Source organism: Ovis canadensis, chromosome 16, assembly GCF_042477335.2.
Source record: "Ovis canadensis isolate MfBH-ARS-UI-01 breed Bighorn chromosome 16, ARS-UI_OviCan_v2, whole genome shotgun sequence".
Lineage (NCBI taxonomy): Eukaryota > Metazoa > Chordata > Mammalia > Artiodactyla > Bovidae > Ovis > Ovis canadensis.
Window position 1 is genome coordinate 68,297,886 of NC_091260.1, and position 72,089 is coordinate 68,369,974.

Consider the following 72,089-nt stretch of genomic DNA (forward strand, 5'->3'; position numbering starts at 1 on the left):
GCATGGCATTGGAGCAATGCCAAAGTTCTGATCTATTTGTCAAATCCAGCTTCTCCCACAGTCTTCTTCATCATTCTTTCATTATCCCTGTTGTCTCACATAATTTGCATTTACTGGAATGTTCTGCACCCATACATATACAATTACTCCCTAGCATGTCTCAGTCTTTGTTGAAACATAACCTTCTCCATGAGGATTTTTCAAATTACCAATCAAAATAATCCCATCAACCTACTGCTAGAAATTCATACTTTACTTTTCTTATAACCATGTGATATGCCTTACATTATACTCATTCTTTAAATAAAAATAATTATATAATTATAATAATTAATAAATTAAATTAATAATAATAAATTAAATAATAAATAACAAAATAATATTTTATTATTTTCCTACTTTGTTGTTTAGTCACTAAGTTGTGTCCAATTCTTTGAGACCCCATGGACTGCTATACACCAGGCTCTTGTGTCCTTCACTATCTCCTGCAGTTTGTTCAAATTCATGTCCACTGACTCAGTGATGCTCTCTAACCATCTCTTCCTCTGCTGCCCCATTCTCCTTTTGCCTTCAATCTTTCCCAGCTTCAGGATATTTTCCAAGGGTCAGCTCTTCGCATCAGGTGGTCAAAGTATTGGAGTTTCAGCTTCAGCATCAGTCCTTCCAATGAATACTCAGGGTTGATTTCCTTTAGGATTGATTGGCTAGATCTCCTTGCTGTCCAAGGGATACTCAAGAGTCTTCTCCAGTGCTACAGTCTGAAAGAATCAATTCTTCAACACTCAGTCTTCTGTATGATCCAACCTTCAAATCCATACATTTTTGTACTGAACTATACTGGGAGGGATTGGGGGCAGGAGGAAGAGGGGGCGACAGAGGATGAGATGGCTGGATGGCATCACCGACTCGATGGACGTGAGTTTGAGTGAACTCTGGGAGATGGTGGACAGCGAGGCCTGGCGTGCTGCAATACATTGGGTCGCAAAGAGTCGGACACGACTGAGCGACTGAACTGAACTGATATGACCTATAAACACAGTGACTGTGGGCTTTTCATTACTAAGTGTCTTTGTTAGAAAACTATCTAGTTCAACTGAAGTTTTATTTAAAATGGATATGTTTATTTTCATAATCCCCTTTCATTAAATTCCCATAGTTTTGCAATCATTTTACAGTCTATAAAGAGAACTGGAAAGTTTGACAAAATTTGCTAGTTTGAGGGTATAATGTAAAGCAGAAAATACCCTGAAATGATAAATCCTCATTGCCTTTCCGTGAATAAATTAGCTGCAAGCTGAAATTTTACAATACTGTTTTCATTGTGCATGCCAGCTATCATTTTTGCTTCTACATTTAAGTTTACTTATTGAGTGCAAAATACTTACCAAACAACATAAAATGAACCTTGATCAAGCTTATTTATTTGGCTAGTTTTGTAACAGGTTACAGTATAATAGGGGCTATTTATACTAACTTCTGCAAATAAATGCACAGGGCTTATTTCTTTGCTGAAGTGTCATTAGATATTTATTTCAGAAGAGAAATTGAGCAAGTACAAAGTAGAATTTCAAAGATAAGTCAAATATCCAAATTGCATGGTCTAGAGGCGCATGCGTGTGTGCCCAGTCACTTCAGTCATGTTCGACACTGCAACCCTATGGACTCTAGCCCACCCACCCCCGCCCCCACCAGCTCCTCGGTCCATGGGATTCTCCAGACAAGAATAATGGAATGGATTTCCTTGAACTCCTCCAGGGGATCTTTCCCACCAAAGATCGAATCCAAGTCTCCTGCACTTTATCCTGCACTGAAGGTAGATTCTTTACCCCGAGCCACTGGGAAAGCAGGTCTAGATGCAGACTGCCTATTTTTGAAATATTGATGATTCTGTTAATGATGGCATCCTATGCCGAAAAAAGTATTTTTTTTTAATTGATGATTGCTTTACAATATTGGTTTGATTTCTGTCATATATCAACATGAGCATGCATTTCAATTACAGATTAAATCAATTATTTCATTGGATGTTTCAGTGCCATATTACGTTTTAAAATATATAAGAACATATAAATCAATGACTAATGACTTGAGGTGTCTCTCAGGAAACAGTGCTGAAAATGTGCTGATTAGAGACTGCCAGTATGTTTTTTTTTAATTGAATGTAACTGATCTACGATGCTCAAACACTAAAGTTCCTAGTATTCCAAAACAAATTAGTAACTCTAGATTTCTTTATTTGCTTAGAGTCTACCTTTATAAATTTCGAATTCAGCAAGATAGATGATATACATAAGACAATTACCCTTAATATACATTAATAATCTAATCTTTAAACAATATTAATGATTCTTCAAGCAATATATGCAATTTCCTAACCATGTTTCGAAATTTTGTACACACATATATGCCTAAAATGTCCTTCCTTATGTTAAGATTTTTTCAGGAGATAATTTTCTGATATATATCAAAAGGCTTAATACAAATTAAACAAGTTGAAATACAGGAATTTATCTTCAGGTTATATTGATGGATTCAAATGGACTTTTATTTATGACATATCAGAACGTTCTATTATTGTTTGATTATAAGATTTTATTTTATTTATTTTTTTTAGGTTCTTAACATATCTTTTATTTTTTTTTCTCTTTTTTTTTAGTTTTTTTATTTTTTAAATTTTAAAATCTTTAATTCTTACATGTGTTCCCAAACATGAAGCCCCCTTCCACCTCCCTCCCCACAACATCTCTCTGGGTCATCCCCATGCACCAGCCCCAAGCATGCTGCACCCTGCGTCAGACATAGACTGGGAATTCTAACATGTATACTATCATGTAAGAATTGAATCGCCAGTCTATGTCTGATTATAAGATTTTAAAAAAAGAGAGAGAGAAGCCCAGGTGGCCAGTGGTTGAACCTGCTTGCTAACACAGGAGACACAGGAGACATGGGTTTGATCGCCTGGTCAGGAATATTCCCTGGAGGAGGAAATGGCATCCCACTCCAGTATTCTTGCCTTGGAGAATCCCTGTGGACTGAGGAGGCTGGTGGGCCATAGTCCATGGGGTTGCAAAGAGTTGGACACGACTGGGTGAGGAAGCACAGCACACTGTATGTAAAATATATAGTGCTGCTGCTGCTAAGTCGCTTCAGTCGTGTCCGACTCTGTGAGACCCCATAGACAGCAGCCCACCAGGCTCCCCTGTCCCTGGCATTCTCCAGGCAAGAACACTGGAGTGGGTTGCCATTTCCTTCTCCAATGCATGAAAGTGAAAAGTGAAAGTGAAGTCGCTCAGCTGTGTCCAACTTTTCGCGATCCCATGGACTGCAGCCTACCAGGCTCCTTCGCCCATGGGATTTTCCAGGCAAGAGTACTGGAGTGGGTTGCCATTGCCTTCTCTGAGATAGATAGTGGGAAGTTGCCAAATATATCACTGGGAGCTCAGCTCGGAGCTCTCTGATGACCTAGAGGGGTAGGATGGGTGCGGAGGGCGGGGTGAAAAGGAGGTCTTTGAGGGAGGGCCTACATGTATACATGCAACTGATTCACATTGTTGCACTGCATAAACTAATACAACACTGTAAAGCAATTATACTTCAATTAAATTTTTTTTTGAAGATACAATTACTGCTGAAACTGAAAAGCTATTTTTCAGTAGAAGAAGAACATCTGCCTGATACAGCTCCCAAGTATGCTACTTTAAAAAAAAAAAGCTGCTTTATTCTGATCCCCTGACTCATTAATACCATTTAGGGGTTAATTCTTGGGATTCAAGAATTAACATGGGAAGGTAATGATCAGCCTCTTTGGGAAACGGAAATTCTGCATTCCATTTCCAGATCAGCAACTGCACCTGGACCAGCATCAGCTCGTGCTATGCTGATGGCCAAAGGGAGAAAAGAGAAAGTGGAAGTTTCATCTTTGGGGAAGCTTTATCTCTCACTCCACTTTTGAATCAAAATCATTATCTCCATGAGGACCTTTATTGATAGAGATTCTTCTAAATGTCTGGGCTTGGTAGACTGACAGCTTGGTTAAGGCAAAAGTTGCTGTTGTCATTTGGGTGGTATTAGCAATCCAGCCCCAGGGAGGACTTTGGAAGGCCAAATGTTCTAAGGGTCAGTCAGCAGCACAAAGGGATCAATTAAGAGTCATTTTCTTGGCCTTAGAAAACACTCTGAAGGACCTGTCAGGTTACATCACCAGTGGCACAGCCATCTGGTCTGCTGCTGGGAAGCCTATGGACCAGCAGTTTCAAATGCCCCTCTTTGGGGTCAAAAGCAGGAACCAAGATCCTGATCAAGTCTGTGCTGCCCATTTTGCTACACTCACTCTCTGAATTATCAGCACACTGAGCAGGGCAACCTATCACCCTCATAGGCTGAGCACAAAGTGCTCTGATGCAAAGCCACAGTTGTAAGGCAGACACCTTGTTGTTGTTTAATGATTAAGTCATTTTCATCTCTTTCGTGACTTCATGGACTTTTGTCCACCAGGCTCCGCTCTCCATGGGATCTCCCAGGCAAGAATACTGAAATGGGTTACCATTTCCTCTTCCAGGGGATTTTCCCAACCCAGAGATTGAACCCAAGTCCCTTGCACTGATAGGCAGATTCTTTCTTTACCACTAAGCCACCAGGGAAGCCTATGGCAGACTTATAACTTCTGCAAAAAGGCAGCCCATATTTCCTGTGGCAAAAGAGGCGTTTCTACATTCTCCTCTCAAACTGACCTGTGAAGTCACTTCAGTCGTGTCCGACTCTATGTGAACCCATAGATGGTGGCCCACCAGGCTCTCCCGTCCCTGCGATTCTCCAGGCAAGAACACTGGAGTGGGTTGCAATTTCCTTCTCCAATGAGTGAAGTGAAGTCACTCAGTTGTGCCCAACTCTTTGCAACCCCATGGACTGCAGCCTGCCAGGCTACTCCGTCCATGGGATTTTCCAGGCAACAGTGCTGGCATGGGGTGCCATTGCCTTCTCCATCAAACTGACCACATCAGATCAAACCAATTTTAAGAACAAATCCCAAACCAAAATGACCTGTGCCCCTTTGGGTTGATGTTGTTGCTCAGCTGCTCAGTCATGTCACGCAGTCTTTTCAACCCCATGGACTGCAACACGCCGGCTTCCTTGCCCCTGCCATCTCCCAGAGTTTGCTTAAACTCATACCCATTGAGTCAGTGATATCATTCAACCATCTCATCCTCTGTAGTCCCCTTCTCCTCCTGCCTTCAATCTTTACCAGCATCAATCTCTTATAATGAGTTGGCTCTTCACATCAGGTGGCCAAAGTATTGGAGCTGTAGTTTAAGAATCAGTTCTTCCAATGAATATTCAGAGTTGATTTCCTTTAGGACTGACTAGCTTGATCTCCTTGCATAATATTTTGGGTTATATGTTAGTGTATAGAGCAAGTGAGTGATCATGGACTGTTTCCACAAGAGGTGGGAGTTGCTTGTTGGCTCATTTTGTATTCCCTGTAATTACTGGCAATACACCAAAGATCAGCCAGATGTTCTTCCTTTGGTCATAATGAATAGAAACTGGCCTGAGACTACATCTTTATTTTCTGAACTAAAACCTGTTGGTATCCCTGGAACTTTCTATGGTGACTGACAGACCCTGGGAGCAGGGGAAGGGGTGTGTTTGAGGCCAATGTTAATTGCTTGCAGTCCTGTTGACCAGAGTCTTTATTTTTAATTGTAGGATAATTACTTTACAATGCTGTGTTGGTTTCTGCCTGTACAGCAGTGTGAATCAGCTGTAAGGATACATGTATCCCCCACTTCTTGAGTTGATAGCTGTCTTAATTATCTTCAGAATGGTATCAGTTGGTCCCTGTTACTGTGTGCTTCTCATAACTGAGAAACTGGAAACATTATAATTACTCTTTCCATATTCCCTGATGGTTCAATAGTAAAGAACCCGCCTGCAATGCAGGAGATGCAAGAAAACCAGATTTGATCCCTGGGTCTGGAAGACCCCCTGGAGGAGGAAATGGTAACTCACTCCAGTATTTTTGCCTAGAGAATCTCATGAACAGAGGAGCCTGGCAGACTACAGTCCAGGGGTTGCAAAGAATTAACCATGACTGAGTGACTGAGCACACACCCACATTGCTAAGATGTATAATTGTAATTGTCTGTGTGTATGCTGGCTTCCCAGGTGGTGCTAGTGGTAAAGAACCTGCCTGTCAATGCAGACCTAAGGGAGGCAGGTTCAATCCTTGGGTCAGGAAGATCCCCTGGAGGAGGGAATGGCAACTCACTCCAGTTTTCTTCCCTGGAGAATCCCACGGACAGTGAAGCCTGGTAAGCTACAGTCTACAGGGTCATAAAGAGTCAGACATGACTGAAATGATTTAGCATGCACATGCTGTTTTTACTTAGATGATCCAGGCTTCTCTTCCTGGATTTCAAAACCTCAGAGTATTTATTTATATAACTATAGGATATTTCCTCTTATATCAGTGAATCTTTTCATCTGGAAAGTCAGGTGTCTACATATTCTTCCATAAAGTGGGTGATTATTTTCCAGTCCTGTCTGTCTGACCTCTCTTGTTGGAGCTCTCATTCCATGTTTGTACCTACAATTACCTGTTTCATTATTTTCTTCTTTGTCCTATACTTCTGCTTAGAGGTATTGAGCTCCGAGTTCGAACTCAACTTAATGGTTCTGTAATATTAATTCTTCTCTTTTAGTGCTTTTGGCCCAGCTTTAAATTCTATTATTAGATTTTGATTTTTTTCTAACATATTATGTCCCATAGGGTTTCGGAGATGTTAATTATTAATACATCTAAATATTTTGATGTGTCTATTACATTTTTATTATTAATAGAGCCTTTTATTTCTGCTTCATATTAGAAATTCTCTCCATTTGTATATCATTCCTCTCAGTAAGTGAATTTGTACTTATGATGTTCTCTTGTTTTAACATCACACCTTTACTTGATTCTTATAATCACGTAAAAGCAAAGGGCTTGAAAGTTCTATCCATTGTCCTTTACTGTAGTCTTTCTCTGCAGTGAGAATCCTGACTTCACCTTCAGTTCAGTTCAGTTCAGTTCAGTCGCTCAGTCGTGTCCGACTCTGCGACCCCATGAATCGCAGCATGCCAGGCCTCCCTGTCCATCACCAACTCCAACAGTCCACCCAAACCCATGTCCATCGAGTCGGTGATGCCATCCAAACATCTTATCCTCTGTTGTCTCCTTCTCCTCCTGCCCTCAACCTTTCCCAGCATCAGGGTCTTTTCAAATGGGTCAGCTCTTTGCATCAGGTGGCCAAAGTATTGGAGTTTCAGTTTCAACATCAGTCCTTCCAATGAACACCCAGGACTGATCTCCTTTAGGATGGACTAGTTGGATCTCCTTGCAGACCAAGGGACTCTCAAGAGTCTTCTCTAGCACCACAGTTCAAAAGCATCAGTTCTTCAGCACTCAGCTTTCTTTATAGTCCAACTCTCACATCCATACATGACTACTGGAAAAACCACAGCCTTGACCAGATGTACCTTTCCTTAATTTACTGTTATACTGTATGTTTTCCATGGCCTGGAACCAATGTATTTCTCATTCTAGAACAAAGGGGAAATGCCTAAGTACGGTATGTGTTTATGAACAATATTTGTGGAGTCATGTTTGATACCCAGAGTATAGATATTTATCATTTAGGTCTCAGATCTGACCTACTCTTTCTGGGAAAGTCTCACTGACCCACTTAAAATATGCACTCCTATTATGTGTTTCTGGGCACTGTGAATCTGCACTGTTAGAGTCTTCTTAAGTTTATTGTATCTGTTTGATTGCTATCATTCTATGCCATGAATTATGCAGAAATGGCAGGTATTGTGCTTGCTTTGTTCAACATTCTCTCCCCTGTGTTTAACATGTTGCTGGAGAATAGTGAGCTCATATTACACACTATGAAAATGAATGTAACAGACTAGAATTGAATGGAATTTGTTAATATGGAAGCTAAAGCTGAGTAAGTCTTAGGAGGAATCTGAGAAGAGGAATTTTTTTTTTTTCTGTTTATTGTCTGCTGTGTTTGGGGGTGGTGGTGGTTTAGTTGCTAAGACATGTTTGACTCATGTGATGTCCCCGCCCCCCTCATAGACTGCTAGGCTCCTCTGTCCGTGGATTTGGTAAGTGTGCTTAAGTGAGGACCAGATTTCCTCCAAAGATCTGTTCAAATTGACCCTTAGACAGAGAGAAAGAAATAAACTCCAAAGTATTAATAGCTAATGCCTGCCTGCCATTTAGAGTGTCTTCATGTCTTCACTTCTGCAAATGATGGATTAAGGAGGCTTTGGCACCACCTACTTTACTAAAATATTAGAGGTTTTTTTTTTTACTCTTGTGTTTGCTTAATTCCATCACCTCTTTCTCCATCAAGGCAACCGACAGGACCAAAATCCTTCCACATTGTGCATCTTTGCTTATTACTCACATATATAAAATACAACTAATTTTATGAATGCATAGACTCCTTGAAATTTTTTATTTTACAAAAATTATTTATATGAATATTTTCATACTTTACTTTCCTCATTTAAAAACACATTTCATTTGTAAATCTTATCCCTTTTCTTTCTTGCAGTTCTTTTCCTTGCTCATTTTTCTTGAAGACCTGGTTAAACAGAGCCTGGAGGAATTAACTTACACTGCTAATATTCAACTTTCCATTTGTTCCAAAAGTTACAAGGCAATAAGAAAGGAAAGCAAATATTAATAAAATATTAATTGAATATTCTACCCTAAAGATATTTTGGGCAATATTAATATTATAGTCTTTATGTAAAATTTATTATCTAGTTAAGCAAATATTTTCATCATATTTTATTCTAAAGTATTTTTGACAATTTTCCAATACATGCTGACCATAAAAATTGAAAATGTTAATTAAGTTAAATTTTGAGGTGCTAAATAAAATGGTATTAAATATATTTATTACTACTAATTTGTTACATATCACTGAATGTTTTATATATACTAAAGCTTCCCTTCCAAAATTATGGTATAGACTTTTACTTGTTCTGGTCTTCTGTTAAGATTCAATACTTTTTTTCTATTCTTGTCCAGACCTTTACTATTGAATTTAATTCTGGCCTAACATAGATGGTGCAGATCTCTTGTCCTGAGATTTTGTTAGTTCTCCACGTAAACCAAGTTATTCAGCATCTTTTCTCCACTAAATTTTCCTACTACACTATTTCTTCCTAATCTCTTTTTATATTTCTAAATAAATAAGTTTTTCCTCGCCACGCTGTCCCTGCTTTGAATTACCCTGGATCCACCAGGGCTGGACCCAGGCAATGTCCATTGAGTTGGTGATGTCATTCAACCATTTCATCCTCTGTCATCTCTTTCTCCTTTTTCCTTCAATCTTTCCTAACATCAGGCTCTTTTCCAGTGAGTCAGCTCCTGACATCAGGTTGCCAAGATATTGTAGCTTCAGCTTCAGCATCAGCCATTCAAACTTTCAGGACTGATTTCCTTTAGGATTGACTGGTTTGATCTGCTTGCAGTCCAAGGGACTCTCAAGAGTCTTCTCCTATACCACAGTTCAAAAGCATCAATTCTTTGGTGCTCAGCTTTTTTCGTGGTCCAACTCTCGCACCCATACATGACAGCTGGAAAAACCACAACTTTATCTATATGGACCTTTCATCAAGAGCTTTTTGATGAAAGTGAAAGAGAAGAGTGACAATGCTGGCTTAATACTCAACATTCAAATAACTAAGATCATGACATCTGGTCCCACTGCTTCATGTCAAATAGATGGAGAAACAGTGGAAACAGTGACAGACTTTACTTTCTTGGGCTTCAAAATCACTGCTGATGCCGACTGCAGCCATAAAATTAAAAGACACTTTCTCCTTAGAAGAAGAGCTATGACAAACTTAGACAGCATATTAAAAAGCAGAGACATTACTTTGCCAACAAAGGTCCGTCTACTCAAAGCTATGGTTTTTTCAAGTAATTATGTATGGATGTGAGACTTGGGCAATAAAGAAAGCTGAGTGCCAAAGAATTGAGGCTTTTGAATTGTGGTGTTGGAGAAGACTCTTGAGATTGCCTTGGACTGGAAGGAGATCAAAACAGTCAATCCTAAAGGAAATCAACTCTGAATATTAATTGGAAGGACTGACACTGAAGCTGAAGCTCCAATAATTTGGGCACCTGATGTGAATAACTGACTCAGTAGAAAAACGCTGGGAAAGATTGAATGCAGGAGGAAAAGGGGATGACAGAGGATGAGATGGTTGGATGACATTACTGACTCTTCGATGGACATGAGTTTGAGCAAGCTCTGGGAGTTGGAGATGGATGGAAAGCCTGGCATGCTGCAATCCATGGGGTTGCAAAGAGTCAGATATGATGGAGTGACTGAAATGAACTGAACTGAACTGAACTGATATGGACCTTTGTTGGCAAATAATGTCTCTGCTTCTTAATACACAGTCTAGGCTTGTCATTGCTTTTCTACCAAGCAGCAAGCGTCTTTTAATTTCATGATTGCAGTCAGCATCTGCAGTTATTTTGGAGCTTAAGAAAACAAACTCTCTCACTCTTTCCATCATTTCCCAATCTATTTGCCATGAAGTGATGGAACCAGATGCCATGATGTTAGAATTTTGAATGCTGAGTTTTAAGACAGCTTTTTCTCTCTCTTCTTTCACTTTCACCAAGAGGCTCTTTTGTTCTTTTTTGCTTTCTGCCATAAGGGTGGTGTCACATGCATGTTTTAGATTATTGATATTTCTTCCAGAAATCTTGATTCCAGCTTGTGCTTCACTCAGCTTGGCATATTGCATGATGTAGTCTGCATATAAGTTAAATAAGCAGGATGACAATATACAGCCTCGATGTACTCCTTTCCCAACTTTGAACCAGTACCTTGTTTCATGCCTGGTTCTAACTGTTGCTTCTTGACCTTCATACAGGTTTCACAGGAGGTAGGTAAGATGGTTTAGTATTCCCATCTCTTGAAGAATTTTCCACAGTTTGTGGTGATCCACACCATCACAGAGTTAGCATAGTCACTGAAGCAGAAGTAGATTTTTAATGTAATTTTCTTGCTTTTTCTATGATCCAACAGATGTTCAAAATTTGATTTCTGGTTCTGCTTCCTCTTATAAATCCAGCTTGAACATCTGGAAATCCTTGGTTAGTGTATTATTTAAGCCAAGCTTGGAGAGTTTTGAGCATTACTTTGATCACGTGTGAAATGAGTGCAGTTGCAGTAGTTTGAGCATTCTTTGCCAATGCCTTTCTTTGGGATTAGAATGAAAATTGATCTTTTCTAGTCCTGAGGCCAGTGTTGAGTTTTCCAAATTTGCCGACATATTGAATGCAGCACTTTCACAGCATCATCTTTTTGGTTTGGAATCCATCAGCTGAAATTCCATCACCTCCACTAGCTTTGTTTGATGTGATGCTTCCTAAGGCCCACTGGACTTTGCACTCCAAGCTGTCTGGTATAGGTGAGTGATCTGGGTCATTAAGATTTTTTTTTTTTAATAGTTCTCCTGTATATTCTTGCCATCTCTTCTTAATATCTTCTGCTTCTGTTAGATCCATATCATTCTGACTTTTATTGTGCCCATCTTCACATGAAAAGTTCCCTTGGTATCACTAATATTCTTGAAGAGTTCTCTAGTTGTTCCCATTCTGTGTGTGTGTGTGTGTGTGTGTGTGTGTGTGTGTGTGTTTTCCCCCTCTATGTCTTTGTATTGATCACTTAGGAAGGCTTTCTTATCTTCCTTGCTATTCTTTGAAACTGTATTCAGATGAGTATATCTTTCCTTTTCTCTTGCCTTTCTATTCTCTTCTTTTCTCAGTTATTTGTAAGACCTCCTTAGACAACCATTTGCCTTTTTTTTTTTCCCCCTTGCTGATGGTTTGGATCACTGCCTCTTGTACAATGTTAGGAGCCTCTGTCCATAGTTCTTTAGGCACTCTATCAGATATAAACCCTTGAATCTATTTGTCACTTCCACTGTATAATCTTTGGGTTTTGATTTAGGTCATAACCTGAATGGTCTACTGGTTTTCCCTACTGTCTTCAGTTTAAGTCTGAATTTTGCAATAAGGAGTTCTTGATCTGAGCCACAGTTAGCTCCTGGTCTTGTTTTTGTTGACTGCATAGAGTTTCTCCATCTTTGGCTGCAAAGAATATAATCAATCTGATTTCAGTATTGACAATCTAGTAATGTCCATGTGTAGAGTTTTCTCTTGTGTTGTTAGAAGAGAGTTTTTATTATTCAAAATTTGGTTATATATCTACAGTGAAAATGATCATCCATTATTTATTTCCCATTTAGTGATTTCCCATTTAGTGCTATAAATTTTTTGACATAAAGTTCTTTAATCACTGTGAAATGAAATGTCTCTAGGCATAGATAAGTCACATCTCTCTTTTAAAGATTAGATAGATCTCTACTATGAAATCATCATTTTAAGTTAACACTAATTTATCTAGTAATTAGTCTAGTAAAGCCTTATGTCCTTCTTTAACAACCATTTGTAATTTTTGCCGGGCTAGGTCATTATTTGTTTAATAAGTTTTTAAATTAGTTTCCATAAATTTACATGTAGTAAATTATATTATTATGATTGAATCAACTGCTTCTGTACCCGTGACTGTGTATTTTTCTCATTTTTAACATAATATTATTATATGTTCATTTTAATTTTTAGTGCACCCTCCCCAGTTACTTTTGTTTTGAGTTTTTGTATGTAAGATACACCGAAGATTATCTTGTTCTTCAAAACCATTTTCTCCTTTCCTATTGCTGTAAGAGGATGATATTGCCCTGCACTTATCTAGTGAATTTCAGTGCCTCCAAATAAGTAATGTGCATCACTGGCCACATGTGATTTGTTTGGCAAAGAGCACTTGAGTGGCAAAGTGCAAGCAAATGCTTTAAATGCAGTCGTGTGCTTGTTGCTTCTCCCTGGGTCATGAAAATGACATCTTCCATGTGGTTACTGAAACCTCAACCTGAGTCCCCAGTCTCAGTCCACGTAGCCTGGAGAAGTTTCAACCAACACAGCCCTCCGAGGATATCAGCAAGAAAGAAATCTTAGGCGTCATAAACCACAAGGATGACAGGTTTATTTGTCAGTGCAGCAAAGTTGATTAACACAAGATGAGGATTTACTCCAGTTATTTCTAGTCAATTTTAAATATAAAGTCTTTTAAAGTATTTTCAAGCAATCTGTCATCAGTTTTGTTATTCCTTATATTCCCTTTTATTTACTTTCCTAAAGATTGAAATTTCAGAAGTATTTTTTTTAATTCAGGTCATTATTGATAACTGTGTTTCTTACATTAAAGAAGTTCACATTTTTATACTGTATGTTTACAATTTTTTCTAAGTTTATTAAATATATGATCATGGTTGTAGCCTTTGAAATATTCATTTTTTAAAAGCTTCAAAACTTACAGCCACATGCATGATTAATTTCATAAGTGTTCCTTGGACACTAATAAAATATACATGTATTCAATATTCATAGAATGCAAAATCAGATATTCATGTTTGAGTGGAGTTTATTGCAGTATTCAATTCATATATGTTCTCATTTATTAATTTTTAATAGATTTTTCTATTTCTGAAAAAGATATATTCCATTCTCTGAGTATCATTCTATTTTTATCAACTTCTCCTGCATTTCTGATTGATTGAGCTTTATGTTTGGAATCCTAAAAGCTTTGGTACTTACAGTTTTATGAGGAATATGTCCTCCAAGAAAATTGCATTTTATCATTGCACATTACCTTATTTAATTTCAGCCTTAAAAGAATATATTTATTTTCCCTTGCTCCAGCTCACCTGTTACATTTTTTCCTAAAATGTTGTTGTGCTATTTCTAGTAATTTAGTTTTATTTTTCCCTTTTCTATGAGTATTCTCCATATCACAAATATTGCTTAGACTTGATAGCACAAAATTCCAAGCACACTATCATTGCATTAATCAGATATAAAATGCCACCAGACACTGCTTATTCTTCTTTCATTTTCTCTCTTCTTAAACTGTCTGAGTCACTTAGAGTTGTTTAGAGCATTTTCTGAAATAGTTTTCTTAGATGAGGTAACCAAAACTGGGAGTCCTTAGTTTTTCTTTCAACTAACAAGTAAATGATAAGTTGTCAGCCAATAACATTCTGTAGTTCTTCTCTAGTAATCTACTAAACTAATTTTTAAATACCATATTTAATATAATTTTTTGAAATATAAATAAGTTGCTCCATTTAATTGGAAGCTTCTGATTTTTTTAAGTGCTTGAAATTCAAAAATCATGAGACATTGCCTCTATATTCCTTTCCTCCACCAACACACACACACACACAAACCCCATCCTTCCCTCTTTCCAGGGCATATGCCTGCTTGCTATTGATGTTGTCTATTTGCTAAGTCATGTCCAACTCTTTGCGACTCCATGGACTGTAGCCCACCAGGACCCTCTGTCCATGGGATTCTCCAGGCAAGAGTACTGGAGTGGGTAGCCGTTTCCCTCTCCAGGGGATCTTCCTGACCCAGGGATTGAACCTGCATCTCTTGCTTAATAGGCAGATTCTTCACCACTGAGCCGCATGGGAAGCCCATATGCTTGCTTCATTAGCACCTGGTTTTCCAGCTCTTCTAGTAACTAGGCTGTACCAAGTTGCTGTCCATGGAATATGGTTGGAAAGTTGTGCAACCTCCATTTTACAGGTTTACAAAGAAAACAATTGACTGTGAGTGTTTCTTTCCTCTTCCCAAAGCTGCAAACTTGATAGGGTGGCACTCAAGCTAATGGAGACAACTTCCTTGAGGATGGTGTTAACCGCAGTTTGGCAGAAACTAGCTTCCTGGTTTCTCTCAGGGAATAGAATTCCCTTCCCAGATTACATTGATCACATTGGTATGTGGGAAAGGAATAAAATTCTGTGTTATTTAACATCTCTGCTTTGCTGTGGGATGGGGGAGGGATGGAAAGTCTTTTTCCTGGGGGTTCTCAGAGTGTGGCTCATGAACCAGTGAGGACCCCAAAGACACTTTCAAGGTGTTCCTGGGGTCAAATCACTTTGAAAATAACATTAAGATGTCAGTTGTCTTAAATGATGGTGTTTAAGTGTGTTGGCATAAAACTGCACAAATCACCATTTTATTGCTCACTGCCATACATGCACAGGAAAAGTCATTCCCTTATTTCACTTGAGAATGTCGTTGAGCAAACAGTAATAATTATTAATGTTATCAAAATTTGACCTTTGTGAGTAAAGCTCTTTAATAGTCTATGTAAAGACATAGGAACAAAGCATGAAGCATTTCTACTACATACTGATATAATTGTTACCCACAGCAAAAAAATAGGTAGGTAATTGTGTCTGCTGTCAGCTGAATTGGTTGCTTTTTTCATGGAATGCCATTAATACTAGAAAGAATGACTGAAAGACAAATGATGGCTGTTCAAACATGAATATTTGGCAAGAGAAAACACCTGACTATTTATTGATGATGATAAAATTTGAGCTTTCAGGGGAAAATCAGAATTTTGGAAAACTTGTGTCCCCAATGACAGCTGGCAGCTTCACTATACTCAAAAACATTTTTAAAAATGGATTTTAGTGTGCGTATGTATTTTGGTAGTGCATAATAAAGTGGGTGACTATTTGGAAGATTCATAGTTAGGCAGTATTTTTCAGATGATCAATGCATGATGTTACAGATCTGCATAAATAAAAGAGTTAGTCAAAATGCAAGAGACCAGTGAACTCTAATGTGATAGAGGGTGAAAAATTTATTGATATGGACTTAGGTTCTACACAACAGCTAGCTTTTGAAAAACTGTCACTCGTCAAATTTTGGTGTAGTTACAAAAATAAAATATCAGCAAGTATCTGAAAAGGTTGAAAACACACTCACTTTTCCAAATTCTTATCTCTGAAGACATATTTCATCATGTGCTTCAATCAAAATAATGAATCACAACAGATTGAATGCAGAATTAGACATGAAATCAGCTGCCTTCTGATAAACCAGACATTAAAGAGATTTGCTAAAATATGAGATATCACTCCTCTCAATAACTTGTTTGGAAATATATATATATATATAATATATTTTATATGAACAGGTACCAAATGTATCACTTTATTTTTAAGTAAATTAGTAAATAGATTATTTTTGAAATTCTTCATTTTAATTTCCAACACAGTACATTTCTTTTTTTTTTTTTTTTTTTATAAGTCTGGTTACCTTGAAGTTTATTTAAACTAAGAGAAATAGGTCATAATGTTTTCATGCAATACATACTTCGTTCTTTAAATTACAATTGTGACAAATAACAGAAATTATTAAGGAATGCTGCACTTGTGATCCATACAAAACACCAACATTTTGGGTTGTACACAATTTAAAGAAATGTCCTGAACACTTTTCAAAATACTGTAATAGTCAATACATACAGGCATGCCTTACGTGGCCACAGGAATGCAGTTTAGAAAATAAAAAAAAAATCACACTGGAACTACTTAATTTCTTCGAAACCACTGAGCAAGAAAAGCAACACTGAACTTCCATACTGATTTTATATAACGTCTATACAGTACCTTGACTTAAATCCAAGAGTAAAAGTTAAGACTCTCCTCCTTTATTTTTGGTAAACAACTGCATGGTAAACCTGGATGACTTTCCCCTGGATTTTACCTGGGAGTGGCCTTTTTAGTTTTTTATTTAAAAGAGGGCAGGTTTGGCACTTTTATACTGATGTCACCAATGTTAATATTTCTTGGGATCTCAGGAAGGTTCATATTCTTTACAGCTGATACAGCACGGGCTGGAGCTCCCGCTAAGCCAGCCTCAGACTTCTCCAGTTTATTTTGTGCATCAATTTGTGTAACAATCTCATTCATGTTGGTCTCCAATACCATTCCCCCCATCACCATTTCTGCAAGAATATTGTGAACCTTGTCTACATGGAAAATTAAATCCAGTTCACAGACGTTTTCAAAACACTTGTCTAATGTTTCCACAAATACTTGAATTAGATCTAAAATGCCAAGTTCACTTTCTGAAGAATCCACACAGAAGACAAAATATAATGTTGCATAATGTCTATAAATCAGTTTGTTGTCAGATCCTCCGATTAATAATCCTCCTTCTAGGAAATTACAAACATTTTCATCTCTCTTAGATACCAAATGGAATGTCTCCCTGATGATTTGCTGTTGTGTATCTTCACTGTAGGGCTGGTAGAACTTGGAGAGCCGCGGCTTCCCGTGGTTGTTAAAGATGAGGATCGCCTTGATCATGGCTGAGCCGGGCGGACCGGGTGGGAACTGGGGGCCAGGGCGGGGGCGGGCGCGCGAGCCTCGCCTCGGGATCTCGCCGGCTGTCCTTCCCCACCCGCCCCCTCCCGCACACCCAACACAGTACATTTCATGCGAAGAGTTAACTCATTGGAAAAGACTTTGATGCTGGGAGGGACTGGGGGCAGGAGGAGAAGGAGACGACAGAGGATGAGATGACTGGACGGCATAACTGACTCGATGGATGTGAATCTGAGTGAACTCCGGGAGTTGGTGGACAGGGAGGCCTGGCGTGCTGCGATCCATGGGATCAGTCGCAAAGAGTCGGACACGACTGAGCGACTGAACTGAACTGAACTGAACTGAAAGCACATAAACAAAAACTCTTCTAGATCACTAATTGTATGTAAGAGTGGAAGGGATTTCTGAAAACTAAATTCTTGGTTTACCAATATGTTAGAGAAAGTGAAAAGTGAAAAGTGAAATTGTCAGTTCTCAGTCATGTCCGACCCTTTGCCACCCCATGGATTATAGCCCGCCAGACTCCTCTGTCCATGAGGATTCTCCAGGCAAGAATACCAGAGTAGGTTGCCATGTCCTTCTCCAGGGAATCTTCCTGACCCAGGTATCAAACCCAGATCTCCTGCATTGCAGGCAGATTCTTTATTGTCTGAGCCATCTTTACTAAAAATAACACATTTCCAGAATATGTGTGTGTTTCACTTTCACATCACTATTTAGGTAAATTAGTGAGGCTATCCAAAATGGACCCAAATCTGTCAGGGATATTTTTTTCCTTCCATATACTGCCACTGTATCATCTGTTCCCTTCTTTCCTTGTGGAACTCATCTCTCATTAATTCCACCTTTTAAATTTTTACTTTTGATGAGTTGATCCATTTGTTTTAACTGTGTTACATTTCAATATTTTTATTCAGTTACTATGCTTTCAGTATACTAATTTATTTTAAAATTAAAAACTAATGACTTGAGTTGCGGGGCATATATTTATGTTCTAAGGGAATATCCTTAAGTGTTCATTTGATTTAGTGGACTCATTGGTTGCTTGTTCTAATTCCAGACTGCTCATGAATTCCCTCATCATTAGGCTTCTCCTGGTCTGCCTGGTGCTTTGTCTTCCTCTCCCTGGTTAATGGATTTTCCTAAGCAAGTTGGTATTTTGCCTACTTTCAGCTCAAAATATTCTATGCATCACAGTGACATTCCACAGAGAGGCAACATTTTCTTCTGTGTTAGAAGTTCAACTCCTGTGGGACAATGAAGTACAAGCCTTGTCTGTTGTCAGTATACACTAGGGGCTACAGAAGAAATCTCCAGTCCCAACTGTCCTCATTTTCCTCTGAACTCACTCTTGCCCTCATATTGTGTGAAAAATTCACCCATATTATTGCCAGGACTTAAAAAGCACAACAGGATTTTGTAATATGATAATTCATGACAAATAGATGGGGAAACAATGGAAACAGTGAGAGACTTTATTTTCTTGGGCTCCAAAATCACTGCAGACGGTGACTGCGGCCATGAAATTAAAAGACAGTTGCACCTTGAAGGAAAAGCTATGACAAAACTAGACAGCTTATCAAAAGCAGAGACATTACTTTGCTGACAAAGGTCCATACATTAAAAGCTATGGTGTTCCCGTAGTCATGTATGGATGTGAGAGTTGGACCATAAAGAAGGCTGAGTGCCAAAGAATTGATGCTTTTGAACTGTGGTGTTGAAGAAGACTCTTAAAATTCCCTTGGACTGTAAGGAGACCAAACCAGTCAATCCTAAAAGAAATCAACCCTGAATAGTCACTGGAAGGACTGATGCTGAAGGTGAAACTTCAATACTTTTGCCACCTGATGTGAAGAGGCGACCCATTAGAAGAGACCCTCATCTTGGAAAGACTGAAGGCAGGAGGAGAAGGGAATGATAGAGAATGAGATGGTTGGATGGTATCACCAACTCGATGTACATGAGTTTGAGCAAGCTCTGAGAGATGGTGAAGGACAGGGAAGCCTGGCGTGCTGCAGTCCATGGGGCCTCAAAAAGTCAGACAGGACTGAGCAACTGAATAACAGATGACCATAACTGCATTAATGGAAGGAGCTCTACATTTTTTTTTTCCTCCACAGAGGAGCCCAGATCTCTCTTGGAACCATGGAATTACAATCTCCACCTTGGCCCTGTCACACTTGATTGTGCTGGGCTGAGGAATAGCATTATAAAAGATCAAGTACTTGGTTTATACTTGCACCTGCTGTCTGGGTGCTAAGTCGCTCAGTAATGTCCGACTCTTTGCAACCCCATGGATTTTAGCCTTCCAGGGAGGCTCTGTCTGTGGGATTCTCCAGGCAAGAATACTGGAGTGGTTTGCAATGCCCTCCTCCAGGGGATCTTCTCAACCCAAGGATCTAACCAGAGTTTCTTATGTCTTCTGCATTGGAAGGGCAGGTTCTTTACCACTAGCTCCATCTGGGAAGCCCTCAATAACAACCTGTGTGTGTGCTAAATAGCTGCAGTCATACCTACTGGAATTCCTGAAAAAATCTAGGGTTTTGCATTTTCACTTTGCATTTTCACCCACATCTTCCTGGATCTAAGTTTTAGTCACTGCTATTCTCAAGAGAACTGTATGTCCACATCTTTTATCCATAGTGCTGAAACTCACAGAAGTCTGGAAACAAAAAGTCTTTGACAGCAAAACTGAATCTGGTGAAAATATGCACATGTTTCGGTGTAGAACTATATATGTGTCTTAGGATGGAGTAAAGTCCCAATCTCCCTCACCATGGCTCTATACAATAGAAACTACAGGTATCATATTATATTTATAAAAATTGAAAATTTCTAAATTTTCAGACATACCTGGTTCCATTGGATCCTGTGCCTTTGTACTTGAGGGCTTCCCAGGTGGTTCAGTGGTAAAGAATCCCCCTGCCAATGCTTTTTGCTGAGGTTTCTCCTTCTTCATCACCCTCCTCAGCCACATTTCATTGGACAGCACACACTGACCTTGCTGCAGGACTAAATTTCAATTGGCTGTTGTCACTCAAAGCATTCATTTGTAATTTTGTTGCTTGCTCTTTAGACTTGAGAAACAGTTTCCTTTGCAGGCCACTAAGTCCCTGACCATGTGAATTTCTTCATTGCTGCTGCTAAGTCGCTTCAGTCGTGTCCGACTCTGCGTGACTCCAGAGACGGCAGTCCACAAGGCTCCCCCGTCCCTGGGATTCTCCAGGCAAGAACACTGGAGTGGGTTGCCATTTCCTTCTCCAGTGCATGAAAGTAAAAAAGTGAAAGTGAAGTCGCTCAGTCGTGTCTGACTCTTTGCGACCCCATGGACTACAGCCCACCAGGCTCCTCCGTCCATGGGATTTTCCAGGCAAGAGTACTGGAGTGGGGTGCCATCGCCTTATTTATGGTAAAAATAAATAGAAACCTCAATTAAATATAGCTGGGAGACCAGCAGGGGGAGCTCTCACACCCTGTGACTGGAGTCCAGCCCGACAAGAGGACTGAGTCAATGAAAAGCCATTATGGATTGTCACCCCAGGAAAATCACGGATGTTGAAGGGCTCACACCAGTGGGTGTTTAAACACCATGGTCAGTCCACAGTGTATTGACATATCAGTCACACAGCCTAGTTCAGTTCAGTCGCTCAGTCATGTCAGACTTTGCTACCCCATGGACTGCAGCATGCCAGACTTCCCTGTCCTTCACTATCTCCTGGAGTTTGCTTAAACGCATGTCCTTTGAGCCAATGATGCCATCCAACCATCTCATCCTCTGTTGTCCCCTTCTCCTGACTTCAATCTTTCCCAGCCTCAGGGTCTTTTCCAATGAGTCAGTTCTTTGTATCACGTGGCCAAATTATTGGAATTTCAGTTTCACACAGCCCCACTAATTCCCAAAAGGAACAGAAAAGTGCAATGAAATGCTTGCCCAGAGATGGGGCAACCGAAAATGTTAGATGAAAAGCATTAATGAGTACCTCAGAGTATAAGCCAAATATATACTACAGATTCCGAAAATCAGAAAATTAATTTGGAAGGATTTTACCTATCAAGATCATATGAGTATTTGTGAAAGATATACACAATCAGCATAATTATTTAATTATGTGCCATCTAAAGCTTATATTGTGAAACAGATACTTATTAGATAATTTATGGAAAGTATGACAATTAAAGACAGTATGATAAATTATCATCCCCATTTTGAGTTATTAGATAAAAGCTTTTATTCACAATAAAACTTGTTTAAGCACCGAGGTGATTTCTTTTAAAATTCATGTATTTTTGGCTAATGATGTGGCTGGATGCAGTGGAACATCTGTTGTTTACAAGTTTCAACTATCCATTGGGTCACTTATGAATTTTCACACAGATTATAAACTGTGTTATTAAGATTTCAGAGAGTAAACATTTAACTGAATAAGTTAATATTATTTTAATTAGAAAATGTTATTAATTATTACCTATGCTAAACCTTAAAGAATTTACCTTCTTAAAAAAATTTGTATTAAAGCAAACATTGCAGCTACTGTATTGAATCTCTAGTTGAATAATTAAAGTCCTAAGCTTCAACTTGCAGCATATTAAATAAACCGAAGCATTTTAATTCTTCTTACAATGTGAATTTCCTCATGAAAAGTCATACAGCTTTATTATTTTCTGAAAAAAAGTTTTTCTCTTGATTCTTAGCATTTTTCCAGCTCTTTTCACATCAGTTATTGCTAGCTTCCTCCTGAGTGGTTTGTGGATAATATGATCTACTAATATCAAAATTACTTTATAGCAATGGCATAACATATGAGTACAAATTCTTCCTATAGAGTCAATAATTTATCAAAACACATATGTCTTACTCCAAAGATACATTTATAGATATTTTTCTTAGAAATCTGGGAGAAAGTGCATACGATCAATGTTATTAACATATGAAGTGAAGTGAAGTGAAGTGAAGTCGCTCAGTCGTGTCCGACTCTTTGAGACCCCATGGACTGTAGCCTACCAGGCTCCTCTGTCCATGAGATTTTCCAGGCAATAGTACTGAAGTGGATTGCCATTTCCTTCTCCAGGGTATATTCCCTACCCAGGGATCGAACCTGGGTCTCCCGCATTGTAGACAGACGCTTTACCATCTGAGCTACCAGGGAAGTCCCTATTAACATATAATCATATTTTATTATCTCCAGTTATATGCCAAAAACATTGCACTGATAATTATATTTAAAATAAATTGCATAGCAATTTTGAACTCTTATTAATAGGAACAATACTTTTGTCAATTGCTTTCTAAAAATTAAATCAATTTATCTCTAAAGCTGGCACACTTATTTTCTAAATATAGTTATATAATTTGACATGAAATATTCCAGTTAACAAAATACTCAATATATGATGTATATGCCACACAACCTTCTGAAAATCCTTCAATTATTCCTTAAGTCTCCTTTACATGAGCTACAAATCTTTATACAGTATGAACTCTATTTAATTTCCAGGTTTTCTTGTTAGTGCTCTTTCCTTCTCTCTGCATCAATTTTACTGGCCTTTGTTTACTCCTTACTACTTTCTCCTACTGCTCAAATTATAAAAACTTTAGCATATGCTATTATTTGCATGAAACTCCCCTGACCCTATTTGCCTAGTTACATGATAGTAGACAATCTGATGCTTTTGCATGTATTCATTTCAATTCTTTGGGAAACATTATCCCACAATTCCACCAGGAACCATCTGTCTCCTTATTCTCAGTCTATATGGGGCTGAGTGAGGGGCTGCATTCACTCCATGAGAGAAACATGTATCCCTGAAGTGGCTAGTCATCATAACTGCATCCTCTCATCTCCACGAAGATTGTCGCAGGGTTGGAAGCAAGGACCCAAGTTGATCCAATTAGAATGCTTTCCAGAAATTTTATGAGAGTGTCTAGGACTCAGAACTATAACAATGACACTTGAGCTGCCAGGGGGTCAGCTGGAGCAGAAGGGCTGCCTGGGAAAAAGGCCAATATAGAAAAGAGCAGATGGAAGAGATGAAAATATTCAGCCTTAATGGCTTTGTTTGGGTCCCAGATCCATGCAAACAGATCCTGTGTCATATTGCTCTCAACCTCTTATCTCTGGTGCCACAGACACCTCCCAGGCAAGTAATATATACGTATTGTCTTAACAAATGAGTATCAAAATGGTAAAGTGTTTAAATATATGTCTATACTTTGTGTAGACATTCCTGATAATTTGAATTATTAATCAATCATTTCACTCATTGGTCAGTAATATTTCACTGTAGAACTACTTAATGTGTGCTTAGCAATTAGCATGTCCTTGTGATAATGCAAATCAGTCCAAGATCATTTTTCTGCTTGAAAATGATTTACTATATACTTAAGGAAGACAAAGGGATAGGCAGTTAGAAGTAAGGTGAGTGCTGTGAAGAAACAGAGAATGTCATTGAAGGGAATATTCATCTAGTGTGTAGGATGAGAAGATGGAGCCAGGAAAACCTTGGTACTTAAGCCAAAACCAGAAGGTGAAAGGATTGAGAAGGAACAAGGCAGGTCTTCCATGAGTCATCATGTGAAAGCCAGGAAGAAGGATGGCTAGAGAGCATTAAAACAAGGAATAAGGCTATAAAGTGGAGGGGAAATGTTTGCAGAAATTAGCACATGCAGGGGCTTTTAGAATTCATTAAGTTTTCTGAACGTAAGCTTAAAATGCAAAATAATTTTATGAAATACTTCAGGTAGGAAAGTAGCATGTCAAAACTTGCATTTATAATGTTAACTTTTTGGCAGGATGATGAATGAGTGAACAATAATGGGGATATTACAAAAATCCTGTCAAGAAATAATATAGAGTCACTAGGACTATAGTGATGGCCTATTACAATGATTTGGTCCACAGACGACAGTTCAGTGCAATAAAGAACCCACCTGCCAATGCAAGAGATGCAGGAGATGTGTGTTTGATCCCTGATTTGGGAAGGTCCCTTGGCTAAGGAAATGGTGAAAGTGAAAGTGAAGTTGCTCAGTCATGTCCAACTCTTTGCTATCCCATGGAATATAGCCCTCCAGACTCCTCTGTCCATGGGATTTTCCAGGTAAGAATACTGGAGAAGGTTGCCATTTCCTTCTCCAGGGGATCTTTCCAATCCAGGGATTGAACCCAGCTCTCTCACATTGCAGGCGGATGCTTTAACCTCTGAGCCACCAGGGAACCCAAGGAAATGGTAACCCACTCCAATATTCTTGCTGGAATATCCCATGAACAGTGGAGCCTGGTGGGCTACAGTCCATAGTGTTACAATGAGTCAAACACAACTGACCACACACACATAAGCAACACAGTTCAGTTCAGTTCAGTCATGTCCAACTCTTTGAGACCCCATGAACCACAGCACCCAAGTTTTCCCTGTCCATCACCAACTCCCGGAGTCCACCCAAACCCATGTCCATCGAGTCGGTGATGTCATCCCATCATCTCATCTTCTTTCATCCCCTTCTCCTCCTGCCTTTAATCTTTCCCAGCATCAGGGTCTTCTCCAATGAGTCAATTCTTCACACCAGGTGGCCAAAGTATTGGAGTTTCAGCTTCAACATCAGTCCTTCCAATGAACACCCAGGACTGATCTCTTTTAGGATGGACTGGTTGGATCTCCTTGCAGTCCAAGGGACTCTCAAGAGGCTTCTCCAACACCACAGTTCAAAAGCATCAGTTCTTTGGTGCTCAGCTTTCTTTATAGTCCAACTCTCACATCCATACATAATCACTGGAAAAACCATAGCCTTGAATAGACGGACATTTGTTGGCAATGTAATGTCTCTGCTTTTTAGTATGCTGTCTAGGTTGGTCATAAATTTCCTTTCAAGGAGTAAGCATCTTTTAATTTCCTGGCTGCAGTCACCATCTGCAGTGATTTTTGGAGCCCAGAAAAATAAAGTAAGCTACTGTTTTCACTGTTTCCCCATCTATTTCCCATGAAGTGATGGGACCAGATGCCATGATCTTCGTTTTCTGAATGTTGAGTTTTAAGCCAACTTTTTCACTCTCCTCTTTCACTTTCATCAAGAGGCTCCTCAGTTCCTCTTCACTTTCTGCCATAAGGGTGGTGTCATCTGCATATCTGAGGTTATTGATATTTCTCCCAGCAATCTTGATTCCAGCTTGTGCTTCCTCCAACCCAGTGTTTCTCATGATGTACTCTATATATAAGTTAAATAAGTAGGATGACAGTATACAGCCTTAACGTACTCCTTTTCCTATTTGGAACCCCTCTGTTGTTCCATGTCCAGTTCTAACTGTTGCTTCCTGACCTGCATACAGATTTCTCAGGAGATAGGTCAGGTGGTCTGGTATTCCCACCTCTAAGAATTTTAAACAGTTTATTGTGATCCACACAGTCAAAGGCTTTGTCATAGTCAAAAAAGCAGAAATAGATGTTTTTCTGGAACTCTCTTGCTTCTTCAGTGATCCAGAGGATGTTGGCAATTTGATCTCTGGTTTCTCTACCTTTTCCAAAACCAGCTTGGACATCTGAAATTTCATAGTTCACATATTGCCTAAGCCTGGCTTGGAGAATTTTAAACATTTCTTTACTAGGGTGTGAGATGAGTGCAATTGTGTGGTATTCTGAGCATTCTTTGGCATTGCCTTTCTTTGGGATTAGAATGAAAACTGATCTAGTTTCATTCTTTTACAAGTGGTTAACCAGTTTTCCCAGCACCACTTGTTAAACAGATTGTCTTTACTCCATTGTATATTCTTGCCTCCTTTGTCAAAGATAAGGTGTCCATATGTGTGTGGATTTATCTCTGGGCTTTCTATTTTGTTCCATTGATCTATATGTCTGTCTTTGTGCCAGTACCATACTGTCTTGATGACTGTGGCTTTGTAGTAGAGCCTGAAGTCAGGCAAGTTGATTCCTCCAGTTCCATTCTTCTTTCTCAAGATTGCTTTGGCTATTCGAGGTTTTTTGTATTTCCATACAAATCTTGAAATTATTTGTTCTAGTTCTGTGAAAAATGTGGCTGGTAGCTTGATAGGGATTGCATTGAATTTGTAAATTGCTTTGGGTAGTATACTCATTTTCACTATATTGATTCTTCCAATCCATGAACATGGTATATTTCTCCATCTATTAGTGTCCTCTTTGATTTCTTTCATCAGTGTTTTATAGTTTTCTATATACAGGTCTTTAGTTTCTTTAGGTAGATATATTCCTAAGTATTTTATTCTTTTCGTTGCAATGGTGAATGGAATTGTTTCCTTAATTTCTTTTTCTACTTTCTCATTATTCGTGTATAGGAATGCAAGGGATTTCTGTGTGTTGATTTTATATCCTGCAACTTTACTATATTCATTGATTAGCTCTAGTAAATTTCTGGTGGAGTCTTTAGGGTTTTCCATGTAGAGGATCATGTCATCTGCAAACAGAGAGAGTTTTACTTCTTCTTTTCCGATTTGGATTCCTTTTATTTCTTTTTCTGCTCTGATTGCTGTGGCCAAAACTTCCAGAACTATGTTGAATAGTAGCAGTGAAAGTGGACACCCTTGTCTTGTTCCTGACTTTAGGGGAAATGCTTTCAATTTTTCACCATTGAGGATAATGTTTGCTGTGGGTTTGTCATAGATAGCTTTTATTATGTTGAGGTATGTTCCTTCTATTCCTGCTTTCTGGAGAGTTTTTATCATAAATGGATGTTGAATTTTGTCAAAGGCCTTCTCTGCATCTATTGAGATAATCATATGGTTTTTATTTTTCAATTTGAAAAATAAACTCAAAATGGATTAAAGATCTAAATGTAAGATCAGAAACTATAAAACTCCTAGAGGAGAACATAGGCAAAACACTCTCAGACATAAATCACAGCAGGATCCTCTATGATCCACCTCCCAGAATTCTGGAAATAAAAGCAAAAATAAACAAATGGGATCTAATTAAAATTAAAAGCTTCTGCACAACAAAGGAAACTATAAGCAAGGTGAAAAGACAGCCTTCTGAATGGGAGAAAATAATAGCAAATGAAGCAACTGACAAACAACTAATCTCAAAAATATACAAGCAACTTATGCAGCTCAATTCCAGAAAAATAAACGACCCAATCAAAAAATGGGCCAAAGAACTAAATAGACATTTCTCCAAAGAAGACATACGGATGGCTAACAAACACATGAAAAGATGCTCAACATCACTCATTATTAGAGAAATGCAAATCAAAACCACAATGAGGTACCACTTCACACCAGTCAGAATGGCTGCGATCCAAAAATCTGCAAGCAATAAATGCTGGAGAGGGTGTGGAGAAAAGGGAACCCTCCTACACTGTTGGTGGGAATGCAAACTAGTACAGCCACTATGGAGAACGGTGTGGAGATTCCTTAAAAAATTGCAAATAGAACTACCTTATGACCCAGCAATCCCACTGCTGGGCATACACACCGAGGAAACCAGAATTGAAAGAGACACATGTACCCCAATGTTCATTGCAGCACTGTTTATAATAGCCAGGACATGGAAACAACCTAGATGTCCATCAGCAGATGAATGGATAAGAAAGCTGTGGTACATATACACAATGGAGTATTACTCAGCCGTTAAAAAGAATTCATTTGAATCAGTTCTGATGAGATGGATGAAACTGGAGCCGATTATACAGAGTGAAGTAAGCCAGAAAGAAAAACACCAATACAGTATACTAACACATATATATGGAATTTAGGAAGATGGCAATGACGACCCTGTATGCAAGACAGGGAAAGAGACACAGATGTGTATAACGGACTTTTGGACTCAGAGGGAGAGGGAGAGGGTGGGATGATTTGGGAGAATGACATTCTAACATGTATACTATCATGTGAATTGAATCGCCAGTCTATGTCTGACGCAGGATGCAGCATGCTTGGGGCTGGTGCATGGGGATGACCCAGAAAGTTGTTATGGGGAGGGAGGTGGGAGGGGGGTTCATGTTTGGGAATGCATGTAAGAATTAAAGATTTTAAAATTTAAAAAATAAAAAACTAAAATTAAAAAAAATAATAATAAAAAAAAAAATAGAATGAAAACTGATCTTTTCCAGTCCTGTGGCCACTGCTGAGTTTTCCAAATTTGTTGGCATAAACAACACAAGCAACTACATAATCAAATTTTTCTGAGAAATTTATTTTAAGAAGAACTACTTAGTAGGAGAATGTAAGATATAGTTGGCATTTAATAAGATACAGGAAGTAAGGAAAATGGAGAAATAAAAATTCCCAGATTTCAAATATAAACATCTGGCTCCCATTTACCACAAAAAGAAGCTGAATATACCGTTTCAGGAGACAGATTTATATAAGAAAACAGTAATTTTTAATTATTCTTAAAATTCAATTGGCACTAAGGAAGATATTTTTACTCTTGTAGCACTATAGATAAATCAATACTTTAAGAGGTTTAAGGTGTTTATTGAAGATTTTACCTTTATTATTTGGCAAATGACTAAATAATTGACATAATTACTCAATTTCATTGTGTTGGCAATGTATGAAATTGAAATTGTACACTTGTATTCAATACTTATTCATTAAATTTATTTACCTAATGCCATTATATATATCACATGATCTCCAAATATTTGTTGTTCAGACAGAATTTGAAGGCAGAGGGGAGGGGTGCACCAGTTGGAAAACACTGAAAAAAAACAAAGCAAATCATTTTGAGATGTCCTAAAACAAATACAGGTTGTAAATGCAGGCAAAAATCTGAAATGAGAGTAAACATTCTGGTCAAGAGTGATAGGAAGCACTGCTGTTTTTCAGTCACTAAGCTGTGTCCCACCCTTTGTGACCTGATGAAGTGGAGAACCCCAGGCTTCCCTGTCCTTCACTATTTCCCAGTGTTTGCTCTAACTCATGTCCTTTGAGTCAGTGATGCTATCTAACCATCTCATCCCCTGTTGCCCCCTTCTTATTTTGCCCTCAATCTTTCCTAGCATAGTACGAATACTGAGAAATTCAATCTTAGAACAATGAATAGACTTGCTCAGATGCTCAGCTGTGTCCAACTCTTTGAAATCCCATGGACTATGGCCCACCAGGCTCCTCTGACCATGGAATTTTCCAGGCAAGAATACAAAAACGGATTGCCACTTCCTCCTCCAGGGGATCTTCCCAACCCAGGGATCAAACACATATCTCTTATAGTCTCCTGCACTGGCAGACAGATTCTTTACCACAAGAACTACCTGGGAAACCCAATGAATAGGCTTATATATACACAGAAGTGTATAAACAATGAATATTGTAATCAAATCTTACATCGCTTGGAAAACGAGACACAGATCTATTATTTATATTTCCTCTTCACAGAGATGACATGAAATAAAACACACACACACACACACACACAGTGCAGTGCTGACCTCTGCTAAATTACTTTTGGAAAGTTACCCACCAATGCTCTAGGGTATAATGAGTTATGGAGCACCTCAAGTGGCCACCATTTTATGTGTCCTCTTCTACTGCAAGTCTTCATGCAAATAATGCTTGCTGCTTCATAGCTTATTCACGTTATATGGAAAATTATATTTAAGACAAATAATTACTCTATCATCTTGTCCTCTCTGCTGTCAATGTTATTCATGGGTTTTGTAGGTTAGCTTCTACTTCATAGCCTATGAACCTCCTTTTTCTCAGCCTAGGTAGTCTATGTCTAGATCTAAGCACAGCTTGTAATCTTTCATTCAAATTTCTGCTCAGATATCACCTGGTCAGACAGTGCTTCCCTTGACCACCCTATACAAATTAACCATTCCCTTCTCTCAGCATTTTCAATTTCCTGTACCCGGTTTTCTTTTCCTTCATAGCAGTTTCCACCACCAGATAAATATTTATTCATTAGCTTGTTATCTGTTTGCCTCTCTAGACTGCAAACTGTAGGAAGGCAACCACTTGTGTTTGTTCAGTGCTGCATCTCTAATGCCTACTGCACAGTAGATGATCAGCCACATTTGTTGAATTAATGATGAACTCATATAATTTATCTTGTATGTTTTCATATACTCAGTGTTCTACAACAAATGCTCTGACTCTATGCATGTCAGTTTGATAACTAAAGATGGAGATAAGTAAAGGAAATTTGAGTTTGAAAAGCTAATCAGTACCTGATTCTGTTGAAACTTTATGTCAAACACTGTTGATTGCAGAAAAATGAATGCAAGGCTAGCGAATAACATTGTAAAAATTTTTGAACTTTAGATTTCATGTGAATATCTTTAGAAAATATTTAATCACTTTACAAAGGGGCACATTGGCTTCAAATTTCACAATTCTCATGCATCGTTATCTATTTGATGTTTTCGTATAACAGTGGCAGGCACGTAAGAGGCACTGGTAAACAATTGCTGGAAAACTGGGTGAACGGGTGGATTAATTAGTTATAGTTGTCATCACTGTGTCTAGAATTCTTCAATTCCTGTTTTCTATTCATCAGAAATTGTGTCCTCTTTCTTCCTGAAATTACACCCTCTATGTCCTCTTTACAATTACCAGAACAATAACCAGATTAAACTCTGAAGTTCTAAGACTTCAGAAATTAGAAATGTTTTTAAATCAGAAACTTTTTCTTAAGGTGGTTATTGTAGTTTGAGAGTTCCAGAAAAGCATCTACCTCTGCTTCATTGGCTATACCAAGGCCTTTGACTGTGTGGATCACAATAGACTGTGGAAAATCCTGAAAGAGATGGGAATACCAGACCACCTTCCCTGCTTCCTGAGAAATCTGTATGCAGGTCAGGAAGCAACAGTTAGAATTGGACATGGAACAACAGACTGGTTACAAATTGGGGAAAGAGTACATCAAAGCTGTATATTGATACCAGCTTATTTAATTTATATGCACAGTACACTATGTGAAATGTTAGGCTGGATGAAGCACAAGATAGAATCAAAATTGCCTGGAAAAATGTCAATAACCTCAGATATGCAGATGGCACCACCCTTATGGCCGAAAGCAAAGAAGAGATAAAGAGCCTCTTGATTAAAATGAAAGAGGAGATTGAAAAAACTGGCTTAAAACTCAGCATTCAAAATACTAAGACTATGGCATCTAGTCCCATCAGTTCAGTTCAGTTCAGTCACTCAGTTGTGTCCGACTCTTTGCGACCCCATGAATTGCAGCATGCCAGGCCTCCCTGTCCATCACCAACTCCCGGACTGCACTCAGACTCATGTCCATCGAGTCAGTGATGCCATCCAGCCATTTCATCCTCGGTCATCCCCTTCTCTTCCTGCCCCCAATCCCTCCCAGCATCAGAGTCTTTTCCAATGAGTCTACACTTCACCTGAGGTGGCCAAAGTACTGGAGCTTCAGCTTTAGCATCATTCCTTCCAAAGAAATCCCAGGGCTGATCTCCTTCAGAATGGACTGGTTGGATCTCCTTGCAGTCCAAGGGACTCAAACTCCAACACCACAGTTCAAAAGCATCAATTCTTCAGCGCTCAGCCTTCTTCACAGTCCAACTCTCACATCCATACATGACTACAGGAAAAACCATAGCCTTGACTAGACAGACCTTAGTTGGCAAAGTAATGTCGCTCACTCTGTGGCAAATAAATGGGGAAACAATGAGAGATTTTATTTTCTTGGTCTTCAAAAATCACTGCAGATGATGACAGCAGTGATGAAATTAAAAGACGCTTGCTCCTTGGAAAAAAAGCTATGACCAACCTAGGCAGCATTTAAAAAGCAGAGATATGACTTTTCTGTCAAAGGTCTGTCTAGTCAAAGCTATGGTTTTTACAGTAGTCATGTATGGATATGAGAGTTGGACCATAAAGAAAGCTGAGTGCTGAATAATTGATGCTTTTGAACTGTGGTATTGGAGAAGACTCTTGAGAGTCCGTTGGGCTGCAAGGAGATCAAACCAGTTAATCCTAAAGGAAAACAGTCCTGAATATTCATTGGAAGGACTGATGCTGAAGCTGAAACTCCAATACCACTGACTCGTTGGAAAGATTCTGATGCTGGGAAAGATTGAAAGCAGGAGGAGGGGATAACAGAGGATGAGATGGTTGGATAGCATGACCAACTAGATGGACATGAGTTTGAACAAGCTCTGGAGTTGGTGATGGACAGGGAAGCCTGGAGTGTTGCAGTCCATAGGGTCGCAAAGAGTTGGACACGACTGAGTGACCGAACTGAACTGAAAGATTGTTTCCGGGACATATTTATTGATTCTCTTCAATAGTATACCATTTCAGTTGCAATTAGGAAAAGTTTATTATGTGGGAAATAGCACTTTCCAACAAGAGTGCAGTCAGAGAAGAAATTTGGAGGGAAAAATCAGAAAAACAGAGCTCACAGTGAGTTGTTTCTGTAAGGACTGACTAGGCAAAATTACAATTTAGAAATATTAAAAAAAAAAAGAAATATTTTTTGATCCCAGATGTGGTTATTTCATCTTTGATATACTTTCAAGTTTGTTTTCATGCTTCCATTAAAAGCATTAAAGAGATTGTCCTCACTCCCTCATGGGCTTTTTCACCTATTTCTCACCCTTTTCTTACATTAACAGAAATCCCTCCAGTTCCTATATTTCATTAAGTCAAAAGATCACAGTCTGAATTCCTTTTATTTTCCAAAGAAGTTTACTGCTTGGCCTTACTCAAACTAAACATTTGAAGATCTAACTTTTGACATTCAGTCAGTTCAATCTCTCAGTTGTGTCCAACTCTTTCTGACACCATGAATCATAGCACTCCAGGGCACCCTGTCCATCACCAGCTCCTGAAGTTTACTCAAACTTATGTCCATCGAGTTGGTAATACCATCCAGCCATCTCATCCTCTGTCATCCCCTTCTCCTCTTGCCCCATTCCCTCCTAGCATCAGACTTTTTTCCAATAAGTCAACTTTGAGGTGGCCAATGTATTAGAGTTTCAACTTCAACATCAGTCCTTCCAATGAACACCCAGGACTGATCTACTTTAGAATGGACTGGGTGGATCTCCTTGCAGTCCAAGGGACTTTTAAGAGGCTTCTCCAACACCACAGTTCAAAAGCACATCCATACACGATCACTGGAAAAACCATAGCCTTGACTAGATGGACCTTTGTTGGCAAAGTCATGTCTCTGCTTTTCAATATGCTATCTAGGTTGGTCGTAACTTTCCTTCCAAGGAGTAAGCATCTGTTAATTTCCTGGCTGCAACCACCATCTGTAGTGATTTTGGAGCCCCCCAAAAATAAAGTCTGACACTGTTTCCACTGTTTCCCTATCTATTTCCCATGAAGTGATGGGACAAGATGCCGTAATCTTAGTTTTCTGAATGTTAAGCTATCAGCCAACATTTTCACTCTCCTCTTTCACTTTCGTCAAGAGGCTTCTTAGTTTCTCTTCACTTTCTGCCATAAGGGTGGTGTCATCTGCACATCTCAGGTTCTTGATATTTCTCCCAGGAGTCTTGATTCCAGCTTGAGCTTCTTCCAGTCCAGCGTTTCTCATGATGTACTCTGCATAGAAGTTAAATAAGCACGGTAACAATATAGAGCCTTGACCTACTCCTTTTCCTGCTTGGAACCAGTCTGTTGTTCCATGTCCAGTTCTAACTGTTGCTTCCTGACCTACATACAAGTTTCTCAAGAGGCAGGTCAGGTGGTCTGGTATTCACATCTCTTTCAGAATTTTCCACAGTTTATTGTGATCCACACAGTCAAAGGCTTTGGCATAGTCAATAAAGCAGAAATTGATGTTTTTCTGAAACTCTCTTGCTTTTTCCATGATCCAGCAGATATTGGCAATTTGATCTCTGGTTCCTCTTTCTTTTCTGAAACCAGCTTGAATATCTGGAAGTTCACGGTTCACATATTGCTAAAGCCTGGCTTGAAGAATTTTGAGCCTTACCTTACTAGCATCTGAGATGAGTGCAATTTTGTAGTAGTTTGACCATTCTTTGGCATTGCCTTTCTTTGGAATTGGAATGAAAACTGACCTTTTTCAGTCCTGTGGCCACTGCGGAGTTTTCCAAATTTGCTGGCATATTGAGTGCAGCACTTTCACAGCATCATCTTTCAGGATTTGAAATAGTTCAACTGGAATTCCATCACCTCCACTAGCTTTGTTCGTAATGATGCTTTCTAAGGTCCATTTGACTTCACATTCCAGGATGTCTGGCTCTAGGTGAGGGATCACACCATCATGATTATCTGGGTAGTGAAGATATTTTTTGTACAGTTCTTCCATGTATTCTTGCCACCTCTTCCTAATATCTTCTGCTTCTGTTAGATCCATACTATTTCTGTCCCTTATCGAGCCCATCTTTGCATGAAATATTCCCTTGGTATCTCTAATTCTCTTGAAGTGATATCTAGTCTTTCCCATTCTGTTGTTCTCCTTTATTTCTTTGCATTGATTGCCGAGGAAGACTTTCTTATCTGTCCTTGCTATTCTTTGGAACTCTGCATTCAGATGCTCATATCTTTCCTTTTCTCCTTTGCTTTTTGCTTCTCTTCTTTTCACAGCTATCAGTAACGCCTGTCCAGACAGTCATTTTGCTTTTTTGCATTTCTTTTCCATGGAGATGGTCTTGATCCCTGTCTCCTGTACAATGTAACAAACCTCCATCCATAGTTCATCAGGCACTCTATCAGATCTAGTCCCTTAAATCTATTTCTTACTTCTACTGTATAATCATAAGGATTTGATTTAGGTCATACCTGAATGGTCTATTGGTTTTCCATAGTTTCTCCAATTTTGGAGAAGGCAATGGCACCCCACTCCAGCACTCTTGCCTGGAAAAATCCCATGGACGGAGGAGCCTGGTGGGCCGCAGTCCATGGGGTCGCTAAGAGTTGGACACGACTGAGCAACTTCACTTTCACTTTTCACTTTCATGCATTGGAGAAGGAAATGGCAACCCACTCCAGTGTTCTTGCCTGGAGAATCCCAGGGATGGGAGAGCCTCATGGGCTGCCATCTATGGGGTTGCACAGAGTCGGAAATGACTGAAGCGACTTAGCAGTAGCAGCAGCAGCAGCAGTTTCTTCAATTTAAGTCTGATTTTGGCAATAAGGAATTGGTGATCTGAGCCACAGTCACCTCCCAGTCTTGTTTTTGCTGATTGTATAGAGCTTCTCCATCTTCGGCTGCAAATAATATAATCAATCTGATTTCAGTATTGTCCATGTGTAGAGTCTTCTCTTGTGTTGTTAGAAGAGGGTGTTTGCTATGACCAGTGCATTCTCTTGGAAAAACTCTATTAACCTTTGCCCTGCTTCATTCCATATTCCGAGGCCAAATTTTCCCATTGGTCCAGGTGTTTCTTGACTTCCTACTTTTGCATTCCAGTCCCCTATAGTGAAAATGACATCTTTTGGGGTATTAGTTCTAAAAGGTCTTATAGGTCTTCACAGAACCCTTCAACTTCAGCTTCTTCAGTGTTACTGGTTGGGGCATAGGCTTGGATCACTGTGATATTGAATGGTTTGCCTTGGAAATGAACAGACATTAAAATCTGAGAAATTAAACAAGAAGCAATAAAGAATCAAGTACATATTTTGGTTATTTAAAATATGATCACTATCAAAATTTGTGGACTGGAGCAAAAACAGTACTTAAAGGAAAATATACAGGATTGAAAGCATATATTACAATGGAAGAAAGATCTAAAATCAATAATGAAAGTTTCTACCTTAGGAAACGAAAACAAAGAAGAGCAAAGTAAATCTAATGTAAGCAGAAGAAAATACATGATCCAAATTAAAGCAGAGATTACTGAAATTGAAAATAAGCAACCAATAGACAAAATCATCAAAACCGAAAGCTGTTTCTTAAAAAATATATATATATAAATAGAACTTAACCATAGTCAGTTTCTAGGAAAAAAAAAGAGGGGACGCTGGTTGCTAATATCAGGAATAAAAGAAGAGACATCACTACACATCCACTGGATATTAAAATTATACTACAGAAACTATGAAAAAACTCTGTGCCCAGAAGTTTAAAAATCTAGATTAAAAAAAAAAAATCCTTAATAGGTACAATCTGTCAAAACATGCACACACACAAAGTAGATGTTCTAAATAAGCCTATATCTATCAAAGAAAATTGAATCAATAACTAATAATTTTCCAAGACAGAAAGCACCAGTCCCAAATAAATTCACTGATCAATTCTCCAAACATTAAAAAAAAAAAATTATACCAATCTTCTACAATCTCTTTCAGAGTATAGAAGAAGAGAGAATACTTCCTAACTCATTCTATAAGCTTAACATCATTCTAACATCCACACCAGTCAAAGGCATTTAAAAAAAGAAGAAGGAAAAAAAAATACAGATCAATAGCTCTCAGGAACACAGATGCAAAAATCCTCAACAAAATATCATCAAATTCCATGCAAACATTCAGATAAAATAATGAATTTATTTTGAAACACATTGAGTCAATGAAAATCCATATATATGTTATTATTAAAAAACAAACAGGTAAAACAAAATTCAATTTTTAACTACAGCTCCTAGTAAGCCAATTTCTTTTTATTTTAGAAATATTAAAATTATGGCCAAAACCTTGGGGAAATTATTGGAATTTTTCGTTCTTTCACACCTCACCTCCAGGAATTCGCATGGAGTTTACCTTCAAATTACATCCAGAATCAGGCCACAAATCACCACCTGTGAGTGGAGACATAGTTACAATGTCTTTGTAGCTCCCTGGGTCCAAGCCCTTCTTGCCGATTTAAAGGTTTTTGCACACAATGGTCAGACATGGTATTACCTAAGCCAGGTCAAGTCATATAGATGTTGAAAAGCACAAAAATGGTTGTGGAAGCATAAATTTATACAGTATCAAAGCAACTTGACACACTTGGTATCAAGGGAAATGAATCTAACAACACAAGAATCGAATTGTCATCACTTTAGCAATTAATTTAAGAAGCTTTTATGTATCTTCTGAATAAGGTGGCCTCTATCAGGAAATAAAAATATGTAGCACTCAGTTGAATTGAAATTTCAGATAATGTAATTTTTAATATCATCATTTTCCATGTAATATTAGGGAATCTTGTATTTTGTCTGGCAACTCTTCTCAAGAAGTGTTGTTATATGTTATACATAACATAGCTTATAGTGTGTTCTAGTCACATGTGGCCTACCTGAGCCTATGAAAGCTCTAGAGTTATCTTACTGTTTAAATGATATTCAGGGAAGAGTATAAAATATTTAATAATAATACCAGGGAGAAATCAGGACCCCCCCCCCCCCACCAAAAAAACAAAAAAGCTGACAACTGCCCTATTCACTTCGACAAGTCAGTGAAAGTTTAAAGGGAATGAGCAGGAATGAAAGATGGAAAGGAATGAAGAACAGATTAAAAAGGTCTGATTTGTAGCCTGATTCACAAAAAGAACATGTGTTTGATATGCGGGAACATTTGAATAATGATTTCACATTAACCGGAAATAAAGTGTACTTCTCAGGGAAAACTGAATATTACTAATTTCACCAAATTTATAAATAGATTGGAAATAAAATGACTTGTAGAATGTACTACGGTTTCAATAGTCTTAGATCAGCCTTACGTGTGATTCCTGTTCACAGATGGGTCAAGCAATCCAATTGGCTAAAGGTGGGGAGAGGAATGAATGGAGGAAAGAGCAGGAAAGAAGGAGGGAAGAAAGGTAGAAGGCAGGAAGGACGGAAGGAAGAAAGGAAAGCCTGGACGCTCTACGAATCAGAGAGAGTATGAAGATTACCAACATGGAAGAAATCTGTTTCAAGAAATTAAATATTTGAATACCTTGTGTAAAGGACATTTTTTTTCAAATTAAGCTTTTCAGTTTAGCAGAGAAAATTAACGTGTAATAGTACATGCTGAATCTTTTGTTTCTCTCCTCCTTTTGATGATATCACTACTTGGAAATAGATGATAGCACAGACAAAAAAACAGTCAATGATAACTAGTTTAGTTCCTGGTTACCTTACCTTATTATTATTATTTTTTTTAAGCAATCTCATTGAGTAATTTCTAGTTCCTCAGCAGGTATCAGTTCAGTTCAGTGCAGTCGCTCAGTCATGTCTGACTCTTTGCTACCCCATGAATCACAGCACTCCAGGCTCCTTGTTCATCGCCAACACCCGGAGTCCACCCAAACTCATGTTCATCAAATCGGTCATGCCATCCAGCCATCTCATCCTCTGTTGTCCCCTTCTCCTCCTGCCCCCAATCCCTCCCAGCATCAGGGTCTTTTCCAATGAGTCAACTCTTTGCATGAGGTGGCCAAAGTGTTGGAGTTTCAGCCTCAGTGTCAGTCCTTCCAGTGAACACCCAGGACTGGTTGGATCTCCTTGCAGTCCAAGGGACTCACAAGAGTCTTCTTCAACACCACAGTTCAAAATCATCAATTCTTCAGTGCTCAGCTTTCTTCACAGTCCAACTCTCACATCCATACATGACCACAGAAAAAACCATAGCCGTGACTAGACGGACCTTTGTTGACAAAGTAATATCTCTGCTTTTGAATATGCTATCTAAGTTGGTCATAACTTTCCTTCCAAGGAGTAAGCATCTTTTAATTTCCTGGCTGCAATCACCATCTGCAGTGATTTTTGGAGCCCCCAAAAATAAAGTCTGACACTGTTTCCACTGTTTCCCTATTTCCCATGAAGTGATGGGACCAGATGCCATGATCTTCGTTTTCTGAATGTTGAGCTTTAAGCCAACGTTTTCACTCTCCTCTTTCACTTTCATCAAGAGGCTCCTCAGTTCCTCTTCACTTTCTGCCATAAGGGCGATGTCATCTGCATATCTGAGTTTATTGATATTTTTCCCGGCAATCCTGATTCCAGCTTGTGCTTCTTCCAGCCCAGCATTTCTCATGATATACTCTGCATAGAAGTTAAATAAGCAGGGTGACAATATACAGCCTTGACATACTCCTTTTCCTGCTTGGAACCAGTCTGTTGTTCCATGTCCAGTTCTAACTGTTGCTTCCTCACCTGCATATAGGTTTCTCAAGAGGCAGGTCAGGTGGTCTGGTATTCCCATCTCTTTCAGAATTTTCCACAGTTTATTGTGATCCACACAGTCAAAGGCTTTGGCATAGTCAATAAAGCAGAAATAAATGTTTTTCTGGAACTCTCTTGCTTTTTCCATGATCCAGCAGATGTTGGCAATTTGCAGGTATACATGACAGTAATTTATTTTCATGACTATGCATAAAGAAGATTGCTGAAATCAAAAGATCAAAATTCATGTGCTAAGCTAAACTTTTATCATATATTATTATGTAAGAGTAATATGGATCAAAGTAAAAACCACCAAATTTTCAGAAAAAATGTATTATTTTAAGAACTGTTACTGAGTATGGAGAGTCAATGAGGGCTCTTCCTCATGGGTCTCGATTCTTGGTAAGGACACAAAGATGAATCTGAAGGCCTACCGGTGGCAAAATAAGTTTATTAAAGCCAAAACAGAAAGAACACCTCAAGGGAGGGTGGGCCAATTCAAGAGAGGCACAGGTACTGAAATCGTGATGTATGAATTTGTTTTTTTTTTTTTTTCATATTCATGAGACAGAGCTTTTCATATTTATACAGGTGGGTATGGACTGACAGTTTTGATTGACAGTTGAAGTTATATAACAAAATGCTATGGCACCTGTCTTGTACATATTTCAGTCTGTTATAATCAGATATATGTATTTATAGAATATTCATGAACCCTTAATGGGTTCCCAGCTGTATAAGGTCATTTCCGCATTGTTCATCAAGGTCACATGTGCCAGAGTTGGAGAAGTCCCATTGGAACTGTCTGTGTGGTTACTTTGTAGCTTATCTATGAGCTCTCTGAGCCACACTGGGGCATGTCTGGGGTCGGGTTTAGAAATCAGCTCAAGTCTTTCCCCTAAGCCACTCTTCCTTGCTCATCTCTAATTTCTTACCTAACAGAACCTATGGAAATTTTATGACAATTTGCAGTTATACAGTATTTTTAGATCAAATTGACTTATCTAGGATCATTTATTTTTTAATTATTTCCCCATGACAGCATGAGCACTTCTCATGTCCATGTCAATTTAAACAAATATAATTGTATTTAGACTTTATACTATATTAGATCTTAGGTAAGATGTGTGACTGCCATAGCCGCCTTAGGAAATTGTTGAGTTACTTAAACAGGGCTGCCCATGAAGACAGTGTTTCCTTACGAAGGTGCAGAAGAACTCCTAAGAGATTTTGATATGCTCTCAGCCAACAACCTTGAAGAAACTGTGCTTATAAAGTCCACTGCTGGAGATAATTTAAAAATATTTTCTAAAAGAAAAATACCAAGGAGGTAAATATAAGAATATTGCAGCAACCATTACAGTTTAATCTGCTTTTAGAAGGATAGGAGCATATCCATAGAACTCACCTAGAAAGCATTGCAAAATGTAAGTGCAAAAGTACAGAGTGCTGTTGTGGCATGCTGTGATTCATGGGGTCGCAAAGAGTCAGACACGACTGAGCAACTGAACTGAACTGAACTGTAATATTGCAAGTTTTGAATTAATAAAAAACTACATCATTAATTGTTACTGCATATACCACAGCCCAGTTTACTAAAAGTTAAAAAAAAAATTGAAAATTGCATTATCTTTGGAGTGGGGTCCGAAGATAATTATTTTTGGATTGGGATCCAGTGAAACATTTACCTTGCAGTCTATCTTATGTTATTGTTGTTTAATCATTCAGTTGTGTCTGACTCCTTGTAACTCCATGAACTGTAGCCTGGCAGGCTATTATAACATCAATTATAACATCCAATCTTCATTTTTTAAACTGGTATTAAAGGACCTTTTGAGATGACTTGGGTAAAATGTTTTATTAAATTACAAAGGAAGATAAGAGGAAATATTTCATGTGTTTGGAATGTCCTAAAATTATGGGTTGACTACATTATGACAAAAGGACAGATCTTCTGCCTTTTTTAAAAATATTGGAGTATCATTGCTTTACAGTGTTGTGTTAATTTCTACTGCACAGCAAAGTGAATCAGTTATGCGTGTGTATATATATTCCCTCCAGTGTGGATTTCCTTCCCATTTAAGTCATCACAGAGCACTGAGTTCCCTGAGCTGTGCAGTATGTTCTCATTAGTTATCCATTTTACACATTGTATCAATAGTATATATATGTCAACCCCAGTTTACTGGCTTTATATAGATAACATAGGTTCTCCCTCTAGTACCTTTCTGACCATAAAGGAAAACTACATTGCCAAGCTTCTTCTACAATTTGGTTTCAAGTCATATAACTGAAATACTGCCAATTGACTGCAGCCCTAATAAAAAGATACACTCCTCTCTTGCCCTGCCATGTAAAGGAAGAAGCTACTTGTTTCACCAGTGATGACTGCGTATACCATGCAAGAAACTCAGATCTTAGAGCACCACCTGGAGGAGAAATGTGGACAAGGACTGATTCTCTTATATCACAGAGTGAAGGGAATAAAAACATATATCTTAATAAATAAAATCATTTATGAAATAATTAAGCCATTCATATTCAAGGTGTGATTTTCTACTTCCATAAAACCTACTTTCTTCTGTTCTGTATGGAAGTAAGTATCTTTAAAGATACTGCAACTAGGGGGGAAAAAAAAAAAAAAAACAAACCTTACAATGTGAAGACTAAGAAGGAAACAAATTCCAGAGATTAAAACTTGGATGAGTCTCAAGTATTTGGTAAGACTCATACCTGCAGTAACTATGAAGATTGTGAGAACAAATGAGCCCATGAAATAATTGTTTGATTGATAGTGTAAACTAAAGAAAAAAGTGTCCAGGTATTAGAGGATTTTTAAGTGAAAAACTGAATGCTTTTAGATTCCAAACTGTGAAGGACTGAATTTCAAAAAACTCGAACAACAGAGGCCTCATAGAACTTTTTTAGATAAATAATGTGACTTGAGGTAAAGATCCGATTTAGGATGAGACTTTATGCTTAGTGTTTTGTAACTGATTCAAGGGGACTTCCATCGAGGGAAAGAGACATGAAAGAGAGAGAGAAAAAAAAAAGTAGCTCTTAGAGTTATACAGTGAAAAACTTTTGGATGGGACAATATTTGTAAGCACAGACTGACTGTCTCTGAATGGGCTGTATATACATATACATATGTATACCTATATGTATGTGCATCCATACCTATATCCACAGAGCAATGAGACCCTTCTTCCCTTTAAAGAAGTCTTTACATTGCTTTACATTTACTATGGAATGAGTGGATGGAAGAACGAGAATAAGATCACATAAGAATAAGAATAAGATCACATAAGAACGAGAATAAGATCACAATGCCAAGGTAGTTTTTCAATCTCCATCTCTCATAAAAGGACAAGAAAATAAGCAACTATAGTGACATCACTTCATATTTACTATGGAACGAGTGGATGGAAGAATGAAAACAAGGTCACAATGTCAAGGTATTTTTTTTTCAATCTCAATCAATCTATCATAAAAGGACAAAGCAAATAAGCAACTACAGTGGCAAAGCTGAAAATCTCCAGATAACATCTCCAAAAAGTATCCCATAAACATAAAAATCCAAGAAGCTGGGCCACTCTAGCAACCAGGCTGACATGATGTGAGCAACACTGTGGGTTGAAACAGAAGACGGTGAAACCATAGATCCAAGAAGCCTGAAATCCCTACCAGAAGAAAAGTCGTGGTCTTTAGTATTAATAGAAATTTGGTGGGATGAATTGAGGATGAGAGCTGACTTTGGGAAGAGTTCAACACAGGCTGTGGGATTGGAGGAGGTCTAATAGTGCTGGTGTGGCCTAAGAGGAAATAACTCATGAGAGCAAGCAGCCCAAGCTGTTCTTCTTGGGAGAAGAAACCATTGGGAGGAGACTCAAGAATGTGAAGGAAAGGAAAATGAGGAGCAAAAGTCAGAAAAGTCTTAAATACATGACAGGAAATGAGTAAAAAGGAAGGTCTTAGAAAATAGAGGCACATTAAAAAAAAATTATGATAACAAAATAGAGAATCATAGAATCATGAAACTAGGAAATGTTTCCTTGTCCACTCCCCAGTCCACTCTTAGAAGATTCCTTGTAAATTGTGCACAAAAGCCATTGTGTTCAAACATGTGCAGTTCAGCTCAGTTGCTCAGTCATATCATACTCTTTGTGACCCCATGAACTACAGCACACCAGGCTTCTGTGTCCTTCACCAACCCCCGGAGCTTACTCAAACTCATGTCCATCGAGTCGGGGATGCCATTCAAGTGTCTCATCCTCTATTGTCCCCTTCTCCTCTGGTCTTCAAACTTTTCCTGCAACAAGGTCTTTTCCAAGGAGTCAGTTCATTGCGTCAGGTGGCCAAAGTACCAGAGCTTCAGCTTCAGCATCAGTCCTTCCAATGAATATTCAGGACTGATTCACTTTAGAACAGACCAGTTGGATCTCCTTGCAGTCCAAGGGACTCTCAAGAGTCTTGTTCAACACCACAGTTCAAAAGCATCAAGTCTTCAGTGCTCAGCTTTCTTTATAGTCCAACTGTCACATTCACACATGACTAGAAAAGGCATAGCTTTAACTAGATGGACCTTTGCTGGTAATGCAATGTTTCTGCTTTTTAGTATACTGTCTAGGTTGGTCATAGCTTTTCTTCCAAGGAGCAAGTGTCTTTTAATTTCATGGCTGCAGTCAACATTTGCAGTGATTTTGGAGCCCCCAAAATAAAGTCTCTCACTGTTTCCACTGTTTTCCCATATATTTGCTATGAAGTAATGGGGCCAGATGCCATGATCTTAATTTTCTGAATGTTGAGTTTTAAACCAGCTTTTTCACTCTCCTCTTTCACTTTCATCAAGAAGTTCTTTAGTTCTTCTCTTTCTGCCATGAGGGTGGTATCATCTGTGTATCTGAGATTATTGATATTTCTCCCGGAGATTTTGATTCCCATTTGTGCTTCATCCAGTCCAGCATTTCACATGATGCACTCTGCATATAAGTCAAATAAGCAGGATGACAATATACAGCTTTGCCGTACTCTTTTCCTGATTTGGAACCAGTCTATTGTTCCATGTCCAGCTCTAACTGTTGCTTCCTTACCTGCATACAGATTTCTCAGGAGGCAGGTAAGTTTGTCTGCTATTCCTATGTCTTGAAGAATTTTCTGCAGTTTGTTGTGATCCACAGTCAAAGGATTTGGTATAGTCACTAAAGCATAAGCAGATGTTTTTCTGGAATTCTCTTGCATTTTGAATGATTGAACAGATGTTGGCAATTTGATATCTGGCTCTTTTGCCTTTTCTAAATCCAGCTTGAACATTTGGAAGTTCACAGTTTACGTACTATTGAAGCCTGATTTGTAGAATTTTGAGTATTACTTTGCTAGCTTGTGAGAAGAGTGCAATTGTGCAGTAGTTTAAACATCCTTTGGCACTGCCTTTCTTTGAGATTGGAATGAAAACTGACATTTTCCAGTCCCATGGCCATTACTGAGTTTTCCAAATTTGCTGGCATATTGAGTGCAGCACTTTCACAGCATCATCTTTTAAGATTTGAAATAGCTCAACTGGAATTCCATCACCTCCACTAGCTTTGTTTGTAGTGATGCTTCCTGAGGCCCACTTGACTTTGCATTCTAGGATGTCTGGCTCTAGGTGAGTGATCACATTATTGTCATTATCTGGGTCATGAAGAACTTTTTTGTGTAGTTCTTGTGGGTATTCTTGCCACCGCTTCTTAATATCTTCTGCTTCCATTAGACCCATACCATTTCTGTCCTTTATTGTGCCCATCTTAACATGAAGTATTTCCTTGGTATCTCTAATTTTCTTGAAGATATCTTAATCTTTCCCATTCTATTTTTCTCCTCTGTTTCTTTGCACTGATCACTAAGGAAGGCTTTCTTATCTCACCTTGCTATTCTTTGGAACTCTGCACTCAAATGGGTATATATTTCCTTTTCTCCTTTGCCTTTCACATCTTTTCTTTTCTCATCTATTTTTAAGGCCTCCTCAGACAACCATTTTATCTTTTTGCATTTCTTTTTCTTGGAAATGGTCTTGATCACTGCCTCTTGTACAAAGTCATTAACCTCCATTCATAGTTTTCCAGGCACTCTGTCTATCAGGTCTAATCCCTTGAATCTATTTGTCACTTCCACTGTATAATCATAAACAATTTGATTTAGGTCATACCTGAATGGTCTAGTGGTCTTCCCTACTTTCTTCAATTTCAGTCTGAATTTGGCAATAAGGAGTTCATGGTCAGCCCCCGTCTTTTGTTTTGTTTTGTTTTGTTTTGTTTTGCTGACTGTATAGAGCATCTCCATATTTGGTTGCAAATATAATCGATCTGATTTCAGTATTGACCATCTGGTGATGTCCATATGTAGAGACTTCCCTTATGTTGCTTAAAGAGGGTGTTTTTTTCTGACCAGTGTGTTCTCTTGGCAAAACTCTGTTAGCCTTTGACCTGCTTTAGTTTGTACTCCCATGCCAAATTTGCCTGTTTTTCCAGGTTTCTCTTGACTTCCTACCTTTTCATTCCATCACCCTACAATGAAAATGACATCTTTTGGGGGGTGTTAGTTCTAGAAGGTCTTGTAGGTCTTCATAGAACTGTTCAACTTCAGCTTCTTCATCATTACTGGTCAGAGCATCGACTTGTATTACTGTGATATTGAATGGTTTGTCTTGGAAATGAACAGAGATCATTCTTTTGTTTTTAAGATCACATCCAAATACTGAATTTTGGATTCTTTTGTTTACTATTATGGATACTCCATTTCTTCTAAGGTATTCTTTTCCACAGTAGTAGATACAATGGTTATCTGTATTAAATTCACCCATTCCAGTCCATTTAAGTTCACTGATTCCTAAAATGTCGATGTTCACTATTGCCATCTCCTGTTTGACCACTTTCAATTTGCTTTGATTCATAGACCTAATATTTCAGGTCCCTATGCAATATTGCTCTTTACAGCATCAGACTTTACTTCCATCACCAGTTATATCCACAACTCAGTGTTGTTTTTGCTTTGGTGCCATCTCCTCAATCTTTCGACAGTTATTTCTCCACTGATCTCCATTAGCATATTGGGCACCTACCGACCTGGGGAGTTCATCTTTCAGTGTCCTATCTTTTTGCCTTTTCATACTGTCCATGGAGTTCTCAAGGAAAGAATACTGAAGTGGTTTACCATTCCCTTCTGCAGTGGACCACATTCTGTCAGACCTCTCCACCATGACCCATCTGTGTTGGGTGGCCCTATACAGCATGGCTCATATTTTAATTGAGCTAGACAAGGCTATGGTCCATGTGATCAGATTAGTTAGTTTCTGTTATTGTAGTTTTCATTCTGTCTGCCCTCTGATGGAGAAGGATAAGAAGCTTGTGGAAGCTTCCTGATGGGAGAGACTGAGGTGGAAACTGGGTCATGTTCTGATGGACAGGGCTATGCTCAGTAAATCTTTAATCCAATTTTTTGTTGATGGGCAGGGCTGTGTTCCCTCCCTGTTTTTTGACCTGAGGCCAAACTATGGTGAAGGTAATAAAGATAATGGCAACCTCCTTCAAAAGGTCCTATGCAGGCACTGTTTCACTCAAATATGGGATGTTCATAAATTTACTTGAAACTCACCCAAAGATGAATGAGAAAAAAAAAAATAGAATAATTAGTTGAATGGGATCTCAACAAACAAATGTGAAGACATTAAAGGTACTTCCCTGGTGGTTCAAGGCTAAGACTCCATTCTCCAAACACAAGTAGCCTTGGTTTGACCTTTGGTCAGAGAATTTGATCCCATATGCTGCAACTGAGTGTTCTGATGCCACAGCTAAAGATCCTGCCTTCCACAACTCAAAGGTCCCACATACCACAACTGAGACCCAGGGCAGCCAGGTTAAAACCAATACAGAAGATGGTAGAAAGACATGTGGAAAAGGCACTGGCACCTGCTCCAGTGCTCTTGCCTGGAAAATCCCATGGATGGAGAAGCCTAGCGGGCTGCAGTCCATGGGGTCGCTGCGAGTTGGACACGACACAGTGACTTCACTGTCACTTTTCCCTTTCATGTATTGGAGGAGGAAATGGCAACCCACTGCAGTGTTCATGCCTGGAGAATCCCAGGAACGGGGGAGCCTGGTGGGCTGCCGTCTACCGCGTTGCAGAGTCGGACAAGACTGAAGCAACTTAGCAGCAGCAGCAAGAGCAGAAAGATATAGTCACAAAACATGAGAAACAAAAATGTATTACCTCCAAATAAGCTAAAATATCAAAATTCAAGCAAAGATGTGAGAGAAGAGTATAATCAGAATTAAAGACACTAAGGTATGAATGATTAGACAAGAAGGAAAACCCACAAAAAAGGAAAATGATAGATAAATAACTAGACTTCTATAGAAAGCATTTAGAAAGAAAATTAAAATATTGATTGTGTGATGGTGAAAGGAAACTAAACTGAACGTATTGCAAGTGAATAGAGATTGAACAGGTTTGAGAGCAAACAAAGGACGTGGAAGGTAACCCCAGAAAACCAGCATGAGGACAACACAAAGATGACAGAAGCCATGGAAACAACACATACTAACTTCGAGAGCTAATATAAACTGTCTTTATTAAAAAGCTATATTTGAACTTATACATTTATAATGAAAAATTGTATATTTAGGAAAATCATGCCATAATTATAAGAATTTAGAAATGCTTTCACAAAAACTATCAAACTTTTTTTTAAAAAAGGAAAATATCACCTGACATACAGATAACAAAGCCAAAATTGTTAATAAAGGAAATAAAAGTCAGTTTGGTAATGAGGAGTTTCAAGCTGTCTACCAATACAGAAGGGGAAATGTGGAAGGCAGTTTATAAGACATTAAACACCTCCCACACACATGTGCTTAAAGAGAATACTCTTAGGAATTACACTTGATAGAGACATTCACAACTCTTTAATATATATATTTCTGTAAGATTAATTCTATAATGTTAACCTAGTTTCAAGTATATAATATACTTATTTTTTCACTGGTTGTTAGTCTAATTTTGTATCTGAACCATTCAGTGTCTCTCCCAGCTCTGCGATCCTAACAAAGTAAAAACTTCCCTGTCTCAGATTGTGTGCGTGTTCAGTTACTAAGCCATGTGTGACTCATTGCCACACATCGACTGTAGCCTACCAGCCTCCTCTGTTCATGTAATATTCTAGGCAAGAATCCAGGGTCGGGTTGCCATTTCCTTCTTCGAGTGATCTTACCATCCCAGGGACAGAATCTGAGTCTCCTGCATTGGCAGGTGGATTCTTTACAACTAGCACCACCTGGCAAGCCCCCTAGGATGATGGATAGTCAATAAGACAAAATATTTCAAAGCATAAATACTCACTAAATGTTATTTTTTTAAGGTCAGAGAGAAATTAGTCTTTATTAAATTACTTTCACTGGAGAATATCATAAAATCAGTAAAATGTGAAATGACTGATATGGAGGAGTAGACTTTTCAGTAGCAATATCTATAATGAAAAGAGAATATGTTTGTTTCTATTCAATAAAACAAAAACATAGAGACAGCTTTTATGATGTCTATAGAGAGAATGATAAAAAGGATTCAATTTAATAAAATCCAACAGCAAACAAAATAATATATGTGAAAAATTATTTGTGATCTTAAGAAAATATATTACATACCCAAGACAGAGATTTGGAGTAACATAAAGATGCTGGCTTTTCTTTCAAATAATGCTTGTACAGCTAAGCTATGAATTTTACCAAAAGTAAAAGATCTAATGTTTTAAAATATTCTCCATCTTGATAGCAACATAAACTTTTGACTTTCTGCTAAGTAGAATTTAGGTAAAGTCTGTAAGAATGCATTGATTTGGCATAGTAGTTCAGGGCAGAATTTACAATACACCAGTTGTTTAAAATAAAAATTAAGTTGCTTTTGCTGTTCTGTCCCTTTGAAAACAACACAAAACAAAGCACAAGAGCTACTACAATCACAAAAAAAAATAAAACATGAATGCATTTACCAATCAAAACCTTACTGCTGTCACTCTGACCAGATGAAATCTTCAGTCTTCATTTCAGTTGCTCAGTCGTGTCTGACTTTTTGCGACATCATGAACTGTAGCACGCCAGGCCTCCCTGTCCATCACCAACTCCCGGAGTTCACCCAAACCCATGTCCATTGAGTTGGTGATGCCATCAAACGATCTCATCCTCTGCCATCCCCTTCTCCTCCTGCCCTCAATCTTTCCTAGCATCAGGGTCTTTTCCAATGCATCAGCTCTTCTCATCAAGTGGCCAGAGTATTGGAGTTTCAGCTTCAACATCAGTCTTTCCAATGAACACCCAGGACTGATCTCCTTTAGGATGCACTGGTTGAATCTCCTTGCAGTCCAAAGGACTCTCAAGAATCTTCCCCAACACTACAGTTCAAAACCATCAATTCTTTGGTGCTCAGTTTTATTTATAGTCCAACTCTCACATCCACACACGACCCCTAGAAAAACCATAGCCTTGACTAGACTGACCTTTGTTGACAAAGTAATATCTCTGCTTTTTAATATTCTGTCTAGATTGATCATAACTTTCCTTCCAAGGAGTAAGCATCTTTTAATTTCATGGCTGCAGTCACCATCTGCAGTGCTTTTGGAGCCCAGAAAAATAAAGTTAGCCACTGTTTCCAGTGTTTTCCCATCTATTTGCCATGAAGTGATGGGACCAGATGTTATAATCTTAGTTTTCTGAATGTTGATCTTTAAGTCAACTTTTTCACTCTCCTCTTGTGCTTTCATCAAGAGGCTTTTTAGTTTCTCTTCACTTTCTTCCACAAGGGTGGTGTCATCTGCATATCTGAGGTTATTGATATTTCTCCCAGCAATCTTGATTCCAGCTTGTGGTTTCTCCAGCCCAGCATTTCTCATGATGTACTCTGCATAGAAGTTAAATAAGCAGGGTGACAATATACAGCCTTGGCATACTCCTTTTGCTATTTGGAACCAGTCTGTTGTTCCATATCTAGTTCTAACTGTTGCTTCCTGACCTACATACAGGTTTCTCCAGAGGCAGGTCAAAATACACACAGCATATTTTACCTCTCTGTATCTGTATCTATTTATTATAACTATTATAATTCATACATCATGTCAGACACACATTTATTTTCATGTAGAAAGAATAAGCCTTTGCAAATCAGATGTTATGGAAAAACCCAAACAAGCTTTTTGACCAACCCAACACTTACTCCTTATCCACTAAGAGTGAAAAATATCAGTTTCTCAGTGGCACAACTCTTTGCCATACCATGGACTATAGCCTGCCAGGCTCATCTGTCCATGGAATTCTCCAGGCAGGAATACTGGAGTGGTAGACATTCCCTTCTTCAGGGGATCTTCCAGACCTAGAGATCAAAATCAAGTCTCCTGTGTTACAGGCAGATTCTTTACTATCTGAGCCACCAGGGAAGCTTGCACAATTTATTAAAAAGTATAAAATTTCAGAATCATAATAGACCAACTTAAAGCTGAATTAAAGCATTGCATGACAGAAATCATATTTTAGGTACAAACAAAGACGTTTACTGTAGTACATGTTATGTAAAAAAAAAAAAAAAAAGTGGAGCATTTGAATCAAGAAAAAATTAAGAACATAAATTTGCCAGCTTGCCTTAGAAATTTATCGTGGACTTGCTCAAGAAATAAATAGACCTAGAGTTCTGTCTAAATACCTCTGATAAATTGCCCTTTCAAAGCTTGATTTCAACAGAATACATCAGTTTTACTCTAGGATTTCTTTGGCCATTAAAGAAATCCATTGAGTTCCTCAATCCATTATTTTAAATTTAATTGAAACCAGAGGGAAAAATTAACATGGTTATCTTTGCTGAGAAATGTGTATGTCTTAGCTACATTTTGAAAAGTGAAAGTGAAGTCGCTCGGTCATATCCAACTCTTTGCAACCCCCTGGACTGTAGCCCATCAGGTTCCTCCATCCATGGGATTCTCCAGGCAAGAGTACTGGAGTGGGTTGCCATTTGCTTCTCCAGGGGAATCTTCCCGACCCAGGGATCTAACCCAGGTCTCCTGCATTGCAGGCAGACACTTTAACCTCTGAGCCACCAGGGAACTTGTTAAATATTAAATATTTAAAAGGAAAAAAAAATGAATGGGATCTGTATTTCCAGAGAATGTATGTATAAGAGATAGGGAAAGTAAAGGATAATGAGCTAGGAATTTACTTATTTTACACAAATTGAGAAAAAAAATCAAAACAAAAGATAAAAATACATAATAGATTTATTCTATTGACACTGACAAATGCGAAACTACTCAGTGACTCCATACCAAAAACAAAGAAAAGATATACTCTTGTCTACACCTTCATTTAGTGATTGGCATAAGACACAGAGAAGTTCATAGACTATAAATTGTAATGTGATGCATCAACTCATTTTAAAGGTCAGAAATTATTATGAAAATATAAAACTGATATTGCTTATATATATGCAAACATCTTTACCATTCTATCTTACGAAGCATTGTCTTTTTTCTTAAGTAATATAAGAAAACTATTTTACTTCACATGGCATTGCTGTTCAATAATAAAACATTTGGTAGAAAATAACATGAAACAACACGTTTCAAAATAGTGAGTATGTAGTGAAGCAGTTTGGGAGATCTTCAGTGATGCTGCATACTTGACCTATCTTTGGTAACCTTTGTTTGCATAACGTTGGACCAATGACTGCATGTGACCAAAATTCGGAGCACATGTTTTTGTTGTCTTTGTTTTGGTTGTAAACTGCTCTCTCAATTAACAGCATTAACAGAGTTACTGTTCTGAAAGCTTGGAATTCAGGGACAGAGCCAGTGACTGGATGTGAATGACCTCTCTACCCAAACCCAGAGATATGACAACTCCTTTGAAGATATGCAGCATTTGAAAACTTTGATCGTGAAGAACCATCAAAGCTCTATGATCTAGGAAGAGTGCATGTGATACTAAAACAGAGGCCCTTCCATATATGGCAATTTTACTCATGTTTAATGGAATTTCTGGCCTGAGAATATGTTACATCAAGGACATTATTTTTGTCTATAAGTTTAATTTTTGGAGGTAAAAATAGGAGGTCAAATCATTAATTAATTCATCATTCACTAGCATTTTTTAAAAATTAAGCAGTTTCCTAAGCCAAGGGAATACCAAAAAAAAAAAAAAAAAAAAAAAAAAAAAAAAAGGCTGCTGTTGCTTCTGCTGCTGCTACATTGCTTCAGTCGTGTCCAACTCTGCGACCCCATAGACGGCAGCCCACCAGGCTCCCCCATACCTGGGATTCTCCAGACAAGAAGACTGGAGTGGGTTGCCATTTCCTTCTCAAATGCATGAAAGTGAAAAGTGAAAGTGAATTTGCTCAGTCATATCCAACTCTTAGCGATCCCATGGACTGCAGCCTACCAGGCTCCTCTGCCCATGGGATTTTCCAGGCAAGAGTACTGGAGTGGAGTGCCATTGCCTTCTCTGAGAAAAGAAGGCTATAGACCCTTTAATCTTTAATTATATTATTTGAGATTTCACTGGTTCTGAGGGAAATTAATCTCTATAGGAAGTCATGGTTCTCTTTTTTTTTTTCAGATTTTATTTTACTTTACAATACCTTATTGGTTTTGCCATACATCAATATGAATCTGCCACGGGTATACATGTGTTCCCAATCCTGAACCCCCCTCCCACCTCCCTCCCCATACTATCTCTCTGGATCATCCCAGGGCACCAGCCTGAAGCATCCTGTATCCTGCATCAAACCTCAACTGGCGATTCATTTCTTATATGATATTATATATGTTTCAATGCCATTCTCCCAAATCATCCCACCCTCGCCCTCTCCCACAGAGTCCAAAAGACTGTTCTATATATCTGTGTCTCTTTTGCTGTCTCACATACAAGGTTATTGTTACCATCTTTCTAAATTCCATATATATGTGTTAGTATACTGTATTGGTGTTTTTCTTTCTGGCTTACTTCACTCTGTATAATCAGCTCCAGTTTCATCCACCTCATTAGAACTGATTCAAATGTATTCTTTTTAATGGCTGAGTAATACTCCATTGTATATATGTACCACAGCTTTCTTATCCATTCATCTGCCGATGGACATCTAGGTTGCTTCCATGTCCTGGCTATGTGCTGCACAGATAGGCCTTCAGAAATGTGGTCTTATTCCCCAAATTCTAGAGGGCTTTTTCAGCAGGCAACCCTGCTTTATTTACCCTTCTCTAAGTGCATCACTCTGTCAAGTGACTAATTAATCTACATTATGTATATTGGTCTCATGGAAGTTATCATTCTAATTTCACAGGTGACTCATTTCTGGACCCTCATTCCATCATAGCCTACTACTGTTGACTATTTCAGCTTCACAGTGTCTATGAGGCCAGCTGGGGATTGTCTGAACTACATGTTAGCCTAACCTTTCCCAGGGTCTTCTCCTCTTTCCTTGTTTTTCTGTCCACTAGTATTCACTCTCAGACAATTCTCTGCCCACTAATATCTATCACAGACAGCTGCTTCCCAGAGAACCTGTTTGGGATGAACTCAATCCATCTATATTGGTAGAAGCACACATAGTCTAACACCCCTGTGTATTTTGCCCTTGCCACCTATTTTGCTTCCTTTGATTCATTTTGGATGAAAAATAGAATAATAGTAGTCCAGGCAGCTAGCACAAATGAGTGCTATGTTCTTCCCATTTATCTATACCCAATCTCCAAAGTTGCAAATTTATGTGCCAACATGAGAAAGAAAGTAGGCCCTGAATTCACACTCCAGGGTTACAGTCCTCATAGATACTATATGTGGTTTATGGATGTATTAAATGTGGAGAGATGCAGTAAGTACCTTGGACATGGTAAGTGCCAATTGGAGTGACCAGTTGTCTCAGTTTCCTTGTGACTTTCCCATTTGTGGCACTGAAAATCTCATGACTAGGATCTTTCTCAGTCACAGGTAACTTAGATAGTTGATTATCCCTACTATTAGTACACATTAGCCATGACTATTAAGTGTATAAAATCCAGGGCAGTAACTGAAAATTTTGTTGCCTATAGCAACTTCCACTCAAGATTGTTTAAAACATATTTTAAAAGCTCATATGATGGGTCATGCAATAATATTACTAAAAGATACAAGTCTTCTTGCAACTTTCTCTTTTCTCTTATTAATTCTTTTTAAAAATTTTGTTTATTTTTGGCTGTGCTGGGTCTTCGTTGTTTTGCATGAGCTTTCTCTAGTTGTGGTGAGTGAGGGCTACTCATTATTGCAGTCCATGGGCCTCTCATTGCGATGCCTTCTGCTGTGGAGCACAGGCTCTTGGTACGTGGGCTTCAGTAGTTGCAGCACGTGGTCTCTAGAGCTCAGGCTCAGTAATTGTGGTCATGAGCTTAGCTGCTCCACAGCATGTGGGATCTTCCCAGAGCAGGGATGGAACTCATGTCTCCAGCATTGGCAAGAGGTTTCTTATCCACTGCACTGCCAGGGAAGTTTTCTCTTGAACTAAAAGAATAATTGAAAACTCTAGTTTTCAGGTCATTTAAATGTGAATGACTTGAGACAATATACCAGGTTCCCAGACTTCTGAGGCTCTTCTCAACTGCAGTCATCACCCCCTTGATCACATTTGCTATACAGCTTTCTGCCCAAGGAGGGTGTATTTCTCCTACTCAGAAAGACAATGAGGAAATGTGAACACCCTCATCCGGAGAGCAAGTCATCTGTGCACGATATTTTATATATTTGCAGTACTGAATACAAATGAAAAGCCATTGCCCTCAGGGAAAATAAATCAGACTCTTCTTTCTAAAATTTGAGTACTTGGTTTACATAGAAATTTATTTTCTAATTACTCTCTAGAAATTTTTCTCACTTTATAGATTTATGCTTTTGGCAACTCGCCACCTACATTTCTCTTCTCACTAATTGACTTTGGTTTCTCAGCAATATTTATAACCAGGATTTCTCTCTCTCTCTCTCTTGAAATTTTAAAGCTATTCCAAAGTATTTGTGTCACCGTGTTGCATTATTACTGTTGTTGTTGTTATAACCTTTGACATAACATTTGTCTTTGTGGGGATAAGGTAAAATTCAGTCTAGAAAGTTGATGAGATCATCATTCATGAGGAAACTTCAGTTTTCTAAATAATAACGAGAGATAACAAGAGGTGGATATTCCCAGGCAGACACCCAAAGTGTCATAGGCTAAATTTCCTATGTTAACAATTGTACCATCCTCCTGGGTTGGGAAGATCCCTAGGAGAAGAGAATGGTAACCCACTCAATTATTCTTGCCTAGAGAATTCTAGGGACAGAGGAGCCTGGCAAGCTACACTCAGTGGGGTCACATAGAGTCAGACGCAATTTAGGGACTAACACTTTTGGGGCCACATCAAAAAGAAGAAGAACTAAAAGGGATCTATGTATACCTATGGCTGATTCATGTTGAGGTTTGACAGAAAACGACAAAATTCAGTAAAGCATTTATCTTTCGACAAAAAATAAATTTAACAAAAAAAAGGAGAAGGACAATATAAGCTTAACAAAATATGAGCATGCCTTATTTGCAGAAAATTACCAAAGCCTGATAAATGAAACAAATCAAATTTCAATAAATGGAGAAGTAATCCAAGTTCATGGAAAAGACTCAATATTTTCTAATTCATGATAAACCTCTGTCCAGGCTAACAAAGATAGTTGTATCTTTATATTCAACACAAAAGCAATAAATTTGCAGCAATCATTTTATGGGTATCAGTAAACTTAAAGTCAAAGAAAGTAAAATACTAGAATATTTTTTTAATGGAGAACTGACATTATGTGATTTCAAGTATTACTAGAAAATTATATTAGTCTAGAATATCAGTAAAAGGGTAAACACAAGGACAAATTGAATATGATAGGGAGTATAAAAATACACTAACACAAGTGTGGTCAACTGGTTTTTGAGAGTCTTAATTAAAAAGCAGACATTACTTTGCCAACAAAGGACTGTCTAGTCCAGGCTATGGTTTTTCCAGTGGTCATGTATGGATGTGAGAGTTGGACTGTGAAGAAAGCTGAGCGCTGAAGAACTGATGCTTTTGAACTGTGGTGTTGGAGAAGACTCTTGAGAGTCCCTTGGACTGCAAGGAGATCCAACCAGTCCATCCTAAAGGAGATCAGTCCTGCGTGTTCATTGGAGGGACTGATACTAAAGCTGAAACTCCAATACTTTGGCCACCTCATGCGAAGAGTTGATTCATTGGAAAAGACTCTGATGCTGGGAGGGATTGGGGCAGGAGGAGAAGGGAACAACAGAGGATGAGATGGCTGGATGGCATCACTGATTTGATGGACATGAGTTTAAGTAAACTCCGGGAGCTGGTGATGGACAGGGAGGCCTGGCATGCTGCGATTCATGCAGTCACAAGGAGTCAGGCACGACTGAGCTACTGAAATGAACTGAGCTGAACTGAATGGAAATTCAGTGGGGAAAGAATAGTCTTAACAAAGCTACCTGAGTGGTTGGACATCATACATTTTTAAAAAAGAATTTCAACACATACCTCCCATCTTACACAAGACTAACTCAAGATGGAAAATATAAATAAATTAAAATGCAAAACTGTAAAATTTCTAGAAGAAAATGTATAGGAAGATCTGTGTAATTTTGAGTTTCATGATGAGTACACCACCAGAAGCATTCTCCACTGGGGAAAGAAAAAGATAAATCGCCAGTCCAGGTTCGATGCATGATACTAGATGCTTGGGGCTGGTACACTGAGATGACCCAAAGGGATGGTACAAGGAGGGAGGAGGAAGGGGGGTTCAGGATGGGGAACACATGTATACCTGTGGCAGATTCATGTTGATGTATGGCAAAACCGATACAATATTATAAAGTAATTAACCTCCAATTAAAATAAATAAATTTATATTTTAAAAAAAGGAGAAAAGTTAAATTGCAATTCATTGTATATATTAATAAAACTTTACTCTTGAAAGATGCTATTAAGAGAATGAAAAGGCTAGTGACAGACTGGAACTAAATATTTACAAATTATATATATCTGATGAAGGACCTCTATCTAGAATATATAAAGATGTCTTAAAATTCAATAAGGTAAGAGAAAAATTAAAACAAGTATTAAATATGCAAAAGAACTTTACAGACTCTTAAACAAAGAAAATACACAGATGAGAAATAAGTATAGCTCAGCTGGTAAAGAATCTGCCTGCCATGAAGGAGACCCTGGTTCAATCTCTTGGTTGGGGAGCACCCCTGGAAAAGGAAACAGCAACCCATGCTAGTGTTCTTGCCTGGAGAATTCCAGACAGAGGAGCCTGGCGGGCCACAGTCCATGGGTCGCAGAGTCAGAGGCAACTGAGCAACTTTCACTTTTCGCTTTCACAACATAATATATCATCAGGAATATGTATATTAAAACCAGAAATAGACACTACATACCTAACAAAATTTGTAAATACCAAACACTGATGAGAATATGGAGCAACAACAGGTTTCATGCACGGCTGGTTGCAAGGCACTATGGCAGTCTTTTGGCCACAGTTATGGTGGTTTCTTACAGAATCAAATGCAGAATTAACACACAACCCAGAAGTTTCACTCTTAGGTTCAACTGTCTTTAAAATCTGTATCCACACAAAAACTGGCACACAAAGCAACTTTATGCATAATCACTAAAACTTAAAAACAACCAACATGGCCTCCAATTAGTGAACAGATAAACAAATTGGGGTACACACTTTAAATGGAATACTAATCAGCAATGAAAAAAGAACAAGCTATAATTCATGTAACCATTTGAGGAGACCTAAATACATTTTTCTGAGTGAAAAAACACAGACCCAAAAAAGTTATATACTCCATGGTTTCATTTGTGATACCTTCTAGAAAAGGCAGAACTAACTATAGGAACAGAAAAGAGACCAGTGGTCACCAGAGGTGTTTTGGAAGAGCTGTATGACCCAGTGAGGCACAGAAGGTGTTTTCAATTGGTGAAACTCTTCAGGATAATACAGTATTAGCAGTGTCTCTGTTGAAACTCATAGAACTTCACAACACAAAAGGTGAAATTTAATCTATGAAAAATTTAAAAAGTAATAATAATTAGGAGGTCTAGGAAATTCCAGAATGAAATCCAAACTGCAACCAAAAATATTCTACTCTATTAAAAATGTGCAACTTAAAAAAACCTGTAAATAGAACTGCCATACAACACAGTAATTCCACTGCTGGGCATACACACCAAGGAAACCAGAATTTAAAGAGACATGTGTACCTCAATGTTCATTGCAGCACTGTTTATAATAGCCAGGACATGGAAGCAACTTAGATGTTCATCAGCAGATGAATGGATAAGAAAGCTGTGGTACATTTGCACAACAGAATATTACTCAGCCATTAAAAAGAATGCATTTGAATCAGTTCTAATGAGGTGGATGAAACTGGAGCCTATTATACAGGGTGAAGTAAGCCAGAAAGAAAAACACCAATACAGTATACTAACACATATATATGGAATTTAGAAAGATGATAACGATGACCCTATATGCGAGGCAGCAAAAGAGATGCAGATGTATAGAACAGTCTTTTGGACTCTGTGGAAGAGGGAGAGAGTGGGATGATTTGAGAGAATAGCATTGAAATATATATATTATCATATGTGAGACGGATCGCCAGTCCAGGTTTGATGCATGGGACAGGGTGCTCAGGGCTGGTGCACTGGGGCAACCCTGAGGGATGGAATAGGGAGGGAGGTGGGAGGGAGGTTCAGGATGGGGAACACATGTACACCCATGGCTAATTCATGTCAATGTATGGCAAAAACCACTATAATATTGTAAAGTAATTAGCCTCCAATTAAAATAAATAAATAAATTTTTTTTAATGTGCAATGCAATCTTACTGAAAGGAGATGGGGAGGGTAGTATTACTTAAAATAACTTTGGTTAATGATCTTTTGGCTAGAAAATCTAGGCCAAAAGAAAGTAGTTATGTGGATATTCAATTTAGTTGGTAAAGTCATTTCTTATAGGTATGTGGGTAAAAAAATTACAAAACTGCTGTATATGGATATTGAGATTGAACCTATAAGTAAATGTAGGAAAGATGGTAAGAGCCAGTTTTCTTACTGTTGGACTGTACTGCTATGCTGTGCTCAGTTATGTCCAACTCTTTACGACCCCATGGACTGTAGCTGCCAGGCTCTTCTGTCCATGGGATTCTCCAGGCAAGAGCATTGGAGTGGGTTCCCATTTCCTCCTCCAGGGGATCTTCTTGACCCAGGTATCAAACATGTCTCCTGCATCTCCTGCATTGGCAGGTAGATTCTTTACCATTAGCACCACCTGGCTTATAAATCAGTAAGCGAGGACAGACAGTATAAGCCAAATGGGAATTTATTACAGTTGAAGAAATCAGTATAAATTCATGCCCCCCTTAATACACATACAGATAGATAGCTTTGTTGCTGTTCAGTTGCTCAGTCATGTCTGACTCTGCAAGCCCATAGTCTGTACCATGCCGGTTTCCCTGTCCTTCACCATCTCCTGGAGTTTGCTCAAACATGTCCACTGAGTCAGTGACACTATCCAAACATCTAATCTACTGTTACCCCCTTCTCCTCCTGCCATCAATCTTTCCCAGTATCAGGATCTTTTCCAATGAGTTGGCTCTTCACATCAGGTGGCCAAAGTATTGGAGCTTCAGCTTTAGCATCAGTCCTTCCAATGAATATTCAGGATTGATTTCCTTTAGGATTGACTGGTTTGATCATCTTGCTGTCCAAGGGACACAGAAATAAATAAATGTGTATAATTTGTGGGGGGGGGCTCCAAAATCACTGCAGATGGTGATTACAGACATGAAATCAAAAAACACTTACTCTTTGGAAGGAAAGTTATGACCAACCTAGATAGCATATTGAAAAGCAGAGACATTACTTTGCCAACAAAGGTCCTTTTAGTGAAGGCAATGGTTTTTCCAGTGGTCATGTAGGGATGTGAAAGTTGGACTGTGAAGAAAGCTGAGTGCCGAAGAACTGATGCTTTTGAACTGTGGTGTTGGAGAAGACTCTTGAGAGTCTCCTGGACTACAAGGAGATCCAACCAGTCCATTTTAAAGGAGATTGGTCCTGGGTGTTCTTTGGAAGGAATGATGCTAAAGCTGAAACTCCAGTACTTTGGCCACCTCATGCAAAGTGTTGACTCATTGGAAAAGACTGATGCTGGGAGGGATTGGGGGCAGGAGGAGAAGGGGACAACAAAGGATGAGATGGCTGGATGGCACCACCGACTCGATGGGCATGGGTTTGAGTGAACTCCGGGAGTGGGTGATGGACAGGGAGTCCTGGCGTGCTGCAATTCGTGGGGTCGCAAAGAGTTTAACATGACTGAGCGACCGAACTGAACTGAACTGAACTGGTATATATATATAAACACATATATTTCTTAACTTTGACTGCTTAGAGAGTCCAGAAATAATGACACCCCAGTAGCAATAAGCAAACTCATCCAGGCTATTGGATTCTAACACTATTCTCCAATGAAAGAAATCAGGGCTCCTTAGAAAGGTGGCTGGTTCTAGGGGATATACCAGCTGAGAATGGAGTATCTTGTAATGACAGCAATAAGAAAGTAGTTAAAAAACAAAAGGGTGTGGATATGTCAAAGGGACACAGTAGTAGTCAACTTGAAAGAGCTTTCAATGGCTAAGAATTCTGAGCAACAGAATCATCAGCACAGTACGAAATAAAATTCATGAGTATCTACTTATATCAATAAAAGACTGAATAAATGTAGAAGAGGGAAATCTCCCGAAGAATTCCAAATTAATTGTGGAAATGCTCCCTCCTCAAAGATAAAGCTTAATTCCCACCCCCTAGATTGTGGGATAAGTTTAGTGTCTTGCATCAAATAGTAGGAGTTCCCGGTTCAATTTCTGGGTTGAGAAGATCCGCTGGAGAAGGGATGGGCTTCCCACTCCAGTATTCTTAGGCTTCCCTTGTGACTCAGCTGATAAAGAGTCCACCCACAATGCAGGAGACTTGGGTTTGATCCCTAGGTTGGGAAGATAACTTGAAGAAGGGAAAGGCTACTCACTCCAGTATTCTGGCCTGGAGAATTCCATGGACTATATAGTTCATGGGGTCACAGAGAGTTGGACAAGACTGAATGACTTTTATTTTCACAAGGTATAATATAGGAAAGGAAGACAATAAGTTTTTCAATGGAAAAATCTAGTAGACATTAATTCAGGTAGCTGGCCAAAATTTAACATCATCACTGGTAAGTCATGTTGAGAATGTGTACCACCGATATAATGTGGTAAGAATGGCACTTAATCTCTGTGGTCTTCTTCCCAAGAACCCATAACTTCCCAAGAACCCATGCAGTCTAAGCATGAGAAAATCATCTCGGGAACTCAGGTGATATAAGAAAATCTATACCAGCACACAAAAAGAGACAACATACCGAAAACTGCAAGGAGAGAAACTGAGGATCCTAGCTAACAGTTAACCTCAACCACAAGACCTCCGAGTGATTTCAAATGATTTGAGATCCCTACATTCAAAACTTCTATCTGAGGCTATGGAAATCACAAAGTAGAGATAAAACACCTTCACTGACCTTTTTGATTCATATACAGAATTCATGAGTACAATAAAGATTGTACTCATTTAATGCAGTTTATATTGGGACAATTTATTATGCACCTAGAGTACCAAAGGAAAAAAATTCAAAAATACACTGAATGAAAAAACCATGAAACAAAGCTGTAGACATGAGCCTAGTGCCAACCCAATTAATCTATGAACAAAATTAGGGCAATGTTTGCTTGGATTGGAGGGCTTTCTAGAAAGCAACATAAACAAACTTTCTTGGCTAATGGAAATAGTCTATTTTTTTCTTGTGGTGTTGGTTAAATGAGTATTCATTTTTCACTGTACATGTTCAAACTGTACCCTTGTTGTTCAGTCATTAAGTCGTGTCTGACTCTCTGTGACCTCATGGATTACAGCACACCAGGCTTCCCTGTCCTTCACCATCTCCTGGAGTTTGCTCAGACTCATGTTCATTGAGTCAGTGATGCCATCCAATCATCTCATCCTCCGTTGCCCCCTTCTCTTCCTGCCCTCAATCTTTCCCAGCATCACTGTCTTTGTACCCTTATTCATAGAGATTTTTCATCTCAAATCCTTTCTGGAATGAGATTCTTTAAAATGTTGTAAAAATAAATATGTGACATTTTTCTTATGAAAATAAACTTCTCTTTGATTTCTCTGTGGCATAATAGACAATGAACTTCAATAGTCTAAATATGACTTTATCTGTTGGACTGTGATCATTCACAACATGTCCCTGATTTAAAATAATGCTCTTGTTATGAATGTTTGCTAGAAAATGATGCCAATGGTTTTGCCTACTATCATGCTGAGAATGTCATCCTGTTTGGAGGCAAATCAGCCTGATTCTGTATGCAAATCAGCCTGATTCTGTATTCTATAATGTACCATGTAAAGCGTCACTTGGTGATGACTTTTTAATGAATACTTGATCTGTTGTATTCAATATTCATTTAACAAACACTTGATTACATGTCTGCTAAATGCGAAGATGAAGATATGTTTAGGTGAAAGAAGAGTAAGAAAGAAATATTCTCTCACTAGCCTATAGTCAGTAGTTAAAACTATGAGTTAGTTTTATTTTAGGCTACTGAGTATTTCCACTCGAACTTCTCACCTTTAAAGTTTCACTGTTGACACTGAGGAAGTGTTTTTATAGTGTACTTCACTATAGTTTCTTCAAAGATAAGTCAAAGGCTACACTCCTTTGATTAAACCTCAAAGCTGGTGCTTTGAACTGAAGAGTCAGTGACTTGAAAATAAAGTTATATATATATATATATATATATTTGTTTTTAATCTTGTAACTTCTTTTTATAAAGGTTATTTTTGAAATTTTATGTAACAATATTCCAGGGGGCAAAATAAATAAATAAATGTTATTCTTCACCCTAGTCCCAAACCAAACTATTGATGCTTGTTTCTGGTATTGCTATTTTGATTTTTAAATTCCAACCAAAATCATGACATAAAAGCAAATAAAATGAGTGGCCATAGACTAGAAGAAAGCAGAATTTTATGGAGTTATAATCAGACAGCCAAGAATCTGCCTCCAATGTGGGAGACCTGGGTTACATCCCTGGGTCAGGAAGATCCCTGGAGAAGGGTAAAGCTAAACACTCCTTTATTCTTGCCTGTAGAATCCCATAGACAGAGAAGCCTGGTAGGCTACAGTCCATGGGGTCACAAAGAGTCAGACACAACTGAATGACTACCACACAACAACAAAATATTTGGTGAAAAACTTTCTGTCATATAAATCTTGAATTTCAGTCTCTAAAAAAGCCTGTCCTCATCAAGATATTTTCTATCAGTTACATAAATATGTTATATCTATAATTGTAAATTTTATAAGATTAGAGGGAGAAATTAATTTTTCTATTGAATGTTATATGATGATAATGGATCAAGAATAATTGGTGAAATCTAAATGTTACTGTCAAAGAATTATCATTACCAAATGGAAATAAACTAGCCACTACCTGGAATTCAATTTATTTCTGTCCTGTTGTGTAACAATAAATCTAAAATGTAGCATGACCATCCTACTTGTGGTTATTGAACATAAAGTGGACACTTGGACTTTTTCAAACAATTCTATGAACATTGTTTCCCATAGGTTAAGATTTAAATTGTGGAAAATTCTTCAAGAGATGGGAATATCAGGCCACCTGACATGCCTCCTGAAAAATCTGTATGCAGGTCAAGAAGCAACAGTTAGAACAAGGCATGGAACAACAGACTGGTTCCAAATTGGGAGAGAAGTACATCCAAGCTGTATATTGTCACTCTGCTTATCTAACTTTTATGCAGAGTACATCATGAGAAATGCTGGACTGGATGAAGCACAAGTTGGAATTGAAGTTGATGCACAAGATTGCCAGGAGAAATATCAATAACCTCAGATATGCAGATGACATCACCCTTATGGCAGAAACTGAAGAGGAACTAAAAAGCTTTTGGAGAAAGGAGAAGAGGAGAGTGAAAAAGTTGGCTTAAAACTCAACATTCAGAAAACTAAGATCATTCATCCAGTCTCAACAGTTCATGGCAAATAGATGGGGAAACAATGGAAACAGTGACAGACTATTTTTTGAGGGGGCTCCAAAATCACTGCAGATGGTGACTGCAGCCATGAAATTAAAAGATGCTTGTTCCTTGGAAGAAAAGCTATGACCAACTTAGACAGCATATTTAAAAAGCAGAGACATTATTTTGCCAACAAAGGTCGGTCTAGTCAAAGCTATGGCCTTTCCAGTAGTCCTATATGGATGTGAGAGTTGGACTACAAAGGAAGCTGAGTGCCGAAGAATTGATGCTTTTGAACTGTGCTGTTGGAGAAGACTCTAGAGAGTCCTTTGAACTGCAAGGAAACCCAATCAGTCCATCCTAAAGGAAATCAGTCCTGAATATTCATTGGAAGGACTGATGCTAAAGTTAAACTCCAAAATTTTGGCCACCTGATGTGAAGAACTGACCCATTGGAAAAGACCCTGAAGCTGGGAAAGAGTGAAGGCAGGAAGAGAAGGAGAAGACAGAGGATGAGATGGTTGGATGGCATCACTGACTCTATGGACATGAGTTTGAGTAAGCTATGGGAGTTGGTGAAGGACAGGGAAGCCTGGTGTGCTGCAGTCCATGGGGTAACAAAGAGTCAGACATGACTGAGCAACTGAACTGAACGAACTGAAGATTTAAAATCTTGTGATTCACTTATTCATTCATTCAGATACCAAAATTAATTTCAGAATTAACTTTTTTTAGAAAACTCACATTTGTAGAAGAGTACCATTTTTTACTCCTCAGAAAGTTCATTAAAAACAGAAACAGCTTGATTATTCAGCTGTGCCAAGGCTTCTCCTGGCGGGGCGGGGGGCGGGCGTGGGGTGGGGGGAGGGGATAAAGAAGGCAGTGTGAAGCACTGTAACCATGCAATAATTCTGTAAACTTCATTTATGATTTCACAGGTTCACAGAATAAAAGCAAAGAAAAAAATCTTTTCCCCTCTATTTCCATTTTAATTGGGACCTTTAGAGGCTCATCTTTATTTTGGAAAAAAAAATCCAGCAAAACCGTGGAATGTGGGGATCTTAGCTGTACTTATTTTTTCTTTAATGTTATAATTCATTGCAAACTGAACTTCATCAGTTCCTCAAATGCCAGGAAAGTCATTTAGCTATGTTGTACGTGAACCTGTTGACAGGTTAGGGAAAAGCAATTTTAGATGTCAGAATGAGAAAATACTGGAAGAAGAAAAAGAAAAACAATCTTTTAAATGCGATCTCTATATTAAGAGGCATTTTTATTCCCTGTAATGTTACCCTTTGATGTATGTACAATTCCTAGAGTAGTCAATTAAAAGATTAAAAGGCCCTGTGGCCACATTATGAATGATAATTATTTGAGCAATCTGCTGCTCAGGTAGATAAATGGCTGTCTGGAAAATAGTTTGAAAATAATGGTGCAAGGACACAGAGAAGTCAAAATATTTTTTTCTCGTTGAATTCAACATTGAGACATAATTTCTTAAGCACGTTGTCTTTCAAAGTTAGCTCTTTGAGCCACAAGTAACAAACTGAAATTTTGTCAGAGGAACTCTGTGGATAACCATGCCTACTCTTATTTAAATAGCACCACAGATAAGAATCCTAGTGTATAAAGCAATTGTCCTCAAGTGCAGCTCATTTGCCTTTGGGAAAGCTGCAAAGAGTTTGTTCCTGCTGCCACAATCAAATGCAATCTTTCCAATCTGATTGCATTTTCTATATTTTCCTCAGTTGGCAGGCATATGGATCCAATTCACATTGGATAACTGGATCCAATTCCACATTCATAAGTGGACTCTTGTTTTTGAGGTTTGCAAGCATCACTTCAGTCATAAAAACTTTTTACCAGCAACCATGAATCTCTCATCCTTGTGGCAAATCCTAGTGGTCTAGGTAGAAACACTTCATCTGGAAGTTGAGAGATACTTTCCTAAGTAAACATTAAGCCTTTTAAAATCCAAAAATTGAATAAAGAGAGGAAATTTAATATTCTTTATCAGAGACTTATGCTAATTCAGTATGAAATGTTAAACAATAGTCCTCCTAGTAAAAACTCCAATGGCAGACATTCAGACAGTTCAATGAACAACAAATAAATTTACTATGGAGTAGAATGAAGTACTTACAATTAACTTTCAATAGAAACACATAGAAATATTTTGGCTTAACATTTTAAAACACAAAATATAATGTCCAATTCTGTCCTATTCATCTATTCAATAAATATTCATTGAATTCATGTCATAAGGATTAAATCAGTCCTTGAAATAGACATTAAGGTAATTTTACAAATAATTCAAACTTGAAATGACTATCTCTGAAGTTTTAAATGACTATCTCTGAAGTTTTAAATTAGCTTTACCTTGAGTTAAATTTATAGAAAGCATAATTATTTCTTTGTTATGTATGGACCTAAAATGATGATGATATTTTATGGTATGTTAATTCAAGTGATATATAACCTGATCATTGATTTTAAAAACTACTTATAAATGTACATCTCACAAAGTGTGATATCTGTACCAAAGATATGCTATATATATATTTATACATGAAACATTTTCCCAATGTTACATGAAATATTTTGCAACCTTACTAGATAGGATAAGCTAGAGGCTCTTAAAATTCAGTGTTTTTGTTTTTTGTGTTTTTTTGAGTGTGTAGTGGTTTTTGTTGTTGTTAATTTACCCTCCAGTGCAAAAAAAAAAAAAAAAACATGCTATACTAGGCTTCATCAAGTAGGAAAAAGGAAAAAATATCAATTATTATCAAACTTCAGTGTTTTAATGAGAATTACATAGGACGTGCTCTTAAAGTACAATAAATTTTTTTTTAAAAAAAGGAAATGTTCTTTTAAATTAAATTTTCAAATCTACATTCACAGAGCATTAGATTTAGTAGGACTGACTCAGAGCCCAGGGATCTGCATTTTGACAACTAGTCCATGTATTTTTCATGAATGAATTAAATTAACATCAATTTAAGAATCTACTGTATAGATGTTCTTATTCTGATTTCACAGTCTTCAAACAAGATTCATCTAATAAGTAAAACCTAAATATTTCTACTCAAAAAGCCCTTAAGCAACTATAGTATAGTTGCTTAATTTATATTATATCCAAATATATCCAACTATAATATCCAAACACAAAGTTATTCTTTTCATTTTTTTTTAAAATAAACTATGTAAAAAATTCAAAAATATTTTAAATAGGCATTGTAGGTCAGATTTATAGACTCTACTTGGAAGAGGACACTAATGATGTAAATTCTAATATATAAAGAGTACATATGTTTTGTAATAATTTGTAATAAAGCCAGGGCTTTCCAGGTGGAGTTAGTGGTAAAGAACCTACATGCCAATGAAGGAGACATAAGAGATGTGGATTCCAACCCTGGGTCAGGAAGATTCCCTGGAGAAAGGAATGCCAGTCCACTCCAGTATTTTTGCCTGCAGAATCCTACAGATAGAGAAGCCTGGTGGGCTACAGTCCAGAGTCACAGAGTCAGACATAATGGAAACGACTTAGCATGCACACATAATAGAGCCAGGATACTACTTCAGCAGTTCATAGATTTGGACACTCTGAAAATAGAAATAAAGAATGATACACTCTTTTATGGGGCTTTAGTTCATTTGAACACACCTGGAGACAAGTGAATCACTTTGCCAAATTGCCTCTGTTGGCAGAAGAATTTCTTTTGCTTAAGCCTCTGCTTCTCTGCAGAAATTTCTTTCACGTGTAAAATGGTATATGGCTCCAGTCTCTAGTGACTCTCTAGATTTCTGACACATGTGGTGGCCTGAATGCATTTCTAGAGATATATTCCAAAATCACATAACTTAACCCTATATGTTTTAAAAACTATTACTATGATAAATTTCCTAGAGCCACAATTTATCTGGACAAAATGATAAATATATGACAGATAAACTCATATTCCATGAGAATAAGAAGCAAGAAAATGATCCATAAACTAGCCCTTTCATCTTTCTGACTCATTTAGAATGAACAAACACACTTATACTTCAAGGATATGGACTTATGATGGCCACAACTTTCCTTTCCTGAGTTTCTAGCTTCTACTAAAGATCTGAGAACTCAAAGCTAATAGATCCTGCCTGCAGCTTATCTACTATATGTTAATTTCTGTTGGAGTGCACATAAGTTCCTTCTTTATTGAAACACAATTAAAAACAGAGAATATAATTTTTTAAATGCCTTAGAAGAGAAAAGATCCCTGAATAATATGTTTGATTTAAATCTTCTGATATCTAACATATTAATAAAAGTATAATATCATTTATTTTGTTTTATAAATGTAATAAATACTTATATATTATTATTGTTTAGTCCCTGAGTTGTGTCAGACTCTTTTGTGACCCCTTGGAGTATAGACTGCCAGGCTCCTCTGTCTGTGGGATTTCCCAGGGAAGAATACTGGAGTGCATTGCCATTTCCTTGTCCAGGAAATCTTCCTGACCCAGAGATCCAATTCCGGTCTCCTACTTGGCAGGTGAATTATTTACCACTGAGCCATCAGGTGAGTCACCAGGGAAGGCAATATATACATACTTATCTATGTATATATTAAAACACAAAGAGGTTAAATAAAAATGTAATAGTTGGGTTCCTTGGTTACATTTGTTAAATCCATTTTTTAAAATTAAAATCCAAATTTTGGAGCTGATTATTTCAAAAATTAAAGACATTTAGGTGTACAAAGTCAAATGTTTTTACTAGCTTCAAGAATCTAAAACAGTTTCTGCTAGGCATTGCTACTGTATTTTTGTACTTTTTAGATATATTACCTCTGGAAGAAGTAATTTCAGAAGTGACACTGGAGTGTTATAACTTTTAAAGTTTCTTCTTGAGTTTTGCTTTAGAGGAAAGTATGTAAGAATCAGTGTATCCATCAAGTATCAATTTTGTCTTCCTATGAGTGATGCACTGTGAATAGGCATCTTTCCAGAATAATATTTTTCCTAAGTGCATATAGTTCCTCCCCAGGGCTTCTCAATCTTCTCAGTTTACAAAGTGTGTATGGGAGATGTGTGTGTGTATAGGAGGTATGTGCGTGTATGGGAGGTGTGTGTGTGTATGGGAGGTGTGTGTGTGTATTCAGTCACATCTGACTCTTTGCAGTTCCATGTATTGTAGCCCCCTCAGGCTCCTCGGTCCATGGAATTTTCCAGGCAAGAGTACTAGAGCAAGTTGCCATGTCCTACTCTAGGGGATCTGTCTGACCCGGGGATTAAACCCACGTCTCTTCTCAGGTGTTACCTGAGAAGCCCTTAGAAAGTAGCATTGTGAATACCATTCAGCCTGAAAGTATAACTCAGTGTATATAGTAGAGAAGTTGCTGACTTGGGTTCAAATCCCATTTCTCCCACTTATGAATTCTAATCTTGAGTATATGGTATTTGTTCTCATCAGTTAGCCAGACATAATTATGTTGCCCAAAATAGTTGTTAAAAGTAAACATATGTATACTGATGACTGGTTCATGTCGAAAAATTTTGTTGTTGAGAAAACAACAAAATTCTGTAAAGCAATTATCCTTCAATTAAAAAATAAACAAAATTTTTAAAAAGCATTTAGGGAAACAAATTGACCCTCTGATGCTGGAGACATAAAAAAATAAATATGAAAATACGTAAAGATGCACATCAATATTTAAACGATTCCTTTGTCATCAGATATGTGTCTCTACTATCTATCTATATCTGTATCTGTGTAGATGCTTTGAAGATAGACATTCCAAAAGTACTTTTTATACATGTATTTACACTATGTGAACTGAGGTCAAAGAGTTCAGTTTCTTCTCTCTGGCTTGATCTGCTTCAGAAAAATGATTATGTATTCGTACCATGAACTGAGGGAGGCTCTAACTCTCCTGAAGAGGCAACAGAGAGCCACACCATTTTCCCACCTGCATGGCAACAAGACCTCAGGAGAGCATCATGACCATTGCTCCATTGCCAGGACCAGGTTTGCAGGCTTCTGTAAGCAGAGGAGACTTGCGCAGGGTAGAAAACCGCAAGTCTTTTCTTTCCATTTTTCTTTTGGGAGACTATCCAAGTTAGAGCAGTTAAAAGAAAGTATCTTCTCTTCAACATCAGCAATATGATACTTAAGCTAAGATCAGCTAAATGCAAGACAGAGCAAGCACTTCATTTTTCTTCATGGTGATAATAGTTTACAAAGTGTTTTATGTTTCTGAACTAGGGGGAAAACAGGAATATTTTTGCCAATTTCTCTTATAGTACATAAAATGCAGTAGACAGTGTCCCCCATGAGTGCTGACTTTCTTTGACACGTAGAGAGAAAACAATACTAATAGACCCTGTTGCTTTATTATCTGTAAATATATATTTATATATATATATATATGTGGCACACATACACACAGATATACATAGGCATATATAGTCAAACTTATTTCAAACAGATGCACAGAACTACGTATTTTAAAATATACATCAAGTAAAACAACTTCCATGAAGTTATATATGTCCCAGCTTTTTTAGTTCTATCAAGTAACACATAGAATTTAAAATTGCATTATTGACGTGGCTATCAAGCTGATAATTTAATGTAAATGACATCAAGCATCACTGTATATATTTTGGCAATTTAAATCATTTTAAAATGAAGTATGATAGTACAGCCAATTTCTGGTAGATATAAATAATCTAATAAAAAGACAGAAATATATAAAATGCTAGAGGAGGTAAAGTGACGTAAAATGGGCCTCAGTGTGATCGACAGAAGCCTGAATGACTTAGAAAAGCATTGTGTTGTTGTTCAGTCATTAAGTCCTTTCTGACTCTGAGACCCATGGACTGCAGCACATCAGGCTCCTCTGTCCTTCACTATCTCCTGGAGTTCGCTCAAATTCACATCCATAAGAAATAATTGCTAACAAAATTGTGTCCCCAGAGAGTCAGCATGATCGTCATAATAGACTGTACAAATGTAACCATATTATCACATTTCAAACCCCAAACCACTACTCAGTCTGTTAGACAAGTTTATTCATTTATAAATTTAGTATACATTTAATAGAAAATTTTAATAGATAAAGAATCTTTTACAGTAATGCATTTTAACACTAAAGTTTTCTAGAATATATTTTGATAACTTCCATTTTTTAGCAGCTTTGAGCTATAATGCTATAGTTTATATCTTAAAATCTTACAAATGGAAGCATAAAACCTAATATTTTGTACTTTGGGTAGGACAATGGATAGTTTTTAAAGTGTCATGAGGAAAGCTGACTATTGTTTTTGCACTGTGTGCTTTATAATACAAAAATCTAGGAATATGAAGAGGGAAAATGTAATTTGTATTGCATTTCTCAGTCCTCTTGCTTGAAGCAGAGATATTTGGTATTTTCTGGCTAATGAATGGTGAGAGGGTGTGTTGAGTAAGATGGTCAAGATCTTGACCCATTTCTGGCCCACTTTGCCTTCATTCCGTCTTTGTTTTCCCTGCAGATGTTAGGAAGCAGTTATTGAGAGTAACTGTCAGGATAATAGTAGTCTTGAATCCTGGGACAGAGC

At 38.0% G+C, this 72,089-nt stretch overlaps 1 protein-coding gene and 1 non-coding gene across 2 annotated transcripts; both read right to left on the bottom strand.

Moving 5' to 3' along the window:
• Positions 1-16,455: 16,455 nt before the first annotated feature.
• LOC138421804 (AP-3 complex subunit sigma-1) lies at positions 16,456-17,416 on the bottom strand. Its single transcript, XM_069556162.1, has one exon. It carries the CDS (start codon positions 17,308-17,310, stop codon positions 16,729-16,731), a length of 582 nt encoding a protein of 193 aa, XP_069412263.1. The 5' UTR covers positions 17,311-17,416; the 3' UTR covers positions 16,456-16,728.
• A 4,987-nt stretch (positions 17,417-22,403) lies between these two features.
• Positions 22,404-22,475, bottom strand: TRNAC-ACA (transfer RNA cysteine (anticodon ACA)). Its single transcript has one exon. It is a non-coding gene; the product is annotated as a tRNA-Cys (tRNA).
• Positions 22,476-72,089: the final 49,614 nt, after the last annotated feature.

What these genes read in the sequence shown, in the direction of transcription:
- LOC138421804 (XM_069556162.1), bottom strand. Translation starts at nt 17,310, where the DNA reads ATGATCAAGGCGATCCTCATCTTTAACAACCACGGGAAGCCGCGGCTC.